Genomic DNA, 72089 nt, shown 5'->3' on the forward strand with positions numbered 1-72089 from the left:
CTTATTTTCCCACTATCCAACGTTCAAGGTGAAAATAAACATAAACGACTTTCTTCTTAATAAGAAAATTATTAATAATTGATATTCTCCAGAATATATATATTTCCTATTTCAATATCGTCCATTTGGAATATTCCGTTATTTCACTATTCAAACGTGTAAAACCACTCCTCACTTCGTCTGTCACTCATAAAAATCCTTATCAAACACAAATTACCGATTTAATTCAAGTGGATATCAATAAATAACCTAATTAAATCCTGAAGTGTATTGCCAGAAGTTTATGCTTCAGGAAATACCATCAGCAGCGATTACGGTGGGTGATGCATTGTCTCTGTTTTTGAGAACATGCCACCCTACAGACTAATGCACGGTTGCCTCAGTACCAAAAGTACATAAACATATAAGAATATATAAAAATTATAATAATGATAAATAAATAAATACATATACATACATATACCAAAGGCTTTTTCCCCTTACACGTGGGGTAGCCAAAAAGAAAAAGGCATAGAAACCACTCCCACCCATTCCATTCCCTACGTATTCCACTCCCCTCCAACCTCCTCTCTCCCTCTCATCTTGGCACCTCCTGGATGACGTGTCATCCCTGCATCGTGCCCACTGCCTTGGGTCAGAAATAGAGCCGAAAGACACAGCACATCCACAGCAAGGCCGCTTCATTAATTCGGCGACTCCCCCCTCTCCGTCCCTTCATGAAGAAATGGAGAAGACGGGGAGTAATCACTTCGTGCTGCGTCAAATTATTTCTCATATATATTTCCTCAGCCCTTATCCCCTACCCACTCCCCCTCATGCATCACAGCATCATCCATATACAGCCCTTCTCCATTCACCCCTATCTTCTGTCCTCTCCCGTTCTTCCTCAACATTCCTCTCTTTTGTAATGCCCCTTTCACCCCATCCATCCATCTCATCCTAGGACGCCCCCTCATGTTCACTTCTTCTACCTCTGCCTTCCACACCTCTTTTACTGATCTTTCTTCACTCACTCTTTTCATGTGTCCAAACCATCCCAATACTCTTTCATCCACCCTATCTCCCAACTCCCTTTCCACCCCTGTTCTCCTCCTCACCTCCTCATTTCTCACTCTATCTTGCCTAGTAACCCCTATTATACTTCTCAGACATTTCATCTTAAACACATTCAAACTCCTTCTCTCTTTTTCTCTTATGTTCCATGTTTCTGCCCTCATACAGTGCTGTCGGCACAATCACTCCTTCATATAACCTCCTCTTAGAATCCATTCCCAGATGTCTATTTCTCATTACACATTTTAATCCACCAAGGCATTTACTCACTTCTCTCAATCTACATTCCACTTTCACCCCCACTCCTCCCTTTCCTGCCACATTCGCTTCACTTCCTCCAGTCTCTCTCCCTTTATGCTCACTTCTAGCCTGCTGTCACTCTCTCCCCTTGTACATCTCATCACCTTACTTTTGCCCACATTTATCTTCAGCTTCCTTCTTTCACACACCTCAAACTCTGTCACTGACTTCCTTAATCCCTCCTCTGATCCTGCTACAAGCGCAGTGTCGTCAGCAAACAACAACTGGCTTATTTCCCACTTTTCTCCATTTTCTTTAACCCCTGACCCACCACCCTTGCATTCATCTCTCGCACCACCTCATCCATGTGTAGATTGAACAGCCAGGGCGACATAACACATCCCTGACGAAGTCCCACCTTTACCTCAAACCATCCACTCTCTCCATTTCCAATCCTAACACAAGCTCTACTACTCATGTAAAAACTCCTGACTGCTCTTAACAGCTTTCCACCTATCCCATATATCTGCAGTACCTCCCACAGTGCCTTCCTGTCCACCCTATCGTAAGCCTTTTCCAAATCCATAAAAGCCCCCAAAACATCCTTCTCCTTTCCTATAGCTTTCTCACATATCTGTCTTACCACAAAAATCTGATCTACACAACCCATACCTGTCCTAAAACCACACTGTTCCTCACCAATTACTCCCTCTGTTCCTCTCCTAATCCCCTCAATCAAGACCCTCCCGTGAGCCTTGCTAACTACACTCAACAAGCTGATCCCTCTGAAACTACTACACTCACACTTGTCCCCCTTTCCCTTGTAAAGTGGAACGATACAGGCATTCCTCCAGTCCTCCGGCATTCTACCCTCTCTTAAACAAACATTAAAAAACCTCACCAGCCAGTCCACCATAACTGTACCTCCTTCAGACATTCTGCATGGTATCCATCCAATCCAGGTGCCTTACCTGCTCTCATCATCTTAACAGCTGCGTTCACTTCATCTTTCACATACATGCATGCATACATACATACATACATATATATATATATATATATATATATATATATATATATATATATAATGTATTTCAGTTCGAAGCTTTAAGATTCGTTTAAATAAACACCTAAGCAAAAAGCAGTAATGCCTGCAATTTATTTTATATTATCTATTTGTTTGTTATTATTTATCCGTTTGTTTATTATCATTTGCTTGTTTTGCATTTGTTATTTCATGTAAATTTATTATTATTTACTGTTTACTTGTATCTTTATTATCTAACTATACCTATGCATTTATTTTATTTGTTATTATTTATATTGTTATAATTTTTTATTTATTTATCATTATGTTTTTTTCGCATCCGACCTAGTTATGGACTAAAAGGTCTCCTGTCGGCATGCTCCGCCTTTGTAATCCTTTGTAATATACAGTGAATACACAAACAAATAAACAAATGTATGAATAAATAAATAAATAAATGAATAAATAAATAGATAAACACATAAAATAAATAGATAAATAAATAGACAAACAGATAAATAAAAAAATAAAATAAAATGAGAATGCATAAATTGAGCTCTCATTGAAGGTTACCTGGTATGGGTGGTCCTGCAATGTGTACGTCGGAGAGGATAGTTTCTCCACTTCCCATTTTCAAAGCCTATCTACATTTTCAACTCTGTCTGGAGGTGCAGCTCCAAGAGGGTGGCACTCAGTCTCTTTACTCGGTTAAAACTCATAATTTATCGGCTGAGAAGAAACCTGCACAGCGAAGCTATATCGGTAATCCCCTACCACACTCCTGGCCAAATGGCCACTTCCGAAAGGGAGTGTGTGGTTGGACATTCCGCATAAATCATCGGAAATTTAAAATTCCCGGCTCTGTGCAGGTGGCGCAAGCGTCTACAACCCCACCTCCCCCTCCCTATCCCCTCCCTTCTTACTCGGCCGCACGGATTGAGCCGTCACTTAGCATCGCGGAACCAGACGAGTCGGTCACTCAACAACCCACCTTCTTTCATGCCGGTAAGTCTGGTTCCAGCTCGTGCTCTTGTGTTCTCGTAGGGAGTTCTCCTGCAGTTTTTCCCCCTTTGGTGTTGTGTCCAGACACCTTTGGGACACCCCGTCTATGATTATCATTATTCTATTTTCAGACCAAACGCTTGTGTGTGGAATCCGGCTGCACAGCCAGGATCTCGTCAGACGGCCACCACGACCTCTGCTCCCGCCATGCCCCTTGTTTCTCACAAGCTGGCTTTAACCCCCTAGCCTGCGTTGTGTGCAAAGCGCGGGTTGAGGAGATTCGTGCTGCTCCTCCCAAAACCCGTTCCAAGCTAGCCGCCCTCGGACACCTTCGGGAGGCATGGCGCAGAGCTCGGAAATTGAAATCCGCTGACGACCCCCCCCTGGTGTGGGCGGATCCGGCGTTAGGAGTGGAATTGGGCCTCGTTCGCCCTCGCCATCCGTCTCCCTATGTCTCCGAGACTTCCGTTGGTGGACAACCTGGGCCTCTCGGAGTACAAGGGGACGAGTCTGATGTTGCGGAGTATGGTGTCCCCGAGCGTCCTCAGGCCTCTCGGCAGCCCCATACATCCGAACATCAAGGGTCCTTAAAACCCTTACGGCTTGCTTTGTCAAGCACCCCCACGAACTCGTCTTCCTCCCTAGTTCACTCACGTGAACCCGGCAGGAAATCTCGCTCGAAAAAGAGGTCTGCCTCACCGAGGTCCAGGACGCTCAGCTTGTCCCCACCCTCCACAGCCTCTCCCCCCAACTCACCCTCCCTTCCTCGCTCTCCTTTTCCTCGCCGTAAATCCCACAAGGGCAGGGAGCCGGAGGACGACACGAGGGGAGAGGGAACTCTGGCCGCCCAAGTGGCTGCCCTCCTTCCGTCCCTGATAGGCCCCGTCCTTGAATCGGCCCTATCACATTATCCGGCCTTTCAGACCGCGCAAATCATAACGCACCCCTCTCCAGAGCAACCTCCTATTGAACCTACGGCTCTAGCCCCCCCTCCCACTCTCCCTCCTGGTCCTTCCCTCCGCCCCTCCGTGCCGGCGACAGGTATAGGACTAGAAGGCCCCTCTCAGGAGGAACCCCCCAATCAGACGTCCGTCGGGTTGGACGGGGTGGAGGACCACTACAGTTCTTTTCCTTATCCTCCTACCATGACGGACTCTTTTGAGTTCCGCCCCTTCTCATGGTGTGACCTTCCCCGGTCCTGGGAGTACTCGTTTGGAGAAGATCACAAGCTAGTGGCCTGGTCTCCCGACTACTCGCTACCGGAGGGCTGGAGGAGGAGAGATGACGTTATCCTAAAGTGGGCCAACGACGCGGAGGGGGCTAAGGTTCTATATAAGATTCGACCCCTCTCCGCCCCGGCCTCCACGCCCTCCAGGATTTCCACCTCTAACACTCTGGACGCATTAGGTGCTCTCCTGGAGAACACTCGTTTAAACCCTGATGGGCATATGTTTGTCGACAGGTCGGGGGACTCACCGGCGGTAGCACTCTCCCCAAACGCCTGGTTCCCGCAGGAGAAAGGGGAGAAGGCCTTAGACATCCCTGCTCTCTTCGAGCGGGCCCAAGACCAACCCAAGACGGTTCCTCCTCGACGGCATATCCCTGCATCATTCCCCGTCGTCCTGCCACCACCCTTCGCGCCGGAGGGTCTGCGCGATTGCTTATGGCACTCTGGCAGGGACCCCGCCCTCCCCCATCAACTTAGTGAACCGGAGACTAAGTTGCTGACGACGGAGGCCTCGACCAGACAAGACCTTGCCTCTACCATCTCGACCGTCACGGCAATCGCGATGATGAGGAACTGGCTGACGACGCTCGCCACGAGCTTTGAGGACTTCCCGCGGGAAGAATTGAGGTGAGTGGGATATTTCAATGTATACAGAGGGTCCAGACCTGTCCTGGCGAGAGACGCTCAGGTAGCGTCTTCACCCAGGACAGGAGCCTCTTGACTAGCACCCAAGGACGAGGTCGTTCGGAAACGACCTCGGCCTCGCATATGTTATACGTTCTACAATTGAGCGATGTGACTTTATTACACCCTCCGGGGATCGGGATCCTTCTCGCCCTACTAATTTGATTCGCGTGTTTTATGTATGCAGAGACACCCTGGCGGCACTCTCTACCGTGGCAGAGGGTACAGCCAACATGGCGTCATCAGCCCTACCCCCAGCAGCGAGGGCCTTCACCGCGGCTCGTTTGGCAGCTCGTCAGTCTGCAGCGCGGTCGGCCCCGGAGATAGCTCGCCGGGGCGTGGTGAGAGCAGCTCCCCTTTCCCGTGGTCTGTTCGACCAGGAAGCGACAGACCGCGTCTTCGCTACGGTCCCGACCGTCATCCAGATCCAACAACCATCCCAACCGAGACCTCGGCCCTTACCTGCTTACAGGTCCCACTCTCTATTCAGGCGCCCGCCCCCATACGCGCGCCAACAACAACAACAACAACAACAACATCAACAACAACAGCGGGCATACCGTCCACCACCCACAGGGAGGATAACCCAGCGCCCGCATCAGCAACAGCCCCAGACATTTCGGCGCCAACAATCGCAACACCACACCTCCTCCCAACCCCAGAGGACCACCAACCAACGAAAACATCAGCAGCAACAACAGCAAAAGTTCAAGAACTTCTGAAGGCCCCCAAGTGGGGTGTCTCCTGGGCTGGCACCACGCGTGGCCTGCGCACGGATGGGCCTCCAGGGTCATCCGCCAGGGACTCACCTGGCCTTGGGTCTCTCTCCCGGTGGGTCTCCTTACCTTTATCCTCTGAGGGAACTGTGGTGATACTCTTACATAGTATGGATAGTAACTTGCCCCAGCCCTTCAGGCTTGGGGGGGGGATATACACATTACTACCGATAAGCTGATTCCTTATTCTTTCCTCCCACAGCCACTACGCCACCCTCCCGCGTCATCCAAGGTGTCCTCTTCAGTGCTGCCCCACGTGAGAGACATGAAGGAAAAAGGAATAGTGGAACCAGCGACAGGTCGGGTCTTTCTGTCCCGTCTTTTTACCGTACCAAAGAAAGACCCAGGGAAAACGAGACTGGTTATGGACCTGAGCGCACTGAACAAATTTTTGAAACCCCTGCGATTCAAGATGGTGTCGGTGGCTCAGGTTCGGTCAGTGCTCCGGGAGGGAGACTGGTTAGCGTCCCTGGACCTTCAGGACGCATATTGGCATGTCCCCATCCACCCCCGATTTCGCCGGTTCCTGGCGTTCCAGGTCGGGAGGGAGACGTATCAATTTACCAGACTCCCTTTCGGACTCTCGCTTGCCCCGAGGGTCTTCACAAAGCTAGCGAGAGTGGTAGGCGCACGCTTGGCGGAGGCAGGCGTCTCCACACTCATGTACCTGGACGACTGGTTGATACATTCGCCCACCGAGGAGGGTGCATCAACCAATGTCTCGGTGGCTTTAAGAATCTTGACGGAGATGGGCTTCAAGGTAAACTGGGACAAATCTACCCTCACCCCTACACAAAAACTTCATTGGCTCGGGATCGAGTGGGACACGATCAACGCCTCCCTGTCACTGGCTCCAGACAACGCTCTTCGGACACTCCGCTGTGTCAGGAGGGCATTCTTCTCCCAAACGTTCTCCCGCCGTCAGTGGGAGAGCCTGTTAGGTTGCCTCAACTTCGCGGCCCCGGCCCTTCCACTGGGCCGCTTGAAACACCGACGGCTAACGCGAGAGGTCAACAGGAGCATCCCACTCTTCCCGCGCGACCTTCCCAGGCCGGTACCCTCAACACTCCACAGCTTGTTACGTCCCTGGCTTCGGCCAGGGGTCCTACGCCAGTCAGTCCCATGGTCCCCGCCCCCACCTCGGATAACAGTAGCGACGGACGCCTCGGACATAGGGTGGGGCTTCCAGTCGAGCTGGGGACATCAAGCGTGCGGGGGATGGTCGGAAGAGAGAAGGTCGCTACATATCAACCTTCGGGAGCTGATAGTGGTAAAAGAATGGCTCGAACGGCACCCCGAAATCTCCTACACGAGCGTCCGCTTCGATATGGACAATGTGACGGCAGTACAGTGCGTGCAGAGGCAAGGTACGGCCCGATCAGGTCCACTCCTAGCCCTGTCGGAGGACATCTTCGCCGAGGCATCACGCAGGGCCATTTCTCTCTCGGCGAAGTATGTTCCGGGCCGGGAGAACGAATGGGCGGACGCTCTATCCAGGTTCCGGGAGACATCGGTGGAGTGGCAACTACGTCCACAAGTGTTCGAGTCGCTCTCCCTCCGCTACGGCACCCCGGAGGTGGACCTATTTGCCTCCCCGAGCACGACCCAGCTCCCCCTCTTCCTCTCCTACAACCACAGAACACGCGCAGGAGGCCCGGACGCCTTCACGGAGGACTGGAACCGCTGGAAGTATGTTTACATATTTCCTCCTCCAGCGACAACGGTCCTCCTGAAGGTGGTGCAGACCCTCAGGTCCTTCAAGGGTCGGGTCCTCCTGATAGCTCCCTACTGGCCAGCTCAGCCGTGGTTCGGGGAGCTAATGAAGTGGTGCCCTTCTCCCCTTCTACTAGGGTCAGCCTGCCTGGCCAGCAGCCTTACCGCACCTCTCCAAGCGTCACTTCGACTTCACGCTTGGAGTTTCTACGGGGAGCTCTCGGCCAACTCTTCTCTACAGAGGCAGTAGACAAGATGCTGAGAGCTCACCGTCCATCCTCAGTGCGGCAATATGAATCCTGCTGGCGGAGATTCCAGGACTTCCTTCGGAGACACGCGATAGTGACCATCTCCGCTAGCACAGTTCTGGACTTCCTGTCTTGGCTAGCTGACACCACCAACAGGGCACCGGCGACAATCTCGGCTCACTACGCAGCCCTCGCTGATCCACTCTACTTCGGCATGAACATCACAGTGCCACAAAGGGCGCGAAACCTTCTAATGAAGGGGATCCGCGCCTCGAGAGAGCCGAGACGTCAGCCGGTCCTAGCCTGGTCCTTGCATCGTGTTCTGCAGTACCTGACGTTCGAAGGGACCATCATGGAGGAGGAACACTTCCTTCAACGTGCCGTCTTCCTGCTCGCCCTGGCTACGGGTTACAGGGCGTCACAGCTGGCGGCGATCACCCGCCACCAGTCCTTCTCCAAACTGGAGGAGGACTGCTCTGCCCTAACTCTCGCTCCATCACCTACATTCCTAGCCAAGAATGAGCAGGCGGACGACATGATTGGCCCTATCAGTATACCATCCTTCCTGGAGGAAGGAAACCCACACCCGCTGTGCCCGGTCCGTGCGTTTCAAGACTACGTGGAACGCACGGAAGGGGTGTCCGAGGATCATCTCTTCTACAATTCGAAATCTCGGAACCCCCTAACCCCGAGGTCCCTGGCGCGTTTACTTTGCCGCGTTATAGAGAAGGCCGACCCGGGCCATGCCCCCCACGCCCACAACATCAGAGGCCTCGCGGCATCGCTGGCGTTTCTCCGCACCCACTCTGTGGAACGGGTGCAGGACCTTGGGGGCTGGGCATCAGCAACTTCCTTCAGGACACGGTATCTCTACCACTCGATCACCCCTGTCCCATGTGTCGCCATGGGAACGGCTCCACCCCTCTCTTCGCAAGAGAAGGGGGGCAAAGGGCGACCGAGGGGTAGGGGAAGGCCCAGGAACCGCTGAGCAAGATACAATATTCTACATAGAATTTATGCACTATGTAAATTGTACAATATTATTTTTATAAAAAATAAACAAATAAATGAATATATATATATATTGATATTGATATCGATATAAGTACTTGATGCTTTTTGTCTCCCCTCTACTGAATGATAAGATGAATAGTCTCCCATACGAGACACACGTAATAACGGCTTGAGCCCTGTCCTCGACTACAATTTGGGCTTCACCTTCTCCTCCCACCTATCCTCGTCTCATGCATAGCTTCGCTGTGCAGGTTTCTTCTCAGCCGATAATACTTCTTTGTCGCGGCTAGTGCCGCTTAAATCGTTTTTATCGGCTTAAGAAACCTGCACAGATTTAGGGTCCCTCCCTCCTCCCACAGGCGAAGCCTTCATTTCTCATTGAAGTGACGGCTCAATCCGTGCGGCCGAGTAAGAAGGGAGGGGATAGGGAGGGGGAGGTGGGGTTGTAGACGCTTGCGCCACCTGCACAGAGCCGGGAATTTTAAATTTCCGATGATTTATGCGGAATGTCCAACCACACACTCCCTTTCGGAAGTGGCCATTTGGCCAGGAGTGTGGTAGGGGATTACCGATATAGCTTCGCTGTGCAGGTTTCTTAAGCCGATAAAAACGATTTAAGCGGCACTAGCCGCGACAAAGAAGTATTTTTGTTCACAACCAGAGACTGACCCCTTCCTTCTTCTCCCCCTCTGCTGTCCAATGACACAGAAACAGACCCACACTCATACATCACAACTGTTTAAATATGTAATAAAAATAAATAAATGAGTAAGTAAATAAATAAATAAATAAATGAATAAATAAATGATTAATTATATCAATAATATGATCAGTCATTAGAGCGAAATGTCTTCATGTGCTATCACAAAATATGGATTTTTTTTACTCTGGGTATTTTTTTTTTTTTAATTTCCCTTGATAATAAGGTGTTTAGCTAAATATATCAAATAAACTAAGATATGAAGCTGACTTGGGTACTAGTAGCGGTCAAATTCAATTACATATAAATATACGAAGTTGAAAATTATAGCACATTCTTTTCAAACTTTACAAAGATCAACGAAAATTGTGCGTAAAAAAAGACGTGCGTAACAAATAGACAAAGGAAAATGTTTCATGGATTTCTATCACGTATGCCTTCAAGAAAATATCCTACATTGCAACTACACTATATCCACATATTTCCCCCCCTTCCCCTTCGTACTTATTGTTTTTACAGTGTCGGTTTTTGTGCTCAAACGTCTGGCAACACCGTGGTGGATGGATCTTAGAGGATGGACAAAATTCAACGAGATAGTCAGCCACAACAGTGTAAGCAACGTTGTCCAAGAAACCGGACCCGTCTCAACGACCATCCAATAGTCTCCATTCTTACCAGTAAGTATTCTTTCACAGATCCATGACAAGAACTTCGCACGGATCATGGTGAAAAATGTATATTTATATAAACTGTTATATAACTTGATTCAAGGAAAAGGGTGAGATTATGGAAAGATGAAGGCTGTCAATCGGTGACGAGATATCGATGGGGAGTAGTATAGTCGGGAGTACAAAAAGTGTCCACAAATTAGTGAAAAAAGAAGAAATGGATATTGTGACGAAGATGAAGTGTAGAAATGTTGTGTGTCTGAAAGAAATTCGTGTGGACTTAATACAAGAATGAAAGAAACCGAGAATAAGATGAATGCGAAAATATCTGGTCCTATGTGCAGTGCGAGAGTAAGCGAAGATACCCAAGACAGCATGGGCAGGCGCGGATACAAGGGAGGGCCCAGGCCCCCCCCCCCAGCGCCCCGAATATGGTCTTTTTCAGCACTTTAAAGACTGAAAACGTATCTTAGAACAGCCCTGTGCAACCTGCGGCCCTCATAGGCTTTGATTGCGGCCCTCCCTCCCTTTCTCCTCAAAATAAATAAGCTATAATGCGGCCCTCAGAGAGAGGGTAGACTTTCATTGGCTAATTAATGGTCAGGAAAATGTCTGTTTAATCATTCTTATGATAATGATCCCAGTTAACCAATATTAAGTAATTATTTATGTTTGTACATTATGATAATAAGGTATGGTAGCCTTTCATTTGCTCATATATAGTAAGGAAAATACATTTGTTTCGGACAATTCTTATTTTTGTGATCCCAATTTAAATAAAATCAGTAACAGACTACTTATCTATCTTTATCAGTATAATCTTACATAATATGTCTTCGATCGTAGTAAATAACATGAAATAGTAAGGTTATGTGGCCCTCCATACCAACAGAGTAGTGACTAGTGGCCCTTTGGGGAAGAAGGTTGCACGCCCCTGTCTTAGAAGCACAGTTGGGCAGGAACGCATGAATGGTCTTGCATTGCTCTCGGTGCATAATACTATTCCCATTTCCGTGGAGCAAATCCCGAACAAATTCTCGGAAAAGAACCGCCGTTTACTGTTCACTTGATGTGTTGTTGCGCTGTGTTGTATATTGGTGTCAATGTTGTATTACTGTTGTATTATGGTACCAAAATACCATTATTATCAATGGTGTGTTGTATTATTTGACGGTAATTGAGTAGTAAGCACACATTCATGTTTTGCAGAGCGCGATCTAATGTCATGTCATTTTCATTAATAATGATATAAATTTTTCACTCATCTCGAGTTTGATTCTCCTTGGATAAACACTTTTTAGTGCGAATTTATGATTAGAATGATATTTGTGAATTATATATGATTTTACATACAATTACGAGCAAAACAGACTTAAGTTTCTGGACCAATCTCCAAGCCAACAGCATTATTCTTGGGGTTAAAATATCTCGGCGTGTTTCAAGTATCGGTTATCGGTTCGCCCCCCCCCCCCCAAATAACATTCCTGGATCCGCGCCTGAGCATGGGTAGTGGCAATCTATAAGGGCAAAGATTGCAAGTGGAGGTAGTGTGTGGCAGTAATACGAGTAAAATCAGTGTAAGAAGTGAGGAACAGTCCAGTAAATGTTATGTAGATCAAAATTTCAATCTTGAATAATACAGAAATCTCGAGGTAAATGGATACAAATGTGTTCGTTTTATGGACCAGAAGGTGATGAGTGAACTTGTGTGAAATTAAGCATATGAAAGAAAAAATGGTTAAGGTGAATATTGGTCAGTGGCAGGAGAGTGGTGCACGTAAAGGAATGAGAATGGAAGGAAATGGACAAAAAATTATGTTAATATACTAGTACAGGGCAGCATTGCCGCGTTTCTACACTGCCGTGTAGAATGGGAGAGTGTTGCCATACCGGGGCATACATTATCTTCAGGCGTGTGCCGACTTTCATAGCAAGACATACATGTCAAACTTTGACAAAATGTTGGTTCTAGTTTTTTTTATATATATTCTTGAATGTATATAAGGCCCTCATGCCCTAACATATTCAGTAAAATATGAAAATCCTTTTTTATATTATCGCTAAAAGAAAGCTGAAACTTTAGCGTAGATTTTTTTTTCTACACCGTAAAAACGTATCTTTTGGGGTACAATATTTTGATAACATAATTACCAATAAAAATAATATAGGTTGATGTACCATTTATTATTTGATAACTAGATATATGTTTTTTAAACAACAGCTTGAGTTTTTAAATGTTTTGAAGAGCCCGCTGATATGTAGACAATTTTTCCTCGCGCAGTTGCCACATACCGCTATTTTTCTACGTTTTGGTACAAATTTCTACGAGACGGCAGCCCTGGTACAGGGTTGGGCAACATTTGGCACGGGTTCAAAACCCAGCACACTTTGTTTTTCCGGCACGCGAAACACACGAGCTCACATTGAAAAAGAATAATTAATGAATATTCAACTTCTATTGTATGACCATTGGTAATTGCATGCTGCGTTCGGCGGCGGAGTGGGGCCCTCAGCCTCCTGGGAGGAGAGTGGAGGGCGCCCATAACCGTGTGTAGGCATACGATCTTATTCCGTTGGCACGCGTGAAAACGTTTTATCAAATATTTGGCTGATTTTGCCATTCACACTTAAAAATATTGCCCATCCCTGGACTAATATATTACAGACGACACTGTCCTATTAAAACAGGGCTTGATGAGGCTGGTGGGTGATGTTTGGCTCACTGGAGGAAGAAACAGAATTGATATATCAAAGAGCTGTCCACGAGATGGAGAAGTTTGCAAGAGTAGTGTGGCGGATGTTGACGACTCATGGAAGATAGGAGAGGCCTTTGTTCGGTAGTGGACTCTGAATGGCTAGTTTTGTTTGATTGATAACTTGCGTCATTGGCTGCGCAATGAGATCCACTCAGCAACAAAATAAACATGTAAATAAATGAATAGATAAACAAAAACATTTGAATAAATGAATAAAAATAAATAGATCATAATTCTGGTGAGCTAAAATTACCTTTAAGTTTGGACTTCCTGAGTCTCACGATTTTACGCATTTTCACTCAAACGCATCGTCTGCCCAACATTGGCCATACATTCAAAACATCACTTTTTCACTACTATTGACTACATCATTTTAGTTACCCACCTCTAGGTAGTTTTATTCGTGATGCTGCCAAATCAACCTCAATACATGCCTCTGTCTCTTATTTTGTATCTATTGTGTATTTTTTCATATATTCTGTATATAGTAAAGGAAACTGTATAGTACAACGAATATCACGATACGACATGTGGCAACGCTGTTTCTCCATGTTGCTACGTCGAGATGTCACTGGGGCGATAAGCTGACAGGGTTTGATATTGGTGGTCAAATTGGCATTGTCGGACTAAGGGGAAATCCTGCATCTGCCCTACCCAGAACGGACTCCTTGTAGCGTAAGGACTATAGTGCTTCTGTCTGAGTAGGACCATATCGCGTAGAAGAGGTGGGGTCATTGAGGTGATCGAGGACAAAGTTTGAGCGAAGTTTAAAGGAGGTAAAAAATTCAAAATTACCAATACTCTTCTTTAAGTGGAGATTAGTTTCCAATCATAAAATGATGCTGCGTGACTCTGGTCCGTAAGGTAGGCTTGACTTCATGAAACCATGTACATATTGACTTCATAGCCATGCACACATTCAATCTGGTCGTCAGGCGACTTTATTCAGTTGAGGGGATGACACTGGTTTTTGCCAATTTGCAGCCATAACCATGGAGCACGCTTGTGGATTCCCGTCTCTACCAATCAAAATATCTTTTAAATTAGTTTATGGGGGATCTTTTAGGCTGTTCCACGTTATATATATATATATATATATATATATATATATATATATATATATATATATATATATATATATATATGTATATATATATATATATATATATATATATATATATATATATATATATATATATATATATTTATATATTATACTTACAACGTAAGAACTCTCAAAAGACCACAGGCTGAAGAGTCTAATGGAAGAACTACATAACATCAAGTGGGACATCGTAGGACTGAGCGAAGTCCGAAAAACGGAAGAAAAGCTGATACAATTACAAGATGGTCACCACCTGTTCTATTATAGAGGTAAGGACAAAGAAAGATCTAGGAGGGTTTCGTGGAGCAGGGAGTTCGGTGGTTAGAATTGGAAGAATTTTGTGATCTGAATGTGTTTGTATGTATGAGTTGCGTAGGCGTAGCACAGATAGTAGTTGTTATCGATAAAGAAGTTTCTTCACTTGTTCCATCAAAGTATATTGAATTGACCTTCTACTCGTATTACAAATTTACAAGACGAAGAAGGTCCAATTATTTTGTGTTATTATATAGGTAAATTGCGTAGTAGGCATTATATGTATGTATATATATATATATATATATATATATATATATATATTATTGTGTGTGTGTGTGTGTGTGTGCATTTATCAACCACAATTGACTTTATTTCTAAGCCATCAACACCGAGAAACTCGAGAAGGCACACATGCAGAAATTGAAACGTGGTACAGTCAAGGACTCGATCCTCCGCTAGCACGTGACTTAACCGATTCCGCCATCAAAATATAAGTTGAGCGCAACTTTTCTTATATATTCGTATGCTCAAGTTACATACACTTACACGAAATTTTGCGTTCAACCCATCTCCACCATGATAGTACAATTGGTAAGTATACATATCGGGAAAGTATTTGTACAACACTGAATGGGTCCCAGTGAACAGATTTACATTTATCAACCACAATTCACTTTCATTCTAAGCCATCAACATCGAGAAACTCGAGGAGGCATACATGCAGAAATTGAAACGTGGCTATAGCCAAGAACTTGAACCTCTGCAAGCACGTGACAAGTGATAGTGACTTAACCGATTGTATATATATATAATTTATATATATATATATATATATATATATATATATATGTGTGTGTGTGTGTGTGTGTGTGTGTGTGTGTGTGTGTGTGTGTGTGTGTGTGGCTGTAGGTGCGGGTGTGTGGATGTGTGCTGTAACCAGTGTTTAGATACAAGGAATGGTGGTTTGGGGGTGAGATAAAGTCTCTGCCGGGTTTTATTCGCTTTATTTCAGGTACGAAGATTATATACAGCTAGGTCCTTGACCTAATACTCCTGGTGCCGGGGCTTGACCTCGGCACTGCCCTGGGGAGTCCCCTCAGCCAAGCTCGTGACCTGGGTAGATCTCTTCTCTGCCAGGTGCGTGACTTGGACAAATCTTTTGGCGGCGGCACAGGCGTCCGATAAAAGGGGTTAGTGGGTTGTCGTATGTGAGACGTGTTAGTCAATAATTCTAGGCATTGATGTTAGTTCTGTTATATAGGGGTTTAATGGTTGGTGGGCCTGGCTAGACATGGTGTATATATATTAACTTATGATAATGTAATTGGGGCAATGTTGTTTGTCTTATGTAGGTGTTTTGCAATTGGGAAATCTGTAAAGTCTGCAAGATACAGGTCTTGCTCAAGGCGAGCACCATAATGCATGTGTGTGGATCACGTGTTGGTGATGGTTAGTAACAGTTACGGATACTAGCTTACCAATCTGCTTTCAACGTTGCTACATGTGCGAGAGATCAGAAGATATGGTTCGACTCTTCGAAGCTGCTTTACAGAGTTTGTAGGAAGGGCAAATTACATTAAATTCCCAACTTCAGATAGTCTTACATAAGAAGACACTGCCTTAGCCATCTGAGAACAAAAATACTATGAGTGAAATAGAAATTCTGAAAATATTTAACAAGCAAATTTACATTAACATTACTCCTCCCCATGGGCCAAAATCAATATTTACCAATGTTATCCAGGTCCTCTTTTACTCATTACACTGGGTTACAAAAAAGAAAAAATGTAAGTTGTCTTTGTTTTTTCAACTAAATTAGGGCCATTTTGCACTGCTGAATCCAAAAATGACATCCATTTTTCTCAATCAGGTCAGGTTTTTATGCTAATTTGATTTTGAAAAATCCGATCTTCTGACTAAATTGATTACATTTTTGTGACATTATCAGTTGATTTTCGTTAATATTTCTCATCCAAAAAAGGTTTTAGGAGAAAAAATCTAACAATGTATTTATTAAATGTTACAAACTTCAATTTCTGTAAATTGAATAATAGACATTGATAAAGGTAAGTACATGTAGATTAAACGTTACATCATTATTGTGCAAAATTCAGGGCATAAACTTTCGTTTCTTCGAACCACTTGAATGCTCAGCAGCAGGGATGTCTCTCTTCAGAGTCCAACAGTAATCAGCCATCATGACTGCATCCCAGCGTCCCTGATACCTGGTCTCCATCTCTTTTATGTCCTGATGGAATCTCTCCCCCTGCTCATCACTCATTGATCCCAGATTCTCAGGAAACCAATCCATATGTTGGAATAAGTAATGTATTTTGATGCTCAATGTGCATCCAAGGTTTCTGAAAGCAGTCAGCATATTGGTGACAAGTTTTGCACAGTTCCTGGCTTTGTTGTTACCAAGAAAGTTCTTCACGACCAGAACAGAAGACTTCCATGCTTTCAGTTCCACTTCTTTCATTGAGTTTTCAAATTCAGGATCTCTGATGAACTAACAGGTTTGAGGACCATCAAAGATGCCAGCTTTCAACTTCTCTATGGTTAATCCTGGAAAAGCATGGCACAAGAAGTGAAACTGCCACCATCCTTGTCTAGAGCTTTGGTGAAATGTTAAAATCAAGCCGACCTTAATGTGCAGCGGTGGGAAGAGTATCTTGTCTGTCAACCAGAGGATTGTTGATGACGTTCCTTGCTCTGTAAGGCACCAATTCCTCCCGCACAGGCCAGTCCTTCTTTGTGTAATGCTGAGCAGTGTCCCTACTATCCCACATGCACAGAAAACATGGATACTTGGTGAAACTAGACTGTTGTCCCAATAAAAAATTCACCTTATTCAGGTCAATACAAATAAGTCACTCATGCTGATCATAACAAATTTTCTCCAGCATATACTTCACTAATTCATACTTCTCCTTCAGTGTAGTCGAGTAAGCAAAGGGTACAGGGGCAAACTGGTTGCCGTTGTGAAGCAGAACACATTTCAGCAATCGCTTGCTGCTGTCAATGAGCAGTCTTCAATCTTTAGTTTCATACTGTGGCACTCCAAGCTTGTGAAGAAGCTGAGCAATATTTGTACAGTGCACCAAGTCCTTCTCTTCAATGAAAAAATGGAGGAACTCTTGATGTCTGTTGTGGTAAAAGGTGATGCGAGCACTGTCACAGAGGAGGTTCTTTTCCTTCAATCTGGATACCAATAGCTCGGCAGAGGACTTTGATAAGCTGAGATCACGAACTACATCATTTAGCTCCTTTTGGGAAAAATGATGTGGAGCATCAACATTAAGAACCACTTCTTCTTCATCTTCTGGAACACTGGAGGAATTTTCGTCACTGATGTCAAGAAGTTCTCCAAAGACAGGTACTGGATTTTCATCACATTGAGCTACGGGAAAACGTGCTGATTCAAGATCAGGATACTTGAGGCTGCTTCGGTTCTTTCAGTTGATCCCAGTCACATTAATAGTGCAGAAGTAGCAGTCAAAAACAAATATGTAGCGTACTTCAGAAAGTTGACCTGATTGAGCAAAACCAGTGTGATTTTTGGGTTCAGCACATCAAAATTATCCTAAATCAGAAAAAAAAAATTAAACAAGAAATTTGGTGTTGACCAGTGTAATCATTCCACACCCTACTGATTAAACTTTTCATGGTCTCATTGTACTTTTGTCCATTTTCTATAAACGAGTTTTTTTTAATGAAGGTCATTTACCACACTTGACTCTAGTCATATATTGTCTCAATATTTTTTTTTAAGAATCTGCAGTCTTTTTCAACTTCTATATACTGTAGAACTTGCCATTCCTTCTATAATGCCATTCATATACATATAGATCATTAGGGTTACCAGTGTGATATATTTTGTCTAATTATAATGTACTACAGGAAAGGAGCCACACTTGAAGGACCTCATATCTGTCTTTATCAATCAATCTTATCTTTAAGTTTGTTTATGGTTTTAGACTAAACTATTCCTTCTATTACTCTGTTCTACTACTCAGTGCATTTGCATAGAAAAGTACGTTTCTTTTATATCCTTCTGGCTTGTATTTACCTAGTTGTATTTTACGGGAAGGGGAGCTGTGCTCAAGTTGTCCCGTCTCCATATCTCGTTTTGTTTAGTCTGTTTTTAAATTCGCGTATCGCTTTTGCACACACCACATTCTCATCTAATCTGTCCCAAACGTCTATTATCCTGTGGGGAAAGCTGTTCTTTTTCAGGTCTCTTCTATAGTTGTCTTTCTTGATTTTCTTTCCATGGCCTCTTGTATCTCTACTATCCCATTTATTAGATCCTATCAATAATTTCCATGCCTTTCATGATTATGGATAGTTATCAAGTCTCCTCTCTTCTTTGCTCCAATGTCTGTAGCTCAAGTTTTACCAACCTCTCCTCATAAGATAGTTCTGAGAGCGTTGGTGCAAAGCCTGTTATTAAGCCACCTATATTTGTGAAGGACACTTAATTTTCTGCTACTTCCACCCTGTTTTCTGATTCCCTTCTATTTTTCTCTACTATGAACCATTCCCTCACTTTCATATCCACTACTCTCCAATAGAATTTCTCTTTGTCTGACTCTGTTCTGTTCTCGTTTTTTTCTTAGCTTCGATTCTTTTTGTTTTCTCATCCTCTCTTTCCTCTTTATTCATCTCTTTTTACCCATACCTGTTTGTACTGATTTTTTTCAGCTAGTTTTCCTGTTTTTGATAAGACATTCTCTGCTGTCGTTTGTGACCTGAATTTAACCTTAATTGGTCTGGAATTGTCTACATTGTATTTCCCAATTCTATATATTTCTTCAATTTTTTCCCTATTTCCTGTTTACCTTCTTGAAATATTCTTAGTACCCTGTTAACTCTTTCTTTCTCCTCTCTTACTCTTGTAGTCCTATTTGGATTATGTTTTCCTTCCATTCCTAACATAATTATAAATTTCTTTTTTATCTGCTAAGTCTCTTACTATGTTCTCCTTCTTTCTCATCACTTTAACAACTGTGTCCTTAGTGTGTTCCTTCATCTGTTGTTTCACTATATCCCTAAATTCAATTTTGCCATTTTCCTGGACATTTTTCCAACCTCTTTTTCTATGGACTCTTTATTCTCTTCATTATTATTCTTTAATTCCTCATTCTCATCCTTTACTTTTTTTTAACTGTCTTTTTATTTCTTCTATTTCTTTATTTAGGCTTTGATTTCCCTTCTTTAGTTCTTCCAATGTATTAACTCTTTGTGAAATTAGTGTAAGTTGACTGAACCTAACCTCCCACTGTTCGTTCATTTTTGCTAGTTTTTCCTCTAGACTTGCTAATCGGGGAGGTTGTCATCTCCTCCCTCATTAAATCCATGGAAATAATTATCTTCACCTTCCATTGCGCTGCTCTTATCTATATTTCTATTTTTTTTTTCAATTATATTAATCTCTTCGACTTCACCTCTATCGTCTGCGCATCTTTTGTTGACATTCCTTCTGACTTTCGGGGTCCGTTCGTCCCCTTCCTCATTTCCTTCCATTTTCCTCAGTAATCCCCCCCTTTCTCCCTTTTCTTCACACTCCCACTACACCACTAGCTTTCCCCTTCCCTATTGATACAACACAGGTACTCCCTTGTCGTTGAGATCCTTGAAAATTGAAGTCTTTCGTGGAGTTCCAAACTTAGTTGTCACTTCGACTGTCGTGTGTGTGTGTGTATGTATATATATATATATATATATGTATATATATAATATATATATATATATATATATATACATATATAAATGTATATATATATATTTATACATACATATACTAAAGGCTCCCTCCCCCTTACACGGGGTGTAGCCGAAAAGAAAGAGGCATAGACACCACTCCCACCCATTCCGTTTCCTACTTATTGTTATTCCACTCCCCTCAACCCTCCTCCCTCCCTCTCCTCATGGCACCTCCTGGATGACGGGTCATCCCTGCATCAAATATATATATATATATATATATATATATATATATACACACACACACACACACACACATATATATATATATATATTATATGTATATATTATATATAATATATATGTATAATATTATATATATATATATGTATATATCTATCTATATATATATATATATATATATATTTATATATATATATATGTATGTATGTATGTATGTGTGAGCAAAATTTGACGCATCCCGAAGGGATTTCTCCCCGTCTTCTGTTATGCAGGGGGGGGACGGAGACGGGGGGTCGCCGATTTAATGAAGCGGACTTGCTGTGGATGTGCTGTGTCTTGCGACACTGCTTCTGACCCAGGCCATTGGACAAGGTGCAGGGATGACCCGTCATCCAGGAGGTGCTAAGATAAGAGGGAAGAGGGAGGGGGAGGGGTGTGGAGTGTATTCAGGGATGGAATGGGTGGGAATGATTTTATGCCTTTTCCTTTTTGGCTACCTCCCTTGTAAGGGGGAAAAAGCCTTGGTATGTGTATGGTACATGTTTGTATATATATATTATATATAATGACCCAGGGCAGTGGAGAAGGTGCAGGGATGACCCGTCATCCAGGAGGTGCTAAGATAAGAGGGAGGGTGGAGGGGTGTGGAGTGTATTCAGGGATGGAATGGGTGGGAATGATTTTATGCCTTTTCCTTTTTGGCTACCTCCCTTGTAAGGGGGAAAAAGCCTTGGTATATGTATGTATATATATATTATATATAATGTATATATATACTGTATATATATATATATATATTTATATAATGTATGTATTTATATATATATATAATGTATCTAAGTCTAAATAAAAATATTCTTCTAAAAAACGCTGTGGAAGTCGGGGACAGGTGGTATTACGGTGACACTTTGTCCTAAAAATATTCTTGAAAAAGCGCTTGGGTAAGTCGGGGTCAGGTGGTACTCTTCTTCTTCTTCTTCGCGTTCTTCTTCATCTTCTTCGCGTTCTTCTTCGTGTTCTTCTTCGCGTTCTTCTTCCTCGCGTTCTTCTTCGCGTTATTCTTCGTGCTGGGGATCCCGTGTTGGGGTTCCGCCTCGAGACCGAGGCCGAAGGGGAAAACGAGGGATTAGAGTGCGGAAAGCTGCGGCCGTAGGCCGCTGTTTGCGCAGCCAAGCCTCCGGCGAAGCCGGGGAGGGCGAAGCCCGCGGCTTGTGTATATATATATATATATATATATATATATATATATGTATATATATATATAAACCAAGAAAAAAGATGAACTGATGACCAAGCACTTTCGTCTATTCAGACATCCTCAGGGTGAGGATGTCTGAATAGACGAAAGCGCTTGGTCATCCGTTTATCTTTTTCCTTGATGATTTTTCCGCATATTTAGAATCACGAGTTTATGTGATTTCTCATGCATTTATGTATATATATATATATATATATGTATTTATATATGTATATATGTATATATATATATATATATGCATGTGTTGTTAAAGTCGACAGCATTAAGGAGGTTAATCTTCTTATGGGTATTCTCCAGCTTTCTAACCAATACTCTGCCATTTGGAGGGTGGGCATAAACCAAGTTGCCAAAATGATTCATTTGTTCTCAACGTTTCGTCTGCAAAGAGACATCTTCAGGAAAATCTGTAACATAAATATTATCGACATACAGAAATAAAGAAAAAGGTGTTAACCTAAACAAAATTCACTATATAGAAATAGATATCAATAAATCAGCAATAATACAAATCCTATCTGGATACATGGGCCGTAGGTGACCGCTACTTACAAAAATTAAACGTTCAAAGAAATGACGAAGGAAATCGTCGGTTGGTGACTTATATATACGAACCTAGCCGGCTTGGGTGGTGGAAGGGGTAGGGAAGGATTAAATGGGAGGGGTTGGGTTCTCATTAAGACGGGAAGGAGAGGGTTGGGGGTTAGGGGGTTGCGAGGTCGGTTGGGGGGAAGATGGATGGAGTGGGTGGGAGGAGGTGGAGGGGGGGTTTGGGGTGTATTGACATAGGGTGTGGTCACGGGTGGTGGTGGCTTCACTGCATTGTTAAACAAACCAATGACGGAAATCATGTTGCTTTGGATATTTATTATAGGGCTGTATCCAAAGCAACATGATTTCCGTCATTGGTAAAGACTTAAAAACTAGGATAAATCAGCACAAATATAGTGTAAGGAGTGGGCAAAGTTCCAGTGGCCTTTTTATCCATGTAAGAGACCACAACCATCCTACTGACTGGGATAATTCTAATGTAATAATTTCTTGTAGATCTTTATTAGAAAGAAACATTATCGAATCCAGTCACATTAAGCAAACCTTTGACCATAATATTAATTTAAGTTTAGGATTATATAAACTTGATGATTTTATTATTGATAAAATTGTAAAAAAAAATCTCCAAGTGTTACTAGGCCGGGGTGACGTAACGTCATGTGACCAAACGTCCTTAAAAGTAAACATACGTCTCAACCTGATTATGAAGCATCTTGTGTGTCCTTTCCATGTTCCTAGCTTGTCTACTACTTTATGTATATATGTATATATATATATATATATATATATATATATATATATATATATATATATATATATATATCCACCTATGTCTCTGTAACTGTGTATTCCTTGATAATGTCTTAAATAGACGAAAACGTTCGGATTAAGCTTCTTATTTCCCAGTGTTTTTTTTCTGCATATTATTTTCACGTGTGCCTTGTGAATTACTGCAATATATATATATATATATATATATATATATATATATATATATATATACAGTATATATATATACATCTCTCTTGATAGCGTATTGGGTTACGTCAATGTAACTTTGTTACGGGTTAGCTGGGTTCGAATCCTCGGCTCGTCTACGTTTCAATTTCCACGGATGCCTCCTTCGAGCGATTCTCAGTCTCGTTTGCGATGGTACGGAATTAAAAGTGATATGTGGTTGGAAAAAATATATTAATTGATCACTGGGAACCATTCAGTGTATATATATATATATATATATATATATATATATATATATATATATATATATATATTCATACATTTATATCAAACCTACAATGCACTGCTCCTGCAATGACAAGTGTACATCTTGCCTCTAACGACAGTGTTACTGGATCTGAAAAGCAGTAAAAATATTATGAATACCAGCACTTTCTATGGGTTATGGGTCTTATGCAAGAGACACCGTATTGACTAATTTATTACTGTTTTGTTCTACAAAATAAAACATAAAGCCTTTTGTTGGTGAAGGGATAACAAATGAACAATAAAGTTTGGCAGCAACCAGAATAAAAAAATATCCTTTGGTATGGAAAGGATTCATTGAGGTAAGTTTAATCCCATCTTTATTGAAGGAGTACCAAAATATAGACTAAAGTAGCTTGGCAGCATACATGATAAAAAAGGGATACTAGTTTTCTGGTGCCTCTGTTTAGTTTCGATTAGGTTAGGTGAGCTGAAGTGATTTTAAGTGATGGTGATAGGTTATTTTTTTTAGGGAAGTTAATGCTTCTGGATAGGTATTGCCTAATACTGGCAATTAAATACGGACTGCAGTACTAATCGGGCGAGTACTGCTCACATATCAACGTCGATGTGTTAACGACGACAATCGCCTATATTACAGAAAATCGGACCTGGATTCTTTCATAATTAATAATACTTGGGGATAATGTTACTTGATTTCCAGTGCAGGGTTTCGGTAAATTGATGGATTTATTTGTCGTTTTTGGTTCACACTAAGCAAATTACGGCTCAGGTTCCCACCCCACCATGGGTTAGATATTGTTATTTCTCTTAAAGTTTCCCCATTTCTGAAAAATAATGAAAAAGGACATTAGGAAATATAATACATTCCCCCAGACTTCCACCTACCCTGTGCATAGAGTTGGCTATTCCAACCGGTGACATATTGCCATTTTGAGGGGCAGGTAGATACGGTCAAACTTAGTAAATAGCAAAAGTAAATTTAATATGGCAAACTAATATTGGATAATTATTTACACACTGACATTTTGATGCTTTGTTAGTGAGCATGCACAATACATTTCTTGTGTGCACTCTATAAAGCCCCTTTGCTCTCCCTGAGGTCGGGGAGCTGATAACAGTGGCATCGCGTGGACAACAAACCGTGTTTATGAACGGCTCCGGACCACCTTCAGAATTAAGGTCCGAGCGGGTACTAACCCCGCACAGAGTTGCCAGATGTAAACTGTCGAAAGTCGCGAGATGCAGGACTAAAAGGCGCAAACTTCTGGCTAAAGTAGCCCAATATATAAGTATGTATACATACATATATATATATATATATATATATATATATATATATATATATATATATATATACATATATATATATATATATATATATATATATATATATATATATATATTTTGCAGGAGCTCGTACTTGATGTTGACGGCATTTCTACTTTCAAGAGTTCATTCACATGATCAATTGACTGAATAGAAGAATGACATGCTACATATACAGAGAGACGAATTTAAAATTTACTAAGTTTATCTTCCTTCTTTGATAGAACAGACTTGCTCATTTGCTTGTCACTTACTTTCGATACATTTTGTTTGTTTACGACTCACTGTGATTTTTTTTAATCCGTTCTGTGAGCTCTCATGTTCGTTCTACAAACTTTACAACGTGCCATATTTCAATCCTCTTTCACTTCCGCTAACCATATTTCAAACAGGGGATCCTTTAACCAGGCAGACTGAAACGTTTTCTAGTAGTTTGACCACCTCTTCATTTCTAGATCTGTGGAGCTCACAACAATATAATCCTCAATCGCCCGTCACATAGGCTGACTAATCGAATACATACATTTCGTACTGAACCTCTGCGGGACGATCTAGCACGTTGAATACGCTCCTGTTAATTTTCATATTCGAATACGTACATTTCGTACTGTGCGTCTGTGGACCGAGAAGCGAGCAGGACGATCTAGCACGTTGAATACGTTCCTGTTAATTTTCATCCTACGTAGCAGTCTCAAATCGGACTAGGGTTGCCTGGTTGGTTTTACCAAGAAAAAAATGCCAGCTGTCGCCAAAAATATGCCAAAATTACTTCCTGAATGCAGAAATAATCACTACTCTATTAGTCTTCATGAATGCAGAAATAATAACTACCAGTCTTCTCATTAGTAGCCCAACTTACTTCAAAAGTAGCCCAAAATATCGCAAGTCGCAAAACTCAAATTCAAGTCGCGTCGAGCTTTCAAAAGTAGCCCAATTTGCGACTTGTAGCCTAATCTAGCAACGTGACCCCGCAAACGAAGATAGGCTTTGTGTGGATCGGAGCGGGAAACTGACCGACCTCGTAGCTTGGTGGAAGGACGGGCGCTGAGATGGGCTTTGCCAGCAACACACTTCACCGACGTATTCCTGGTCAATCGTACACTGCACTTTGAGGAGTTTCCGGCGGGAGGGGTCTGTACCCATATCACTTGTCGGGTCTTACTACACGTAATCAGTCACTAGAGGAAGAAGGTTCTCGAAAGCCGCAAAGGGAGGAGAGGGCGCGATGAAGTTCCGAGACACAAAACGACCCGACCTCCCTAGATGAACTCAATGGAGAGACTGCCCTGTGTCCCGCGGCATATGAGGTCAAATTGTCCGCCAACCAACGTCCAATGTTGCCAATAGTTCTACGTCTCCGTCACTAGTTTTGAAGGGAACTGCGAACAATGTTTATGCGAAAGATGACACAGTTCCAATTGTTCCTTTAGGGTAGACAATATTCACGAGCGTGATAGATACGATCTTAATTATTCTAATTGCCTAGCTTAAACAAATATGTGGCAGCGCGCAGGGGGGTGGGGGTGTTCGCACGAAGCTGGAACAAGGTCGCTTTGTGCTTGGGCGCGGAAAACCGTTGGGCTAGGCCAAGATCTAAGAAGATCTAAGAATATAAGGTCTAACCACTTCCGACCGAATTTCGAGGGAGTTGGCGCAGCGGGCCCGTGAACGTCACCTGGCTGTTCAAAGTGGGGTTAGCGGGTCCTATAGCTGTCAGTTGAAGCTGGTCCGTCGTTCGAAAATGACGTCGCCTTCGCTCGCATCGCTCCACGCAATTAGTTATATTCTGACAAATATTATATAAAATATATATATAAATATATATAAAATATTATAGTTCCTGTCTATATATATGAATATATAATATATATGATATATAATATATATATATATATAATATATAAAATATTATAGTTCCTGTCTTCCTTGGCGTTTCACAGTTTTCTTCAGTGTATCACAAAGAGAAAATGGACTCAGCCAAATGACGTCAGAAGCTGCGCAGAAGAATGTAAACGGTCTGACCTGTATATTTAGACCTTGGGCTAGGCTATGGGAACACGAATCTAAAGGGAGGGGGGTTTCTCTAGATATTTAGAAGTCTCTCACTTCGTTAAGGCACTGTAATTGATTGTCAAAATGGCACAACAGTTGATGAGGATAAGGAGAAGGAGAAATATCAAGAAATAGTTACTAGGGGTCTTAAGAATTCCAGTAATTCCCAAGAGGAGAGGGAATTGGAGTCCGAAACGGGGAGAAATCAGACGAAAGAAAATGGGAAGGGGGATACAGCGAGCCGGGTGTCACAATCCGAAAATTGTGACAGTATGAACACGTATATTGAAAGTAAGGTACAGGCTTTTAAGAATTGTAAACGTTAAGTATAAGTATATCAGGAAGACAGAAACAGTGGAATGTATAGAAATACTTTTAAAAGAAAAAATAATGGTTTGTATTCCTCAAGCCATGTCCTCCATTTCGGATAGAAATCACCCAAGATGAATTAGAAAGTCTTCAAAATAAGACTATGTAAAAAAGAAATATTCTAAATTGGTTAAAAACGCAATTTCAGTCTCCATTTTGTTGTCCATGAGTAATGATATAAAATAATCTAATAAAGATGCAATGAGGGGAGGGAAATGGAAACTTGATCAATCTTGTTCAGCTACCGAGGGTAGCCACCGTGAAAAAAGGTGTCTAATTGTACCGGAATAAGTTTCTATTATTTATCAAAGATAAGATTACCTAAATAAATTACACAAAAACTTTTTTTTTAATTGAAATCATGTCTGGCAAAAAATTCGGCTGCTACGGCAATTTTTGCAGAACCTACCCGTGGCGCCATCTACCTCGTAGTTACGTCAATGTTTTTTTAATTCATCGTGGTCGTGTTACGTGACGCAAGCTACCTAATATCAAACTTAGACTTGTGTGTCCAGAAAGTGATTGATGAAGAGGGTCAACCACCAAAGAAGAGGAAAGTCCACAAAAATATATGTTCTATCATCTATGTGAATCTGTAGCAAAAATCGCAGTAAAGGAGGAGTCTGGGTGTTTACCTTTCCAAAGCCGGACAGGGAAATAGCCAGACATGTAAAGTGGGTATGCGTTGGGAAATCCACTCGAGCCAATTGCACCTACCATGCAGCCTCATCATCTATTTGTGTAGACAATTTCCTCGAGGAATCTATTGCGAATCTAAGAAGAATCCGCATGCTACGAGAGAGAAACCCGCACGATAATACCCACGGAAACTGGAAGTAAACCCCTCATTGGGCTTTTTTGAGTTATCCTTAGTATATTGTAACTGTTATATTCTTATCTGTGACTCAGTCTATATTCTGTATATTGTATTTTTATTTATTTTGTATTGGTATTGGCTCGGATTGCTTGTAAAATGGTTTGATACTGAAATAAATCGAATCAAATCACAGATAGCGTTCCTGCCACCTCGTCCCAATTTTCGTCTATCCGTTACGGAAAAAAACAAAAAAGAAATCGGTGTTGAAATGGAATACATTTATGCCTAAGGTATTCATAGTATAAAACTCACCATATTTTGTATGAAATACACATTAATTTATCATACAGGTGCATTGTGTCGCCTGCAAGGGTACGTAGGAGTTGCCATCATGAGATGATGACAATTCGCACACCTTATACTTGCCCTGAGTTCTTTTCAGGATATTAAGTGTTGTGGTTTTGCACTAGGAAAAAGGGCAATGATTGCTACGAAGGGTTTCATCAATAAGCTTGACTAAGGAGTTTTGACCAATATTTTCATACAAACACCAAACACATAACCCAACTTTGTTCGGTAACTAGAATAAAACCAGACTGTAATTTAATAGAGTAAATTACAGAAGGGGCATATTTTAGATTTTGTCATTTTTTATTTACACATGTTTTCGGGTTGATCGAAGTCTGGAGACGCCAACTCTTCTTGGGAGAGATATTCCGGTTCAGATTGACAGCCCGTGACTAAGCCGTCTATTCCCTGATATTGGCTGTTATCAAAGATATTTAGGGGGTCGGGACTATTCCCAAAAGACGATGAAAATCTCTCAGTATCGCTAAAGGAATAGTCTGTTTCGCTACTTGACATTTTTTTTATTATTATTAACAGGGCTTGTGTTGGTATCCCTCGTGACGTCATCACCAAATTATGGCACTGTATGCTGTGTTTAGAATGCAAACTAGTAGACGACAAAATATTTTCAACAAAACGTCTCTCAATAAGTGTTAAGGAAATGTTTGTTTTAAACATAGTTCTCGTGAAAATGGATAACATTATGACAAATATTTTCAACAAAACGTCTCTCAATAAGTGTTAAGAAAATGTTTGTTTAGATATAGTTCTCGTGAAAATGATACCCTTTAACTGATAAATCGTGTCGGTGGCGTCTTTGTCATAGCAATTTATGACAAGCAGCTAATGGAGTGCCATGTCATCCATTTTGTTTTTCTTCCTCACGCAAATAATTCATTTTGCTATTACACGTAAGTGGAAGGTTGAATATAGCCGTGCACTCTTAACACGAGAGTGCTAATGAGGAAATCTTTATTCATACTCACCATCACATCAAATGAATTAAGTGATTTTGACGTTGTTAGCATAAACGCTTATGCAAGTAGGAAAATTGTTTTACAGAGTCACGGCGACAGACTGCATTGATATGGAACGCCACGCGTACTAAAGAAAACTGCTGCAATATTGGATACCAGAATTGTTTTCTGAAACCAAACGAAGTTATTGATTACCGTCATTTACTGGTGTGTAAGCTTCCAATTGTTTGGATTGGGGGACAGCGGGACTGTGATATCCCCCCTACCCACCCACCCAGACACACATATTTTGGACTCTGGATGACAAACCACATTTAACCACGCACCTTTTCTATATATATATTTTTTTATCATCGTTGCCAAGATCGTAACGCATAACGTCCTAGTCAGGCTGGGTATTGTAAAATGTACCAGATAGTCGTCCAGTGCACGAGTTGAATTTATTACAGTGCAATGGATGCGAATTATGTGCAGTAAAATGATGAAGTGGTGCAGTTGACATATGCTTTATTCGCACTTAATTTGCCTCATTTAGGTGTGGGAGGGTAGGAGATATGTCCTCTAGTACATGTATACTATTACGAGACCCACCAACACACACACTTCCCAAACAAACCTTCAGTGTAAGAGCCTGGTAGAAAAGTGGGTAGAAAGGGGAGGTAAATGACGAATGTTATATTTTTATAGTTTATGTATTAACATAATACCCGAAGGCGAGGAGGCGAAGGAGTTGCACAACCTCGCTCCCCGCCTAAATATTTATAAACAGCCACTGAGGACCCGATTTTATTGCAGTGTAATTTTCATTTTTATGCTGATGTAACAGTTTGTAAACTGTCAGGTGTGCATTGATTTCAAGATTGCTTGAGTCAGCAATATTGCATGCGGGGTTTGTAACAACCTTTCTGATTGGAGAGGGGCTGGAGGAGGGGAAAATTCAATTGGTTCAAGATTGAAAGATCACGCCCTTAGGGGAGGATCTTAAACATAAAAGTAAAGATCATTGGACTTAAGAAATCATGACGTCATTGCACGACCTAGTAAACAAATTGAGGATCCTTGACGGGAGTCCCTTGGTGTAACTTGAAGATCCAAGTGTAATTACATTCGGGTAGAAGAGAAAGAAAAATTAAGCTCCATTTAAATCCCCTCTCTTAGAGTAATAGAAACTTCCTACAGATGAAAATAGTGACTAATCATACGTAACAAAGACTGGCGAAAAGAAAATACAGTGAAAGACGTACTCTAAGAAAGTAAATGCACGGAAGACGGTACATAGAGACGACAACACAGAGTGGTGACGGGACCAGAGAGGGGAACAGTGGTGATAGAGGTAACATCCATTTTTCAGGTAATAGCAGTTTCATCAATTCCTCTTTCTGGTGCCACTCCATTGCCACTGTAGCGCATCCTGAACTCAGTAGAACAGTTTGGTGTTGATATATAGTCAGGCACATGGGGGGGGGGGTCATATGCCCGGGGGCGGCACTTGCAGGGGTGGGCGGCAATTCTAGCCTGGACTTGCCGCCCACAAGGCTGACAAAATAATGATGAAAAAAGGCCCCCCAAAAAAAACCCTGAATATTTTACTGTAATCGACAAATTTTGCATTTGAATCAACAAAATATGAAATATTTGTCCTTATCCTTTCTGCAATAAGGACATTAAATACAAAATTTAAAACCTGTTTACTGCGCAAACCAAAAGCTAAAATAGTAAAAGTGGAGGAGGTAGGAAATAGGTGGGAGGGGGCGTCACAGCACTTTGCTCCGGAGCGGCAATCAGACATGTAAGGGCACTGAATAGATTATGGAATCTTAAGGATGTCCTATGAAATAATCTGTATCTGTAAATGCCCGAATGTTTACTCATTTGTTTAGAGCAGGTATTCCCAACTTTTCTGTTCCTCTGTACCCCTTGGGCATCTTTATAGAGGGGCGGGGGAAAGCGATGAAATTTATATTCTAATATTATTCTATTATGAAATTTGTGTAGACTGTATAAGATATTTTTGTGATAACCCCAATGAACTAAACTCAGGTAATTTATACGACATTTTATCCATCACTTATATGTCTTCTTAATAATTATTCATAATGATCATTACTAAGTAAAGTATACTAAACTATTCAAAACAATGTAACCAAAACTGAACAGTACTAACAAACTGTATTAATCTTACTCTTGATTTAACTGCTTAATATGAGGAAAAAACATTGTGCAGTCTGAATGCAGAGTACAATATCATGTATTGTACATGGGTGGTTATTCTCTTAAACTTAACGTAACCCTTGAAAAGTACAAATTTATCACTGGAGGTACATGTACTCCAGGTTGAGAATCCCTGGTTTAGAGCAACGGTTGGGCGGGGTGCGGAGATGGGACGGTGGCCTCACGGATCACAACCATATAGAGATTGATTAATTATTGACTCATCCAACCCTTCTTACACTTAAAAGAATATAATGTTGCTCTGACAGTCATGTATAATGTTGCTATGGCAGTAATATGTATAATGTTGCTATGGCAGTAACATGTATAATGTTGTTATACCAGTAACATGTATAATGTAGCCTTTCAGTGGATTTGTGTGTGTGCGTCCATCACACGAAGACCTCATGGTCTTTGTAATGTTCAGATGTCAAACGTGCAATGGATTTTGATTCACTTCTGTCCTGACACGTAGACAGCACGGATTTAGTGACATGTATTCACGGAGACAGTCGTTAGGTCTGAATGAGTCGAAGAACGCTGAGTCCTGAAGGAGACCTGACTCATGAGTCAAGACTCACGAGGACAGGAGTCAATGCTGACAACTGAAGGAGATGGAACTTCATGTTTTTTTTTTTTTAAGGCTATTGAACCATGAGGGGGGTCATTTAGCCTGGTGTGAAGTTGTTCAGTCTCTACGTCTTTTCGTTCTCTTCGTGGTGTTAATTTCATGGAAGTCGTTTAGTTCGACATTAGCGGAGCGCAGTTGCCCCCCCCCTATAGAAATCCATGGTGTGCTCGAAACTTTACCTGTCATCACGTATAGTTTTGTCATTTTTTAAATATTAACTTAGAATATTATTGCATGATTGATAAAGGTCAAAATGTAACGTGTAAATGTATGCGTATGAAGTGTTTATCTTGAGATAACATTATACTATTAATCAAATAACATATTTAACCCTCACCCACTACAAAATTTTATACGGACACCCCTGCTCATAACGGAGAAATTACTTGTCAACGGTGGTTCATGAAGAGATAGGAGTCAGTGTGGAGGATCATTCCTAAGGAGTTGAGGGCAGAGTTTGGATTGACATCTATCTGTTCTTGAAGGAAATGGGCCTCTTTTAAGTCAAAGATGAGCGTGCAAAGAACCTCTAGATGGCAATGAAGTTGCAGTTGGTATAAAGGGTAGCTCTTGGGTTACTGAGAAACTTCCTGCTGAAGGGAAGTCGTTGACGTCGAGTCAGGGGATGGTCTTGTGTGAAGTGATTATTATGGCGGCATTCAGCTTCTGCTACGCAATTATGCTGGTCATATCGCAGCGCCTCACACGGCACTTATTAAAAGTTCCTCTTGTCCTTTCGGTATCGGGTGATATATATATATATTTTTTACTAATAATGGCTGCCACCAGGTTATTTCATTCATCCTCGTAGCATACCCTCCGTAGTGAAAGTATGATAGCTTATTTGTCGAGTCCCTTTCCTACCGCTTGTATTTTTTTTTCAATATGGCTATTCTGTTTATCTATGTCCCATCCCACCCCCACTTTTCTCACTCGGTAGCGGAAGAGTTGCGTGGCTTTGTCGACATTCATTACTAGTTAGTGACAACTCATACTAGTAGCGGGGCATAGGTTGGATGTAGAGACTAAATTATATAAAACAGTAAACAAATAATAAAGCAAAGTAAAATTACTAATTGGAAATCACCAACTCCTACGCTGGAGTTGGCAGATGTACTTTTGCTGAGAGGTTATTACACGGGGGGTACAACGTACTCTGCTTGACATTTGAATTGGGAATACAGGCGAAGGTAGGTGTAAGTGGATGGGAAAATGTAATTCTTTCCCAATAGGTCCTTCCCACGATTTCGGATCTCTTCCAATATTTCTTTTTGTGGAAGTCGATACCACTTGTCTTAATGATTTCTGACAGTATATCAAACATGTAGGTTAGGTTAATGGTTCGAAGTAGAGAAAGTTGTTGCATGGCACCACTGATGAATGCAGACTGGTGTTGTATAGTAAGAATGGGTGCAGTGCTCATGAAGATATGTTAGGGCAATTTTAATTAAATGTTTGAATTCGAGTGTATCATTTTTATCTAGTAATGGGAAGGTTGTTAATGGTGTATGAACTACCTTCTCACCTTATACTAAATGGTTAACCTAATTAGGTTTGGGGCATGGTTTTGGGTTAACAAAGTAAAAAATTCTCAGAACAATTTCAGTAAGATGTATTATATCTCGGATGATTTTATTTAGCCAGACCTTAGCTCAGGTTATTATGTTATTTTGTTCAAATTAATTTTTTATTCTTTTCATTGACAGGTGTCTACAGAGATGGCAGACAGCCGCATTGTAGCTCTACAAAACAAAATCAAGAAATATCCAGATTTTCCAAAGAAAGGAGTTCTATTTTGGTATGACCATGAAAACTTTCCTTAAGGCTTGATTTTATTACTATTTCATAAATTTTCTTTTGTACTTCTTGTTGAAGGGAACTAGAATGTGCTATGATAAGATTTTAATTTTGTTCCTCAAATTCAAAGATTGTGATGACTGAATGCATTAATTTAATCTTTTCTTTTTCTGTTGGATTTATTGTGTAGGGAATGAAGGTTCTGTGCATTGAACATAATTCCTAGGTGGTAGAGCTTTTGTTTATTACATGGTGTATTGATCTCTATTCCAATGGTTTCATTCCACTTATAAGGGAGTTAGTCAAGTCAAAGTCATGCACCCACTCCCACCCATTCCACTCCCATCCACCACCCTTTCCTCTCTCTCATCTTAGCTCCCCATGGATAAAGTGTCATCCCTGTCTCCTGACCACCACCCAGGTCAGAAGCAGTGCAGCAAGACACAGTACCTCGACAACAAAGCTGCTTCACTTAACCCATTAAATTCTGATGACAAGATTCTTGTCATTTGGTCAAATAAAACAAAAAAATCATGAAACACCAAAATGTTTGATCAAACACTAGAAAAATATGACGTCAGTCCTCGCTTCGTGCGAGGACTGACGTCATATTTTTCTGGTGTTTGATCAAACATTTTGGTGTTTTATGATTTTTTTGTTTTATTTGACCAAATGACAAGAATCTTGTCATCGGAGTTTAATGGGTTAATTGGTGACACCCTCCTCTCCGTCCCCTCATGCGGAAAATAGAGAAGGCGGTGAAATCTCTTTGGGGTGCATCAAAAGCTGCATTGTGATATGGTAGCTAACAAAAAAGGTAGCAGACATTGTAGGTAGGAGACTCAAAGACATAACACAACACCAGGTAGTTGGGATGAATACAGCTTGCCAGTATTTTCTTGTATATATTATTATAGAGATTTTTAGGAGGGGAATATAACACAAATATACATACATATACCATTTTTTTTTCCTCTTACAAGGGAGGTAGCCAAAGGCAAAAGGCATAAATCCACTCCCACCCATTCCATCCCCACATACTCCACTCCACTCCCATTCACCACCCCTTCCTTTCTTGGCTCCTGGATGATGGGTCATCCCTGCATCTCACCTACAACTCTGGGTCAGAAGCAATGCATCAAGATACAGCACATCCAAAGCAAGGCTGTTTCATTTAATTGGTGACCCCCCCCATCCTCCATCCCCTTAACACAAATATGGTCCTTGAAAAAATTTACAGGATCAGAAAACGTACCTCTTGAATACAGATTTATGTAGAGTTAGCTATAGTTGGAAAATACTGTAAATAGAGTAGATGGGATCTAGTGAGCATTGATCTTTTCCTGTACACTACAGTTAGGTAAATACATGGATTACAATCGGATAATAAATTTATCTTTCAATATTTCAGGGACATCTTTTCATTACTTCACAATCCAGCTGACTTTGAAGTTCTAATTGATGTTCTTCTTGACGTTGTGAAAGCTAAGTGTCCAGATGTGGATGTAATTGTTGGACTCGAATCCAGGGGATTTCTGTTTGGGACTCCCTTGGCTCTTAAATTGAAGAAACCATTTATTCCCATCAGAAAGAAGGGTAAGCTTCCTGGAGAAGTGAAGCAGGTTTCCTTTGTCAAGGAGTATGGAGAGGTAGGTAGCCTCTTTAGAGAACCTAAATTGTAGTCCTTCACTTAGATAAGAAATTGAGGAAAAGTGGCTCTAGGAAATTTTTAGGAATGGAATAAATCATGATGGCTTGAGTTATTTGTAATTTTTTTTTTCTAGAAAATGAAGGAAATTTATTTTACTTGGCCACTCCTGGAGAGGAAAGGCCATTGGCATGTACATACATATAACCAAAGGATAAATTTTTTACCCCAGATCTCTTGTAGGAGACCTATGGTCCTAGGTACAGTATATAACAAAGGGCCACCCTCTTTTAAGGGTGGCTGGGTGAAAACACACACTTTTGAATGATATGAAAATCTTAAGCTATCATGAACATTGCTGCAAAGTGTAAACATTTATGTTGCCACATTGCAGCATTAGATTAAGGGAAAATAATGGTATGTCTGAAAATATGAAAATTGACAGAAATCTAATATATATATATATATATATATATATATATATATATATATATATATATATATATATATATATATATATATATATATATATATATATATTCAATAGTTCTCATCTCTTTCTCTCATTCATTTGTAGCCTTGATTTTCAATGAATGAAAATCTATGACTTCACTGTGAGAGACAATAATTCTTGTCACTTTAATAAGAAATGTAAGATTGCTGTCTGTATTATCTGTGTGTGATGAATGGTAATGAGATGATTTCCTGTCATTTCTTTAGAATCACATGTACTGTGGGTGTTCATTGTTCAATGTCAACTCCTGTTGACTATGATTTTCGAATCACTAAAACTTGAGGCAACACTCTATGTATTGTAATGCCAAATTATTTTATTCAGCTACATGGTATCAGTTTGTTGGCAGAGGATTGACCACTTCATTATGAGTCAAATTCTCATGTGCAGCATCAGCTACCATATATATGGTGCATCACACTACTTGCATTATAAAATATAAAGTTACTGCTGTATTACATGTTCTCTTATACTCTGAGTAATAACAGACACAAAATGTGATCAAACCAGTTCACAGAATCTGGGGGTAATTCATGTACAACTACAAAAAATACTCGTATATATAATCAAGATGCTGATGCCAGCATCCTTCATGTACCCACTAACGCCTCATGACATCAACTGAAGAGGTTAATCACAACCCAGAGACATCAGTATACTCCAGCATTTATACCTAATCACTTCGTATCACTTAACTTATTTTGACTTGTTTGTATTGCATACATTAAAATGTTTAATCTGGTGTTATGTTTTCATTTTAGGATATTTTTGAGATGCAGTCAAATAGTGTGAAACCTGGTGAGAAGGTACTCATTGTTGATGACCTCTTGGCAACAGGAGGTGAGTGGAACTTATTTTAGTTTTTTATTGTCTGATATTTTGAAAGATGAAAATTCATTTTAATGGTTTAGTATATTGTCAGCATAGTTTACATTGTGCTTAGCTTTGATGGGTTGACTAGTACAGTATATTTTTGTACAAGAAATTCAACTATAACTTTTTTGTAATTATATACATAGATTTAAAAATACACAACAAAATTGCAAGGATATCACAAAAAAAAACACATGACACTTATTTCTGTTGTGTTCCTCTTAAAAACAAAGTACCCAGATACATTTAAAGAAAAAATATCATAATTAAATCATAATAAGTACTTGAAATAATACTCATTGACATTACTCTCTCTCTCTCTCTCTCTCTCTCTCTCTCTCTCTCTCTCTCTCTCTCCCTCCCTCCCTCTCTCTCTCCCCCCCCCATCCCCCATTTGGGGCTACAGGGAGAAGGATGGCAAGTCTTATCCCCATCCCATTTTTGTTGCCTTTTACAACTGAAGTGGGAACACTTGGTGGCAGTATTTTTTTCCCTCACCACAGGGTTTGGCATAAAAAGAAAATGAAAATTCAGAGAAGTGGTACAGGACAGTATCAAGAGTGGGCAGACAGCATAACAAAGGGACAGTTACAGTATGATAAAATGGCCTCATTTCTCTATGAATAGAGATCCCTCTATCACAGACAAAATTATGTGTGGCTATGGTCCGTAGGGGTACCCCATATAGACCCTAAAGTATCAACTGCATACTACTGAGCAGCTTTTAACCCCATAATAACATGCAACCAATACCCCCAGATGGGAAGAGCCAAGATAAGGGTAGGGAGGGGGTTGAATAGGAGTGGAGTATCTGGAGATGTAATGGGTGGGAGTGGCTTTTATACCTTTGTTTTTTGGCTACTTCCCTTGTAAGGGGGAAAAAGCCTATGGTATATGTATGTATGACATTACTCCTTATGAAGAAAAAAAAATAATGTATAGAACTAAGATCAGAACAAGTTCTTCATAATAAGTTCTTACAAATGATAAACTTTGACAGCTCTTTATGTAAAGACAGTAAAACCTACAGTCACCTGAAGTATTAAACAAATGAGATATAGTAATAATTGTTACAATTAAATTAATAGTAATAATATACAACAGTAAATACATCCATAATAATGTCTGGGGTATTGGCTGCATGTTATTGTGAGGTTAAAATCTGCTCAGTAGCATGCAGCTGATACTTTAGCATCTATATGGGACACCCTTACAGACCAGAGCCACACATCATTTTGTCTGTGATAGAGGAAATCTCTATTCATGGAGGTATGAGGCTACTTTATTATAATGTGACTGTCTCTCCGTTATGTTGTCCCACACTCTTAATACTGTCCTGTACCACTTCTCTGAATATACATTTACTTTTTTTGCAACAAAAAAAGGACAGGGATAGGACTAGGCATCCTACTCTCTGTAGCCCTAAAGGGAACATTCCCAAAAAAGCAAAGGCATAAGAAGGTCCAGGAGGAGTTTTCTAACCAGAATCCTAATGTTTGGGTCTTTTGATGTACATGGATTTGGTACAGATGAGAGTATAAGGGAAGAGATATACAGTATGTTTGTGAGAAGAAAGATGGATGTGTTGGCATTGAGTTAAACTAAGTTAAAAGGGAGGGGCGTGTTTGAGTTTGGGAGTGTATATGGGAGGGTGTCAGGAGTGAAGAGAAGATGAGTGAGAGAAGGGGTAGATATACTAGTAAGTGAAGAGAAAGGTAAGCATGTGGTGGAGTGAAAGGTTTCCTTAACCTCTTCACTCCGGGGCACATCGCACGTCTGGCAGCATTAGCTGCCCGACGTGCGATGTTGCGTCATAATAATTGCATTATAAAAAATAAAGTCAGTGCTCAATCGTTCGTTCTCTTTCACCCGTGAATTTTGATAACCATAGAAAATATGATGAAGCCAGTTTAGAGAGAATGGAGGTTACGTAGGTACGACTACAATAGATATAATCAAGACGCCGACGTCGGCATCATTGTGTACCCACTTGCTCCTCATGACGCCTACGTAGGCATCACCGTACGGAAGTGGTTAAGGTTAATGTGGATGAAGGTGAAACTGGTAAGGAAGATGTGGGTCTTTGTAAGTGCATATGGGCCTGGTAGTGAGAAGAGTGTAGAGGAATGGGAGGCTTTTTGGATAGATTTAGATGAATGCATAGAAAGATTAGGGAAAAATGACATTGTAGTGGTATTGAGCAGGGCTGTGGAGTCGGAGTCGGAAGCAATTACGGTGTCATTGGAGTCGGAGTCGGTAAAAATATACCGACTCCAACTCCAGTTAAATTTACACTATATAAGGCCATCGTTTAGTCTGTAGAGTTATGCAGTGCACACTCCTTATAAGTAGATAATATGAAAAACATAATTTTATAAAATGTAATAAATCTCATCATCTTATCTTCGTGGTCATTCCGCTAAACCCCCAAAACGTCCTTGTGCAACGCTGGCTTTCAAATTTATACATAGACCGATAAACATCCAAAGTATTACTTGAATAAATTAAACACCTCAATTTTACACCTGTTGACACACAGTCACGGGAGCTGTAATATTCCTGTCAAGTTCCATATGCATCGTTTCCATCACTCCATCAGTTTGGTGGTTTCTCCCACTGCTGTGTTGCCAAACAGTAGGATAATTATGATTTCAACTGTAGACTAATGCAATAATACTATCTCTTCTTTCCTTTCCCCTACTTTTTTCCCCTCTGTACTTTTTAACAATGAATTATTGAAATAAGGATATTTAAAGTTGAAAAAAAAGTTTCACGGTGTTTTTGGAGCTGTTGTTTAGTGCTGTGCAATCACTATGTCACCCAAAAACCACTCCAAATCAATGGATTATTCACATCAATGGACACTGTTACCCCCCTTTTAGTCTGTTAATGAGAGGTAGTACTGTATATGCATTCCTACACACCTTTCTTTGTCAGACACTGTGACAACCATCAAACCCAGGTGCCCTACTAGCTATCCTCTATATATCTGTCTTTATACCAAGGGCTTCTTTCCCCTTATAAAGGACATAGCCAAGTCAAAGGCATGCACCAACTCCCATCTGCCACCCTTGTTTCCATCTCATCTTAGCTCCTCGTGTATGACTTTGCCATACTTGGGTATTGACTGTATGTTGTTGTGCAGTATTAATTGCACAGTACCATGCTTTAGGGACTGTTTTGGGATGCCTCTACAGATTAGAGCCACACATCATTATGTCTGTGTTATAGTAAAATTTCTACTCCTGGAGGAGTGATGCTACTTTTGTACTGTGACTAACTGTTATGCTGTTCCCCATTAAAACTGTTCTGTACCACTTTTTTAAGCATATATTTTCCTTTTGCCTCAGTCCCCTGTGGTAGGGGCAGGAAAGAATTCTGTCACAGAGTTTCCCATCCAGGTCTTGAAAGGTGGCTAAAGTGGGACGAAGTGATGGGACCATGTAAAGTCATCTTTATCTATATGTAATTTGACATATTATTCAGTTTAATGTTGCAAAATACCCCCTGTCAGGAGGCTAGGACAGTGCCCCTTACAGAGGACTTTGTAGTGTGGAATTTAATGAAACTATGCATTTGATCCAACCTCTGGCAGTAGAGTTTGAATTCCTGTCACCTCAACCTCTGCCGCAAGTAGTGATGCTTTAACCCACTTGGTTAGCAAGCATTCTTGATATATAGTAATGATAATCTTTTCAGGGACATTAAAAAGTGCTTGTGAGTTAGTGGAAACAGCTGGTGGACATGTGATTCTTTGCCTTCTGTGCATAGAACTGACAGCTTTGAAAGGACGAGAGAAGATCCAGTATCCATGTGAATCGCTCATGATGGCTTAGCCTTAGATGTGTTCCCAAGAGGAAGGCTGAGTAGACTGCATTCCATAGAGTAAGTATGTTATTTAATTAGTAGTAATTATCTGGTAGTAATTATGTAATGCCTTTGGCATTTGTAAATATTTTTTATTATGAAATTGATAATGTTATTATTTTGTTATGAATTGTAATAGAATCACTTGGTAAAGAACAGATATTTTGAAAGTGATGAGAGTATTTAACATGGAACAACTTTTTTACTAGTTAAATTTGTCATCTTAAGATGATCTTCATTCTTCATTTGCAATTTGTTTTAGTTATGTTGGTTTATACATCCTGTCTGAGGTATTGGCTGCATGTTATTGTGGCTATGTAGCATGCAGCTGATACTTTAGGGTCTATATGGGGCACCCCTACAGACCCGAGCCACACATCATTTTGTCTGTGATAGAGGATATCTCTGTTCATAGAGAAATGGTGATACTTTATTATACTGTGACTGTCCCTCCGTTATGCTGTCCCCCCACCCCCTGTTACTGTCCTGTACCATTTCTCTGAATATTCATTTCCTTTCTTCGCCAACCCCTTTGGTGGAGGAAAAGAATACTGCCACCAAATCTTCCCACCCGAGTCATATGAGGTGACAAAAAATGGAATGGGGATAGGACTAGACATCCTTCTCCAAAGGAGACATTCCTAAAAAAAAAATAAAAAATAAAAAATAAAAGCCTTAAGAGGGTCTAGGAGGAGTTTTCCAACCAGTACCCAAATGTATGGGTTTTTTAATATTCATGGATGTGGTATAGATGAGAGTAAAAAGGAAGGGATAGGCAGTATGTTTGTAAGAAGAAAGGTGGATGTGTTGGCATTGAGTGAAACTAAATTGAAAGGTGAATGTGAGTTTGGGAGTGTAGTTGGGAGGTTCTCAGGAGTGAAGAGAGGACAAGGGAGAGAAGGGGTGGCTATACTAGTAAGTGAATGGATAGGTAAGTGTGTAGTGGAATGGAAGGAGGTTTCTCCAAGGCTAATGTGGATGAAGGTGAAACTGGGAAAGGAGATGTGGGTTTTTGTAAGTGCATATGGGCCTGGTAGTGAGAAGAGTGTAGAAGAAAGGGAGGCTTTTTGGATAGCTTTAACCTCTTCACTCCGGGGCACATCGCACGTCTGGTAGCATTAGCTGACTGGTGCAATGTTGTGTCATAATAATCGCATGATAAAAAATAAAGTCAGTGCTCAATCGTTCGTTCTCTTTCACCCGTGTATTTTGATAACCATAGAAAATTGATGAAGCCAGTTTAGAGAGAATGGAAATTACGTAGGTACGACTACAATAAATATAATCAAGATGGCAACGTCGGCATTATCGAGTACCCACTTGCTCCTCATGCCGCCTACGTAGGCATCACCGTATGGAAGTGGTTAAATGAGTGCATAGAGGGATTAGGGAGGAACTTCAATGTAGTAGTATTGGGAGACCTTAATGCTAGGGTAGGAAATAAACTAATTGACGGAGTGGTTGGGAAATGTGGAGTTCCAGGAAAGAATCATAGTGGAGAGTTGATGGTGGAGATGTATCTAGAAAGAGAGTTGATGATAGCAAATACAGTGTTTCAGAAGAAAGTCAAGCATAAGTACACATGGGAGAAGGTGGTGGATGGAAGGGTGGTAGATAGAGTGTTAATGGACTACGTAGTGGTAGATAGGAGTATAATAGGAAGAGTTAAGGATGTACATGTTCTAAGGGGGGAGAGTGGAAGAATATCAGATTATTTATTGGTGGAAGGTAAGTTGAGAGTGGAGAGTAGATGGAGAAAGAGGAAAAGGGCAAAAGATAGGTGCATAGAGTGAACTCTTTAAATGAAAAGGAAAAGGAGAAGGCATGCAAGAAGAAGCTGAGAGAGGAATGGGAGGGAGTGAAGGATAGAGTAGAGCTAGGAGTGGAGGAGGAATGGGGATGGTTCAAGGAGGGAGTCACAAAGTGTGCAAAGATGGTGTGTGGAACAAGAACGACAGGAGGAAATAGAAGGAAGGGTAGTGAATGGTGGGATGAGGAAACAAAGAAAGTTGTAGAAGAGAATAAGCGAGCTTTCTCAGATTGGTTACAAAATAGGACGAGGGAGTCATATGAGAGGTACAAAGAAAAGAGATGAGAAGTAAAGCACAAGGTAAAGGAGGCAAAGAGGAGAGCAGATGTGAAATGGGGTAAGAGTATGAGAATTTTTTTTAAAAGTAATACAAAGATGTTTTGAAAAGAAATTAAGAGAGGAAGAAGAGGCGAATCAAGTAGAGAAGAAACGGTAAAAGGTGCAGATGGAGAGATGATAATGGAGGAGAAGGCAGTAAGAGGAAGATGGGCAGAGTATTTTAGGGAGTTGCTAAATGTGAAGGAGGATAGGGAGGGAAAGTTAGTTTTCTGTGGGAAGTGCTAAGAAAATGACCGTGATGAGTGAGGAAAATGGAGGAGAAATAAGGAAGGATGAAGTGAAGGCAGTTGTTGAGATGATGAGAGCAGGTAAGACACCTGGTCTGGATGGATGCCATGCAGAATGTCTGAAAAAAGGAGGTACAGTGATGGTGGACTGCCTGGTGAGGCTATTTAATGTTTGTTGGAGAGAGGATAGAGTGCCGGAGGACTGGAGGAGTGCCTGTATAGTTCCACTTTACAAGGGAAAATGGGACAAGTGTGAGTGTAGTAGTTTCAGAGGGATTAGCGTTAAGTGTAGTTGGGAAGGCTTATGGGACGATCTTGATAGAGAGGATTAGGAGAGGAACAGAGGGAGTAATTGGTGAGGAACAGTGTGGATTTAGGACAGGTAGAGGTTGTGTAGATCAGATATTTGTGGTAAAACATATGTGAGAAAGCTATAGGAAACGGTAAGGATGTTTTTTGGGCTTTAAAGGAAAAGACATATGACAGGGTAGACAGGAAGGCACTGTGGGAGGTACTGCAGATATACGGGATAGGAGAAAAGCTTTTAGGAGCTGTCAAGAGTTTTTATGAGAGTAGTAGAGCATGTGTCAGGATTAGAAATGGAGAGTGTGAATGGTTCAAGGTAAAGGTGGGACTTCATCAGGGATGTGTTATGTTGCCCTGGCTGTTCAACTTATACATGGATGGGTTGGTGCAAGAGGTAAATGCAAGGGTGGTGGGTCAGGGATTGGAGATGGTTAAAGAAAATGGAGAAATGTGAGAGATGAGCCAGCTGTTGTTTGTTGACAACACTGCTCTTGTATCAGGATCAGTGAGGGATTGTGGAAGTTGGTGACAGAGTTTGGGAGAATGTGTGAAAGAAGAAAGTTGGAGATAAATATGGGCAAAAGTAAGGTGATGAGATGTACAGGGAGTGAAAGTGGCAGCAGACTGGAAGTGAGCTTTAAGGGAGAGTGACTGGAGGAAGTGGATAGTTTTAGATACTTGGGTGGAAATGTGGCAGGAAAGGGTGGAGTGGAGGTGGAGGTAGAATATAGATTGAGAGAAGTGAGTAAATGCCTTGGTGGATTAAAAAGTGTAATGCGGAATAGACATCTGGGAATGGATGCTAAGAGGAGATTGTATAAAGGAGTGATTGTACCAACAGCACTGTATGGGGCAGAAACATGGAACATAAGAGAGAAGGAGTTTGAATGTTTTTGAGATGAGGTGTCTGAAAAGTATGATAGGGGTTACTAGGCTGGATAGAGTGAGAAATGAGGAGGTGAGGAGGAGAACAGGGGTGGTAAGGGAGTTGAGAGATAGGGTGGATGAAAGATTATTGGAATGGTTTGGACACATGGAAAGAATGAGTGAAGAAAGACTAGTAAGAGGTATGGAAGGCAGATGTGGAGAGAGTGAACATGAGGGGGCGACCTAGGATGAGATAGATGGATGGGGTGAAAGGGGCATTGGGGAAGAGGGGAATGTCTGTTGAGGAAGGACGAGAGAGGATAGAAGACGGGTGAATGGAGAATGGTTGTATATGGATGATGTTGTGATGCATGAGGTGGAATGGGTGGGGGGATGGGGGTGAGGTGGTATGTGTGAGAAAAATTTGACACAGCCTGAAGGGATTTCTCCCCATCTTCTCCTTTTCTGCATGAGGGGACAGAGAGGGGGGTCGCTGATTTAATGAAGTGGCCTTGCTGTGGATGTGTTGTGTCTTGCGGCATTGCCTCTGACCCAGGGCAGTGGACAAGATGCAGGGATGACCTGTCATCCAGGAGGTGCCAAGATAAAAGGGAGGGTGGAGGGGAGTGTAGTGTATTATGGATGGAATGGGTGGGAATGGTTTTTATGCCTTTTTCTTTTTGGCTACCTCCCTTGTAAGGGGGAAAAAGCCTTTGGTGTATGTATGTATGAATTTTATTTGTTATGTTATTATTTCAAATTCAAATTAGATAGTGAATGACTGTGTGGGTGGGTGTGGGAGGCTGGACTAAAAGACTTAATCGGTACAGACCTTATATGAACATCCTGGTTGCAGTTCCAACTGTGACCACTAATCTTTGATCATGCTCAATGAATCACTTATACTTAGCTCTCAGATTTAACATACTCTCTTCTTGAACTGATAGAACTGAACTTGACTCTCTGATAAAAGCTTAGAAACTGACTTAGTTTAACTCCTCAAGAACTTTGACATTTACACCCTTCTACTTTAAACTGAATAATTTAGAGTGCCAGAACAGATTGAAATTTACTCTGTTGCTGGCCAGGACAAAACCTCTGGATGATATAGACTCCTACAACTAAATATGATTGGTTACGATTCTCTCTGTATTCTATTACTGGCCAATGGGAACACATGCCTTTTTGGAAACATCCTTGCCTTCCTCTGACAGGCTTGATTCATTAGGTCAGCGGAGGTCACGAGTCCATTATGGAATACGACCTCAACAAGACAGAAATGGTGTTTATGGTTTGAGAAGGGGCCTTGCATGATGTGATGATGAAAACTAGTATCGACTAGTATCACTGTCTAGTATCAACTAGTATCAACCAGTGGTGATGTTGCCATCATCAAACCAATCACCACATAGTATGTTAGTGATGGAATGGGTGGAATTGGTTTTTATGCCTTTGTTTTTTGGCTACTTCCCTTGTAAGGCAGAAATAGCCTTTGGTATATGTATGTTGGTTTATTTTACTGTATATATGTTAAGATGGGAGGGACAGTGAGTATTTGGGTGGATGGGTATAAAGGTGGGCATATGTTTTAACACTGCCACCTCCTTTATCAGGGGGCGAAGGCCTTTTGGTATGTATCTACCTAACTGTAGTATACAGAAAAGTACCAATGTTCATGGGGTCTTGTCTCTGACTCTCAAACTTACCATATATAACTTCATATTTATGAATAGGTCTAAATTGGGCTATATCCTTATTTTCCAATTATCATACTTTAATTTGAAAAATGGGAAAAAATGGGAAATAAGCCAGTTGTTTGCTGATGACACTGCGCTTGTGGCAGGAGCAGAGAAGGGATTGAGGAAGTTAGTGACAGAGAAGGTGTGTGAAAGAAGGAAGTTGAAGATAAATATGGGAAAATGTAAGGTGATGGGATGTACAAGGGGAGAGAGTGACAGCAGACTGGGAGTGAGCATAAAGGGAAAGAGACTGGAGGAAGTGGATAGTTTTAGATACTTGGGTGCGAATGTGGCAGGAAAGGGAGGAGTGGGGGTGGAGGTAGAATGTAGATTGAGAGAAGTGAGTAATTGCCTTGGCTTAAAAAGTGTATTGAGAAACAGATATCTGGGAATGGATGCTAAGAGGAGGTTATATGAAGGAGTGATTGTGCCGACAGCACTGTACGGGGCAGAAACATGGAACATAAGAGAGGAAGAGAGAAAGAGTTTGAATGTGTTTGAGATGAAATGTCTGAGAAGTATGATAGGGGTTACTAGGCTAGATAGAGCGAGAAATGAGGAGGTGAGGAGGAGAACAGGGGTGGAAAGGGAGTTGGGAGATAGGGTTGATGAAAGAGTATTAGGATGGTTTGGACACATGAAAAGAATGAGTGAAGAAAGATTAGTAAAAGAGGTGTGGAAGGCAGAGGTGGAAGGAGTGAATATGAGGGGGCATCTTAGGATAAGATGGATGGATGGGGTAAAAGGGGCATTACAAAAGAGAAGAATGTCTGTTGAGGAAGGATGGGATAGGACAGAAGATAGGGGTGAATGGAGAAGGGTTGTGTATAGATGATGCTGTGATGCATGAGGGGAGTGAGTGGAGGATGGGGGGTGAGGAAGTATGTATGAGAAATAATTTGACGCAGCCTGAGGGGATTTCTCCCCGTCTTCTCCTTTTCTGCATGAGGGAACGGAGAGGGGGTCGCCGAATTAATGAAGCGGCCTTGCTGTGGATGTGCTGTGTCTTGTGACACTGCCTCTGACCCAGGGCAGTGGATAGGATGCAGGGATGACCCGTCATCCAGGAGGTGCCAAGATGAGAGGGAGGGAGGAGGGTGGAGGGGAGTGGAATATGTAGGAAATGGAATGGGTGGGAATTGTTTCTATGCCTTTTTCTCTTTGGCTACACCCCGTGTAAGGGGGAAAAAGCCTTTGGTATATGTATGTATGTAATTTGAAATCATGTATTGTTCTAGCTAGGGCTTAGCTGTCTGTACACCAAGGGCCTTTTCCCCTATATAACAGAGGTAGCCTTGGGCCAGTTCACCTAATCTATTCTAGGTATTTATGCATCTGTATGGCCACCCTGTGTATAAGGGATAAAAGTCTACTGATATATGTATGCATGCTGTTCATTTGTTCTTATATATATAAACATAAACATAACAATCCTACCCTTATAAAGGGGATGGCAAAGCATACACCTACGCCACACCCATCAAAAATACATAACTGTACTTGCTCTTACTAATGTGATTTTCTTGTTTTTACTACAGCATACTGAAAGTGACTTGATATCTGCAAAGCACAATGTAGGTGAAGCTTCTCTTCATTTGGATTGTTACTGAAGTTCTTTGTATTTTGTAGAGTGTTACAATCAATTTACCTTTTTGTGATCTTGGTCTGTGTTATAGGAGTGCAACAAAGTTGAATGAGTGTTGTTTTTATTTTTCTACAGTGTAAATAGTGTTTTGGTATGGTAATAACTAGGGGTGTGCCGATTCAATTTTTTTGCTGATGCCATTGCCAATGCTGATTCCTATTTACCATTAATTGCCAATGCCAATACCAATGCCGATTCCTATTCACTCTTAGTTGTTGATGCTGATGTAGATTCCACTTTATATAATTATGGTATATCAGATTTTAGTATAAAGTAATTAAACTATGATTTTACTTGCTTTATAATCTCTTTATTCTATAATCTCTTTATTTTATATTATTTGTTTATTATTATTTGCTTGATTTTCATTTATTATTTACTATTTTCCTCTTTGTTTAGTATTTAACTATACCTATGCATTTATTTTGTGAATTATTATGTTATAATTTTTAATTATTTATTTTATTTATTTATTTATTTATTTATTTTATTTTATTTTATTTTATTTTATTTTTTTGCATCCAACCTAGTTATGGACCAAAAGTTCTCCTGTCAGCATGCTCCTCCTTTGTAATCCTTTATGTAGATTTATACAAACCAGTCATTGAGCTGTTGGATGCTAATGATTGAATGAACTTAATAAAGCACTTATTGATTGATCACTTTATGATTATCAGTGTATGATTGTATTATTTTCTTTCAGTTGAAAAAGAGGTCAAAATTACCAATTTCATAGATTTTGATGCAACTACTAACTTCAACTAACTTGAATAATTTAATGCATGGTTTTAATAAAATACATGTGCAAATTGTAAAATTTATTGATAAATTTCTTAATCCTAACTTATTAGTAAAACCTAAACCTAACTCAGTCTCTGCTATCTGATATTTGACCCCAGGAATGTGGAAAATGGCATCAGCATTGGCAAAATATTGCCAATGCCAATGCTGAATCCCATTCTAAAAAAATTGCCGATTCTTGCCAATGCTGATTCATCGAAAAAGTGCCAATTCTTGTCAATGCCGATTAATCAGCACACCCCTAGCAATAATTCAGAAGTACTTATTGTTGATATGGTTATAAGTGATACTGTGGTATTAATCTAATTGAATTTCCAAAGCATTCCTTTACTTGAAATACAACAATCTTAGTATCACATTTATTATTTCTAAGAATATTCTTAAATACAAAATGTTCCTGAAATGTCTTTTACACCTTGTAAGGGAAGTGACCAAGTCAAAACATGCCTTGACACTTTGTGGGAGAAAAATACAGAAAGGGGATTCCCAATTTCCCTCACTGCCCCATTTACTTACCATTTATAACACACATATGATATAGTGGTGGTATTCCTATGCCCCACCACAGGAGAATGAGAAAAAAAAGATATAATGGCTTGTGAGTGGTTCAGGAGAGATATAAGAACAATAGAAATTAAATTTAGTAAAAATGAAGAATTTGGTGAACATTCCTCCACGAATGAAGATTTGTGTCACAGTAGGAGTGTCACTCTAGTCTCTAAAGTATCAACATCATATAACTATGCAGCCTTTACACCAGTGCAGGGAATAACATACCAGCAAGTGATTTTTTTTTTAGAGAATGCAGATTGTATTTCTGCAGAATTATTATGAATTGAAGATGATTTAATGTTGAAAGATGAGACTTTGTGCAAGTAAGCTTGACTCCATTGTTGAAGTTATTATGATATTGGTCTTAAATATGATAATGGCTGTAGAATAACAATATTTTTGCTAATAACACAATGTGTTAGGTAGAGCCACTTTGTCCAATGAGAAACAGAGACCTAGATGACATTCTGTATAGAATAGTAGAACACAGTAAAGCACAATGAAATACAGTGAATATTGAAGGACATGGTGAATATAGTAAGTATTAGATCATGTTAGTTTAGATATTAATACATATATTGTGCAATGGGAACATGTGGTAAATTAATATATAACATCTGTGAACCACAATTGATAAATGTAACTAGTTTGCTCTTTCATAGTCTTATGAAGAGAGTGGAGACATAGCTAACTAAAGAGAAGTTTATAGACATAACCGCTTACTGTACACATTTTGAACAATATGAGCAGAATAATTTCTTTCTTCAATTTTTATAGCACAGCCACAATTTTAGCAGTTGCTGCTCTTTGCTTTATGTCCTGGAGTACTTGTTAGGAATTAAGATTTTTCTCAGTGAACTGCTGGTGTAGGTTATTCTTATCAATCTTTTGTTTGCATGAAAGTACAGTATCCTCAATAAAACCCTTTGCTGGACAAAGGTTTCTCTTGTTTGAACAAGGTAACCAGCATTTGGTAGAAAAAAACAAATGTAGCCTAATGACCTTTAAAGGTTCAAGAAAATTTGTGCTGTTACCACATTTTTTGTTTTTATTTGATATTTACATCTGACATGTAGATGCTCATGTAAACAAAATTGTTGCTCATCTCTAGTTTTAGTTTGTAAACCATATGCTCACAATATATCTATAATTAAGAATAACTGTAAATGCTCTCTTTTTGCAGAGCTAGATTGATCTTAAAAGGAAATATATTATTTAAACAAAGGAGCTATTTGAACTTGCACATATGTATTTTACTTGGGAGCTCCTCTGTGTCATGTAAAAATTAAATGAAAATAAAGAGCTTAAAGTGAACTAGATATTTTATCATACCTTGTATCCTGTCTTGAATTGTATCTTTTTGGACATGGTTTCCTCTTTAGAAAAGATGAGATTGTGCTACAAGATTCTAAGGCATGATTAAAGCCATCACCTTTACCGAGTACTCAGATTTCTAGTGCAAGTACAAAGCATCAACAGCTTGTAAATTTGAATGCAGGTTTGCATTTAATAAAACTTGATCAAAACCCATTTAGCACTTTGGACTTGGTTACCTTGCATAGATTGAATCATTTTGGTGTTCACTTATCTTGCATAGAATGAAATATTTTAATGTTCAGTTTGCATAGGTCAAATTATTTTGGTGTTCACTTACCTTGCATAGAATAAATTATTTTAGTGTTCAATTACTTTGCATAGGTCAAATTATTGTGGTGTTCAGTTGCCTTACATAGAATCATATTGGTGTTCAGTCCTTTGAATTTAAGAGTGGTTTCCTCAAAATGAATGCAATTGTCTTATTGTAGCCAGGGGAAACATACAAGTCAATCTTTGCATTCAAAGGGTCAATGAAGTAGCGAGAATAAACAGAAATTTATCTTTGGATTTAGAGGGTTAAAACTAAGATCAATATAATTTCAATTCCACTGCCTTAGTGCCCCTCCCTTGGCCAAAAAACACCTGGTGTTAACCAGAACAAAATCTATGTAGTACATCACCAGATGGAAGAGATTAATTTACCCTTATGCTCTGTTTTTGGTGTTAGCATTTATTCTAGCTGCCATTAGGCAATTTTATTCACCAAAGAGATACCCATATATGACAAAAGGGTTACATAAATTTTGAATCTATATAGAAGCTTTCCTTGTATTATGTGACATTAATACTGATTCTAGCTGTTGCTATGCAAGCATATTTAGCCGAAAGAAACTACCTCCTCAGCCAAATTTAGAGTTTATATAAAAACAGAATATAACATTTGTCAATCAGTCAATTGTTGCCTTGAGTTTCATGGAGTAGAAAACCCCAAAGTGTCTGGCAATAGTCCATGGAACCTCCCACAGATCTCTCTGGGAAGAAACTTTGGACTCTTGTCTGTGTTGTATCACTGTGAGATTGTTTCTATGTCACTGGCTGAAGTGAAAGGGAGAGGAGAGGAGAGGAGAGCAGTTACTGGTAGTCAGCTCTCCGTGTGTGAAAAAGTGAAAGAAATACAGTTGAAGTTGACAGAGAGAGGTCTTTGGCTTAATCCAGAGACCAAGTGTCTGCTCCTTCTGATAGAAGTGACGGGGTTGATGGGTTGAAAATCCTCATCTTGCAGGACCACCATATGCAGATACCCATCATAGGTCCTTGTGACATTTGTTGTTTTGGTTTGGGTTCAGTCAACTATTTGCCTCTAGATCAGGGGTTGTCAACCCTTGGCACATGTGTAAAATCTGGCACACTAACAACTTTTTTCCCGGCATGTAAAATCCAGAGCTCACCTTATAAAGGATAACTAATAGATCCCCAACTTCTTCTGTATGAACATTGGTAACTGCATGATGTTCGGGGGGGGGGGGCAGATTGGTGCCCTATGAGGTGAAGTGAGGTGGCCTATACTCATATGTAGACCTATAGTTTTACTCAGTTGGTATGTGAGAAAATTTTGTGTAAAAAATTTGGGTGATTGTTGGCATCCACACTTACAAAGGTTGTCCAACCCTGCTCTAGATGAATGTGTGGATGTTGATGGGCTTTGGAAATGAGTGGCGGGCCGGGTGGGCCCATCAGATGCAGGTGCTCATTGCCAGCCCTGGCATGCAGGAAGAAATAAAAGAAAAAGGAAAGAAGACTAGGAATGATGGTTTTAATACTTTCTACATTTGCACAACTATAAAACAGCAGAAACAGCAGTACAATATACCACAATATAACTCAGTTTTCAATCTATTGAATTTATAGTCCCAGCTGACAATGTGAGATCTATGGATAGATTTATATTAATCATGGAATGACTAAGTCTTGGACTAGAATATTTGTGTTGAACACTGAGGTTATGTTTTTCAATAAATATTGAAGTTATTAATACTAAGCTTCAATCACACACTCTTAATATTAGTATAGGAACTTTGTCTCTACATCTATAAAAAAATACAGGTGCACATTAGATATACATAGGTGTACATGTACTTAATGCAGGATCTTCATGACTTTGTGTGCACATCTGTATGATATATATTTGCATATAGACATGAACATACAAATGTATGCATTTAATATATATGTATCTATATAGAAATTAAAATGTTTGTATATATATATATATATATATATATATATATATATATTTATATATACACACACACAAATACATATATATATATATATATATATATATATTTATATATATATACATTTATATATATATATATATATATATATATATATATATGTGTGTGTGTGTGTATTTAACTAATGTGTGTGTGTGTGTATCTCCACTCCCCACTCTTGCCAACTCTCTTTCCCCTCTCTCTTCCTCTCACTCTCCGTGCATCCCTCACTCACTCTCCCATTCCCCCTATCTCTACAATATATCTCTCTTTCTCTCTTTCTCTCTGTACTTTCTCCTACATAGATATATATTGAGAGAGAGAGATAAAGGAGGGGAGAAGGGAGGGAGAAAGAGAAAGACACAGACATATAAAGACAAAGAAAAATGGAGAAACGGGCAAAGGGAGAAAGAAAAAAAGGAAGAGAAGAAGAGTGGGGGAGTACAGACAAGCAGGCAGACACATACTGAGAGAGGAAAAAATCACACACACATTCACACATGCATGTCGGTTGAAGTGACAACGAAGTGTGGAACTCCAGGAAAACTTCAAGTTTCATTGATCTCAACAATGAGGGAGTACCTTTGTTGTATTAATAGGGAATGGGAAAGCTCATGATGTAGTGGGAAGGTGAAAGAGAGGGATTACTGAGGAAAATGAAAGGAAACGAGGAAGGGGACAAACGGGCCTTGAATGTTAGAAGGAGTATAAACAAAAGGGGTGTAGAACACACAGACGAGGAAGAACAAGGAAGCAGAAGTGTCAAAAGCAGAAATGTAGATAATAGCAGATCAATGGAAATAGAAGATAACTGCTTTTATGGATTTAATAAGGGAGGAGGTGACAACCTCCCCCGACTAGTAAATCTAGAGGAGAAAAAAAGAAAAGAAAATGAACGAAACATGGGAGGTTAGGTTTAACAAATTGACACTAGTTACCCAGAGATGATAAACTGGAAGAACTAAAGAAGAATCAAAACCCAACTAAAGAAATAGAATTAAAAAGACAGTTTAAAGTAATAAAGGATGAGAATGAGGAATTAAAGAGGAATAATAAAGAGAATAAAGAGTCCATAGCAAAAGAGGTAAGTGGTCGGATAAAAGTACAAGAGAACAATAAAATTGAATTTAGAGATATAATGAAACAGCAGATGAAAGAAACTAAGGACACAGTTATTAAAGTGATGAGGGAGAAGGAGAATATGGTAAGAGACTTAGCGGATAAAAAGAAATGTATAATTATATTATGTATGGAAGAAAAGTATAATCCAAATAGGACTACAAGAATAAAGGAGGAAAAGGAAAAAGTAAATAAGATATTAGAAGTATTTCAAGAAAATGAACCAGAAACAGGGAAATAAATAGAAAAAAATATATATACTAGGGAAATACAATACAGATAAGATCAGGCCAATTAAGGTTAAATTTAGGTCACAAATGACAGCAGAGAATATCTTAGCAAAAACAGGGAAACTAGCAGACAGTGATCAATATAAACAGGTATGGATAAAAAGAGAAATGAATAAAGAGGAAAGAGAAGATGAGAAAAAAAAAAACGAAGCTAAATGAAAAAAAAAATGAGAAAAGAACAGTCAGAAAAAGAGAAATTCTATTGGAGAGTAGTGAATATGAAAGTGAGGAAATTGGTCATAGCCAAGAAAAACAGAAGGGAAACAGTAGACATGATGGAAGTGGCAGAAAATTAAAAGTGTCTTATACAAATATAGATGGCTTAATAACAAGCTTGAACGAACTGAATGATTACCCAAAGGAAAAAGAACCGGACATAATGGGAATTGTAGAGACAAAATTGAAAGGTCCATTACCACCCAACAGTGTAGGACATGGTGCATATAATTATTGGATTAGAAACAGAGAGGTAAAACAAGGGGGTGGAGTTATGTTCCTAACTAAGAAGGATATAAATGTGAGGAATGTCACATATGGAAAGAATAGAGATGATTATGATGGAATTGGAGGACAGGGATGGGAAGAGCAGGAAGTTTGTAGTAAATTATGTGCCTCCTAAAAAGGCTTCGTGGGAAGAGAAAGAACACAAAAATATGTTAGAAAACGCTAAATAAGATACTGGAAGATGGAGGAAGAATAGTTATAATGGGTGACTTTAATTGTAAAGAAATCTGCTGGGAAGCGATGACAGTGGAGGGTGGAGACGACCTATGGGGAAATGTACTACATGATATGATTATAGAACGTAGAATGACACAATGGATACAAGAGAATACTAGGTATAGAAATGAGGAAGAACCATCGGGGCTGGACCTAATAATCACACCAGAACCCGAAATAGTGGACAAGATTGAATATAAGACACCAATAAGTAAAAGTGACCACATATTAGTTGAACTGGAACCAAATGAGGAAAAATACACGAAAAAACGAACAATATGAAGGGGAAGACTGATGTATGAAATTTTTTTTTTTTACAAAACAAGAGAATTCTTTAAAAAAAAGCAGACTGGGAAATAATACACAAGGAGGAAACAACAGTAGAAGAGAAATTGAATATTTTGACAAAAAAATTATAAAGGAGTGGAAAAGTATGTTCCAAGACAAAAACAAGAAAAAGGATATGTAAAGTGTTGGTACAACAAAAGATGTAGGGAGTTAAAAGACAAAAGGGATAAAGCTTGGATAAAATGGAAGAAAGACAAAAAACCTGAAAATGGAAAATATATACTAGTTATAGAAATTAATATGTACAAGTATGCAGAGAAGAAAAGAGAAAATACGAAAAAGATATAGAAAAATGTAAAGATCAGCCAAAACTATTTTACAGATTTGTAAACAACAAACTGAAAAACAATCAAGAAATTAGAGAAACTACGACAAGGAGGAGTTGAATACACAGAGGAAATAGAAATGGCAGAAATTATGGACAAGCATTTTAAATCGGTGTTTACAAGGGAAAACATACAACCTAGAGATATCGAGTGGGAGGAGAAAGTCCCCCCTATGAAAGAGATAGAAGTATCAAGGAATGAAATAATGAAGCTCGTGTAATCTCGATGTCAGAAAATCGCATGGACCAGATGAAATGGCAAACTGGATTTTGAGAGAATGCAGGAATGAACTAACAGACAAAATACATAGTCTAATAAACAGTTCATTGGAAGAAGGAAAAGTTCCAGAAGATTGGAAAAGAGCAAATATAGTACCAATATATAAAGGGAGAAACAAAGAAGACCCTACTAACTATAGACCAGTCTCTCTTACAAGTACGATAGCTAAATTTTGTGAAAGAATCATCAAAATTAGATGGGTAAAGCATTCGAAAAAAAAAATGGATTTTGACAAAGACGATCATGCGTCACAAACTGAATGTGTTTCTATTCAAGGCTAATAGATGTAATACAAGAAAGAGATGGATGGGCTGATTGTGCATTTCTAGACCTGAAAAAAAGCTTTTGATAAGGTGCCACATAAGAAGTTGCTTAAGGAATTAGAAACTGCAGGAGGAATACAGGGCAAATTGCTGAAGTGGATGGAAGACTTCTTGCATGAAAGAAAAATTAGAGTGGTGATAAGAGACACTCTAATTGGGATGAAGTGATGAGTGGAGTTCCACAAGGAACAGTTCTGGCCCCAATAATGTTTGCTATATATATTAATGATATGGATAAAGGAATTGAAATTTATATAAGCTTCTTTGCGGATGATGCAAAATTGTTGAAAAACGTGAACACTGAAGAAGATTGTGAGTCGCTACAGAGTGATCTCAATAAAGTGTGGGAATGGAGTAGGAAGTGGGAGATGGAATTCAATATTAAGAAGTGTAGTATAATGGAATTTGGAAAAAAAGAATAGTGGGATCATATAAATTGGGAGAAAAAGAAATTAAAAAAGTAGAAAATGAGAAGAACCTGGGAGTCATCATTATGAATAATATGTCCCCTGAGAAACATAAACAAAAATTTTGGAGAAACTTATATTTTGATAAGAACAAAGTGGCATTTACATACCTGGACGAAGAAATGGTAAAGAAAATACTGGACACTTTGATAAAACCAAGATTGGAGTATTCAGCGACGACGTGGTCACCAAGTACAAAAAAAAAAAAAAAAAAAAAAAAAAAAAGTATAACAAAACTTGAAAGAATACAAAGAGCAATTACGAAGTTGGCACCAACACTCTCAGAACTATCATATGAAGAGAGACTAGCAAAACTTGAACTACAGACATTAGAGCAAAGAAGAGAGGAGACTTGATAACTATTTATAGAATCATGAAAGGCATAGAAACTATTGATAGAGAGGATCTAATAAAATGGGATAGTAGAAATACAAGAGGACACAGAAAGAAAATCAAGAAAGACAGTTATAGAAGAGACCTGAAAAAGAACAGCTTTCCCCACAGAGTAATAGACGCTTGGAACAAGTTAGATAAGAAAGTGGTGAGTGCAAAATCAATACACGAATTTAACAACAGTCTAGATAAAACGAGATATGAAGACGGAGTACTACGAGCATAGCTCCCCTTCCCGTAAAATACAACTAGGTAAATACAACTAGGTAAATACACACACACACACACACACACACACACACACACACACACACACACACACACACACACACACACACACACACACACACACACACACACACACTTTCAACGAACGGACGGCTTGAAGAACGTTCTGAAGAAAAGTGCAGATTGTGGATCCCAACGCAAAGAGAAGTGCCTTTTTGTATTTACAGGGTGGGGGGAAATTGCTCGTGGGGTAGTGGGAAAGTAAGGAAAGAGGAGAAGGGGAGGGATTGCTGGGGAAATGGAAGGTAATGAGGAAGTAGAGGACTTGGTCCTAACAGACCGCCGAAAAGTAAACAAACGACCGCAAGACGAGCTGGAGGACGACGATATGTCTAATAAGAATGTAAAGATTAGAAGTATAGATAGGAACAATAACAGTAGAAAGTGATAAGAATATTTTCAAGGGATTTAAAGAGAGTGGGGGGGACACAAACCCCCCCCGACTGACAAGACTAGAGAAGAAGGTTGATAAGGTGATCGAGGACTTGGAGAGTAGGTTAGGTCATATGAACACCATTTTACAAAGGGTTGAAAGATTGGAAGAACTAGAAAAGGCGAATAAAAACTTAACTGATGAAATAGAAGACCTAAAAAGACAGTTAAGAGATGTAAAGGTGGAGAATGAGGAATTGAAGAAGAATAGTAAAGAAAACAGAGAAACGATAGCTAAAGAAAGTAAAAATTGGAAGAAAACCCAAGAAGGAAATAAGGTTTCATTCACTGACATAGTCAAACAGCAATTGAAAGAACATACTGAAGACTCAGTTATTAAAGTGATGAGACAAAAGGAGAATATAGTAAGAGATTTAGCAGACAAGAAGAAATGTATAATTATATTAGGAATGGAAGAGAAACACAACACAGATAGAACCACAAGAATCAAAGAGGAAAATGAAAAAGTAAGCCAATTACTAGAATCAGTTCAGGAAGATGAACCAGAAATTATGAAACAAATCGAAGAGAAATTTAGACTCGGAAAGTATAGCACAGACAAGACCAGACCAATTAAGATTAAATTCAAGTCACAAACAACGGCAGAGAATATCTTATCCAAAACAGGGAAACTAGCAACAAGTGAACAATACAAAAAGATATGGATAAAAAGAGAAATGAATAAAGAGGAAAGAGAGGAAGAAAAGCAGAAAAGACTGGAAGCTAAGGCAAAAAACGAGAACAGAACGGAGTCAGAGAAAGAGAGATTCTATTGGAGAGTAGTGAACATGAAACTAAGGAAGTTCGACATACAAAAGAAAAACATAAGGGAAACAGAGAACACAATGGAAGTGGCAGAAAACTAAGAGTGTCTTACACAAATATAGATGGATTAATAACAGGATTGAATGAGCTGAATGATTATTTGAAAGAAAAAGAACCGGACATAATGGGAATTGTAGAAACAAAATTAAAAGGCCCACTACCACCCAACAGTGTAGGACATGATGCATACAATTATTGGATTAGAAACAGAGAGAAAAAGCAAGGGGGTGGAGTTATGTTCCTGACTAAGAAGGATATAAACGTGAAAGGTGTCATATATGGAAAGAATACAGTAGAGATGATTATGATAGAAGTGGAAGACAGAGATAAGAAGAGCAGAAAATTTGTGATAAATTATGTGCCTCCAAAAACAGCCTCATGGGAGGAGAGTGAACATAAAAGTATGTTAGAGGACACAAAGATAACATTAAATAAAATAATGGAAGATGGAGGAAGAATAGTTATGATGGGCGACTTTAATTGCAAAGAAATCTGCTGGGAAGAAATGACAGTAAAGAGTGGAGATGACTCATGGGGAAGCGCTCTACTTGAGATGATTATTGACCACACAATGACACAATGGATACAGGAGAACACTAGGTATAGAAATGAAGAAGAACCATCGAGGCTAGACTTATTAATTACATCTGAACCTAGAATAGTGGACAAGATTGAATATAAAACACCAATAGGTAAAAGTGACCACATATTGATTGAACTGGAACTTAATGAAGAAAAATATTTAAAAATAAATGAAAAATATAGAAAAGGAAGAATGATGTATGAAATAACAAACTTTGATCAAATAAGAGAATTCTTTCAACAAGAAAACTGGGAAGAAATATACAAAGAATAAACATCAGTGGAAAAGAAATGGAATATTTTGAAAAAAAAATTACAAAAAAGGAGTGGAAAAGTATGTCCCAAGACAAAAACAAGAAAAAGAATATGTAAAGTGCTGGTACAACAAAGGGTTGTAGGGAGTTAAAAGACAAAAGAGACAAAGCCTGGACCAGATGGAAAAAAGACAGAAAACCTGAAAAATGGAAAATATATACCAGTTATAGAAATGAATATGTACAAACGTACAGAGAGATGAAAAGATAAAATATGAAAAAGACTTCATAGAAAAATTTAAAGATCAACCAAAACTATTATACAGATTTGTAAACAATAAACTGAAAAACAAACAAGGACTTGGAGAAATTAAGACAAGGGGGAGTTGAATACACTGAGGAAATGGAAATGGCGGAAATTATGAACAAACATTTTAAATCAGTGTTTACAAGGGAGAACATACAACCTGAAGAGATTGAATGGAAAGAAAAAGTCCCCCCTATAGAAAAAATAGAAGTAACAAAGAACGAAATAATGAAACACTTGAGTAATCTTGATGTCAGAAAATCACATGGACCAGATGAAATGGCAAACTGAATTTTGAAAGAATGCAGGAAAGAACTGGCAGACAAAATACATAGCATAATAAACAGTTCCTTTAAAGAAGGAATAGTTCCAAAAGATTGGAAAAAATCAAATATAGTACCTATCAAGGGGAAAATAAAGATGACCCTACCAACTATAGACCAGTCTCTCTAAAAAGTACAATAGTAAAAATCTGTGAAAGAATTATCAAAAGTAGATGGGTAAAATACTTGGAAAAAAACAACGTACTAAATCCAAGGCAATTTGGATTCAGACAAGGACGATCATGCGTCACCAATCTAATATGTTTCTATTCAAGGCTAATAGATATAATACAAGAAAGAGATGGATGGGCTGATTGTGCATTTCTAGACCTAAAAAAAGCTTTTGACAAAGTACCACATAAGAAGTTGCTTAAGAAACTAGAATCTGAAGGAGGAATACAAGGTAGATAACTAAATTGGATGGAAGACTTTTTGCAAGAAAGAAAAATGAGAGTAGTGATAAGAAACCAGCACTCAAAATGGAATGAAGTAATAAGCGGTGTCCCGCAGGGAACAGTCCTGGCCCCAATAATGTTTGCTATATATATTAATGATATGGATGAAGGAATTGAAAGCTATATGAGCTTCTTTGCAGACGATGCAAAACTACTGAAAAGAGTGAAAACTGAAGACGATTGTGAATCACTACAGAGAGATCTAAATAAAGTACAGGAATGGAGTAAGAAGTGGGAGATGGAGTTCAATACAAAAAAGTGTAGTATAATGGAATTTGGAAAAAGCAAAAACAGAATAACAGGATCATATAATTTGGGAGAAGAAGGAATAAAAAAAGTAGAAAAAGAGAAGGACCTGGGAGTCATTGTTATGAATAATATGTCACCTGAAAAACATATAAATAAGATTTTTGGAGAAACTTATAATTTAATAAGAACAATCAAAGTGGCATTTACATACCTGGATGAAGAAATGGTGAGGAAAATCCTAATCACCCTGATAAGACCAAGATTGGAATATGCAGCAACAATATGGTCACCAAGTACAAAAAAATGTATAAAAAAACTTGAAAGAATACAAAGAGCAATTACAAAACTGGCACCAACACTCTCAAAACTATCATATGAAGAGAGACTACAAAAACTTAAACTACAGACACTAGAGCAAAGAAGAGAGAGAGGAGATTTGATAGCTATTTACAGAATCATGAAAGGCATAGAAATTACTGATAGAGAGAATCTGATAAAATGGGATGACAGAAATACAAGAGGACACGGAAAGAAAATAAAAAAAGACAGCTATAGAAGAGATTTGAAAAAGAACAGCTTTCCACACAGAGTAATAGACAGTTGGAACAAGTTAGATGAGAAAGTGGTGTGTGCAAAAACAATACATGAATTTAAAAATAGTTTAGATAAAATGAGAAATGAAGACGGGACCCCACGAGCATAGCTCCCCTTCCCGTAAAATACAACTAGGTAAATACAACTAGGTAAATACACACACACACACACACACACACACACACACACACACACACACACACACACACACACATATATATATATATGTATATATATACATATATAAATATACATATACATATTTATATATATATATATATAGATATATATATACCTACACTAAATTTGCTCGTACAAACGAGCTAATGAAAAGAAGAAGGGCTATGTATATTAAAAGCAGGAGAGTTGATATAATGTTGGAGTAAAGAAGCTTATCAAGAGAAGGCAGAGGTCACAGAGAGAGAGAAAAAGAAAAACATTGATGAAACAGAAGAAGCTATTCGGAAAGGTCTCTTTGTCTATATACCAAGAGCTTCTTCCCCTCATAATGGGAAAAGCTAAGTCAAAGGCACGTACCTACTCGCACCCATTCCTCCCCTACACCACCCCCCTCTCTCTCTCAGCTTAGCTCCTAATGGATGACGGATCATCCATGTATTCCGCCTGCTGCCCTTGGTCAGAGTCAATGTAACAAGACACAGTACATCCACAGGAAGGCCGCTTCACTTACATAACAGTATCATCTACACACAGCAACTCTTCACTCATTTCTATCTCGCTTCCTTACTCAACAGACATTATCCTCTTGTTCAACGTCCCCTTCACCCCATCCTTCCATCTCATTCTTGTTCGTTCCCTCAAATTCATTCCCTCCATCTCTGCCTTCCACACCTCTTTCTTCACTCATTCTTTCCATGTGTCCAAACCATCCCAATACTCTTTCATCAGTCCTATATTTTATCTCCTTTTCCAATCCCGCTCTCCTCTTCGAAAAGATATAAGTATTAATGGGGTTGAGCGCAGACTAGTTTTAGGGAGACAGCAAATGATGTCTTTGGAAGAAAAAACGGCGAAACCATTAGATGCAGAAACAAAATGGTAAAAAGAGTAGAATAATTTTACTAAGAGCTTTATTCGTCAAGGACCGTAGTTGATTCAGTAAGTTCATCTGTATTTGTTAGTAGTGTACCAGAAGTTACAAAAGAAGTAGAATTTGCTCTAAAGAATATGAAATGAGGAAAAACATCTGGGGAAGATAGTATATCGATTGATCTTCTGAAAGACGCAGGGTAAGAAGTAAACTGTAAATTAGCTAAGTTGTACACCTAGTGTGTACACCCAGAAAGCGTTCTTAAAACATGTTGCAATGCTATAGTGATTTTGCTTCATAATAAATGAGACCAGGAAAACCTTAGTAACTACTGACCGATAAGTTTGTTATCAAATGTGTATAAAATATTCTCCAAGATCCTTACAAATAGACTAAGTCAATTTTTAGATGGAAACCAACCAAGAGAACACGTAGGCTTCAGAAGTGGATATTCGACTCTACACCATTTGCAGGCGATGAATTAAGTAATCGAGAAAACGACAGAATATACCGCTGTAGATTATCAGAAGGCCTTTGACTCGGTAGAACAAGTAGTAATAATAAACTCGCTACGCAGTCAGGGTGCAAACGAACAGATTGTAAGGGTGCCAGAAAAGATTTATGCGAAAGGCACCGCTGTATTCCGACTACATAAAGATACAGAAAAGATAAAAATCAAGAAAGGAGTACGGCAAGGCGATACAATTTCACCCAAATTATTTACAGCTTGCTTGGAAGAGATTTTCAAAAGGTTGAGTTGGGGAGAGAAAAGTTTGAAGATTAATGGTGAATATCTTAATAACCTAAGATTTGTGGATGACATTATTCTTATTACAGAAAGAGAAAATTTGCAAGCCATGCTGAGTGATCTGAACAAGGAAAGTCTCAAAGTAGCTTTAGAAATGAATAAGAGTAAACCCAAAGCCATGTTGAGCACGAAAGTTTAAAGTAAAGAGATTATAATCGATGGCGAATCTTAAAGAAGTTAAAGTATAATTATTTAGGCCAGACGGTGAGTGACAAAAGATCATAATGAAATCAAAAGTCGTATTACAATTGGTTGGAAAGTGTTTTGTAAGTAATCATGAGAGTTTCTCTACCTTTATGTTTGAAACGGAAAATTTACAATCATTGTATACTGCCAGCAATGATCTACGGATGTGAGATTGGAAACTGACGAAGGCGATAGAGACAAAGCTAATGAGTGCACAGAGGAGAATCGAGAGATCATTGGTGAAAATAACGCAGACAGACCGAAAGAGAGTAAGTTGGATGGGAGAACAGACTAGAGTGAAATATATTATGGAGACGGTAAACCAGAGGAAGTTGAATTTGCCAGGAAAGTTAGCGCGAACGACCGATGAGCGATGGAGCAAGTGTGTTTCTAAGTGGACGCTGCCAGATGGGAAGCGTGAAAGAGGCAGACCAGACAGAAGGTGAGGAGACGAGATAGAGAAATATGCAGGAGTAACGTGGCAGAGGTTGGCGCAGTCGTGTGAGTCATGAAATGATATGAAATAGGTCTTTCTTAAACAGTGGATTCAGGATGGCTGATTGATTATATACATATATTGTATATATATATATATATATATACTTTTTTATCAACCACAATACACGTGACCAGTGCCGTATTGACTAAGTCAATACGACACTAGTCACGTGCAGCCGGTGGTTCGAGTCCTCGGGCGTACCACGTTTCAATTTCTGCATGTGCCTCCACGGTTCTTCCGATGTTGATGGCTTAGAATTAAAGTGCACTGTGGTTGATAAAAATGTATCTCTAGTCACTGGGACCCATTCAGTGTTGTACATATATATATATATATATATATATATATATATATATATATATATATATATATATATATATATATATATATATATATATATATATATAAAGAGAGAGAGAGAGAGAGAGAGAGAGAGAGAGAGAGAGAGAGAGAGAGAGAGAGAGAGAGAGAGAGAGAGAGAGGGGGGGGGAGGGAGGAAGAAAGAATGGGAGAAGTCGATGTTACATTTTCTCATTTATTCTATTCACATATAACAGGGTGTCACATTGTTCACCCGCGTCAGTTTTCATGTATTCCTAATCGCTTATACATATATATATATATATATATATATATATATATATATATATATATATTTATATATACATATATATATATATATATATATATATATATATATATATATATACACTAGTGTATGTATATACATATATTGCAATTGTAACTAAATATAATTGTGTGTGCGTGCGTGTACTCATGGCTATGGCGACGATGATTTTTTAATGTAATTCCACATACAAGTTAACGAATACTCACATTTATGTACATAATAATGCCTTTCTGCTTGTTTACAGATATACTAACGATTACTTCAATTACCCAGTAATCACCAGGGAAAATCCGGTAACCTGCCATCGATAGTTATGTCTTTACACCGGTCGTCTGATAGTTACCAGTGAGGTTTAGCTATAACTGGTATTTTATGCAATATCTGGCAGGTAGTTTGTAGTTCTACTCTTTTACTCGTAGTTACCAATAGGCTCAAGTAATAACTGATAGGTTGGGATTACTGGCCTGTAGTAGCTCTGGTAGCAGTATTCTGAAACTGGTACTGTTTAGGCTACAGGTCAGTTTCATGTGTATAAACAGTTCACCCATTCACCGTTCTTGGCGTATTTAGTCTACCTAGCGACAGGTGATTTTATTCAGTTGAGGGAAGATAGAAGCCTTGGTAAAATTTATACAACAAATACTATACAAAGGACATTTTTGCTTTCAAGACATGAAGGCAATTTTTTGCTGTCAACTATACACAAAGTGGTTGACGAAGTGAAGTTAGGTTAGGTTAGGTTTAGGTTAGGTTTAGGTTAGGTTTAGGTTAGGTTTAGGTTTAGGTTAGGCTTAGGTTAGGTTCAGGTCAGGTTAGGTTAGGTTCGGTTAGGTTCAGGTTAGGTCTCGTTAGCTTAGTTTAGGTTAAGTTAGGTCAGGTTAGGTTGAAATAGGTCAGGTTAGGTTAAGTTAGGTTAGATTAGGCTAGGTTGGTTTAGGTTAGGATAAGTTAAGTTAGGTTAGGTTGGGTTAGTTTAACGTAACTAAACTTTACCAACAAGGAAATTATATAAAAAAATGGTGCCGGGAAAACAAAAATGTCTCCAAAACAGCGTCACATTTTTATTTATATTTTTTTCGCCAATCGAATTTTTTAAGCTCTGGGTCGAGGTCCCGGTCAAATGCGAGCTCAATCACACAATGTTCCTCCCTCAATTGTATAAAATGGACTGGTGTCAATTGGAAGAAAGTCTAAAGTTTGTTTCACACGGACCGACTTTTCGCCGTGTGCCGTCCACGAAACGATGTCGTCCTCTTAAGTAACCATGGGTGCCCATAGACGCTTTCACACGTTTCAACCACGACCACGTGTGAACGTGTCCATAGACACCCATAGTTATTGGACAGCACGACGTCGTGTCGTGGACGGCGAAAAGTCGATCCGTGTGAAAGGAACCGGTTGCTTTTCCTTCCACCCTTTCGTCTCTTGAGCGTTTATTCTATCTGCCGTCAGGCGATTTTAGTGTACATAAAAAAACTTTGTTTTCAATATTGTCTTGGGTCACGCGATCACATTTTTTTATATTTCATTTAGTATCGAACGCCCAGGTTACAGAAGATTTCTCTTTAAACCTTGTTTACTGTTTTTTACTGATTTTCATATATAGGTTCTAGAATTGCATATAGAATAGATGTCTAGATAACATTTACGTTAGACACACGTGTCATGGAACATAATTTACACATCTCATAAAAAGAACAAATCTTAAAGATTGAAAATTAAATAAAATAAATTAAACAAAAAATAATATGAAATAACCTTCATTTCAAGAGAACCCCAGCAGCGAATCCAATCTTGCAAGGATCGTAATTTGCAACTTTTTGCAAAGACATTCTTATGTGCAATACTCAGCGGACGCCATACTTGAGCCAACCAGTTTAAAACCCTCCCTACGTCACCGATGACGTCACTCTTGAGCCCTCCAGTTCAAATCACCGATGACGTCACACCCTCGTCCGCGTCACTGATAACGTCATGACTTCGTCCACGTCACCGATGACGTCATCATGGCTTCGTCTACATCACCGATGACGTCATGCCTTCATCCACGTCACGGATGACGCCATACATTCGTCTACGTCACTGATGACGTCATGACTTCGTCCGCGTCACTGATGACGTCGTTATGCCGTCGTCTATATAATCGATGACGTCATTATGCCTTCGTCCACGTCACTGATGACGTCATCACGGTTTCGAACACGTCGCTGATGACGTCATCGTGCTTTCGTCCACGCCGCCGATGACGTCATCATGATTGAGGTTTACGACCTCTTGAGCCCTTCGTCAGGAGCAACAAAAGTCCCTCTAGTCGTTCTCGGCCTCGTCGACGTCAGTGTCGATGACGAGCTCCCTCTCGTCCGAATCGCCCTCACTCTCACTCGACAGGAGGTCGTGGAACCTCCGCTTGCTCCACATCCTCCCTTTACATTTCGCTTGCTCCTCCGTCAGGTTCTGGAGGGCCGAGCCGAAGGGCACTGGGTAGGGGAAGAACGGGTTCGTACTCTCCTGTGTCGCCGTCGCCGCTGCCGCTGCCGCCGCCGCCGCCTCCAGGGAGATCCCGGGAAAGCCGTTGAGAATCCCGAAGTCCTGGGGTCGAAGACCTGTCCCGTCCGAGATCGTCCTCGACTTGAAGGACCTCCTCCGCTTCGACCTCCCGGTTTCGTCGGGTTCGGTTCTTCGTTTCGCCGACCTCCTCTTGTCCTTGGTCGCGTCCGACCTCTTCGAACTGAGATCGTTGGGTCGGAGTTTCTTGTCTAGGACCCCTGGGTCCACCCCCGTCTTCTGAAGACTCGCCACGTATTTCTGCGTCGCCAGGAGACTCCCCAGGGTATCGTAAAAGTCACTCCCGAAGGCGTCCACGCCGAATTTGACTGATGGGGTGAATAGGTTTGGCGTAGGGCTTAGGTACTGTTGTCCGTTGGCGCACAGAAGCGCTCCGAGGAATCGCTGAAGGAGTTTTACCTGTTTGGTGGCAGAGTCTGAGGAGGAGGTGTGTGGGGGCGGCATGGGCGGGGAGAGGTCTTCAGGCGAGTTTGTGGGTTTTTTGGAAACCCTCGAAGTCTTCCTCGTGTTCGACTGAAGATCGTCCTCCGGTCGCTTGGGGCTGTGCTTCGACTTCGGAGTCCTGATCCGAGTGGTGCATTTTGGAGGCTCCCCTTTGTCTTTGGACGACTTCGTCTTCCCATTCTTCTTGAGGTCCTCCTTCAAAGAACTCTTCTCTTTGGCCAAAGAGGTCTTCTTTGGACTCTTTGGGGTCTTCATTGTCGTTTTCGGCTTCGTCGTCGACTTCGACTTCGTTGGTGGCTTCGTCGAGTCGACGGGAACCAGCGACCCCTGCACCATCCGAAACCTGAAGGGGGTCGGGGACTCGGAGCTGTTGACCATGGACGGGTCCTCCTTGAGGTCATTTTCTCCTTGAGCGAGAGCGACTCCGTCCGCCGAGGCGGTCGAGGGTGACTGAAGCGTCGTGGAAGCATGTTTGCTGCTACTGCTGGGTGAAGAGGAGTTCCTTTCTCCCGAAGGGTCGTCACCGTTCTCGGGGGCGGTGTTCTCAGGATCTGAAAATGAAACAAAAGGTCACAAAAGAGTTAGAAAAAAAAAAAAAAAAAAAAAAAAAAATATATATATATATATATATATATATATATAATATATATATATATATATATAAATATATATATATATATATATATATATATATATATATATATATATATATATATATATATATATATATATATTATCATTCCAGATCCCTCCCCCTCCCCTCTACCTCTTCTTTCCCTCTTCCACCCTCTCCTCTCAAGACTCTTGCTGGTTCGATAAATCCTTCGCCAGAGTAAATACATCTTCGACTTGATAACCCACTGTTACATGTACTGGCTGCTGCCAAACGATTTTATTTAGCTGAGTGTTAAAACTGTCAACAAACCCTCTTATTATGTAGTTAGAATTGCCTTAATTGACATGTTAAACTCTACAGAATTCTGAGGGGCTCAAACCGTGGGAATATGTTGGTTAACCTGCTTGGATATATATGAAAATTGGTGCCCCTGCTTATTCTTAATTCTGAATAAATGGTTCTCAGCCTTTTTCATTCCATGAATTTTCAACATTCATGTGGCTCCCCTTCATTATTCTTCCAACTCCCACCCCACCAAAAAAGGCAAAATAATATTAATAATAACAATAACCATAATAAGAATAATTGCTGTGGATGTACTGTGTCTTGCGACACTGCTTCTGACCCAGGGCGGTGGGCAGGGTGCAGGGATGACCCGTCATCCAGGAGGTGCTCAGATGAGAGGAAGGGTGGGAGGGGTGTAGAGTGTATTTAGGGATGAAATGGGTGGGAGTGTTTTTATGCCTTTCCCTTTTTGGCTACCTCCCTTGGAAGGGGGAAAAAGCCTTGGTATATGTATGTATGTATAATAAGAATAATGACAATAATAATAACAATGATAATAATAATAATAATATAATAATAATAGTAATAATAATAATAATAATAATAATAATAATGATAATAATAATAATAATAATAATAATAATAATAATAATAATAATAATAATAATAATAATAATAATAATAATAATAATAATAGTAATAATAATGATAATAATGATAATAATGATAATAATGATAATAATAATAATAATAATGATAATAATAATAATAATAATAATAATAATAATAATGATAATAATAATAATAATAATGATAATAATAATAATAATAATAATAATAATAATAATAATAATAATAATAATAATAATAATAATAATAATAATAATAATAATAATAATAATAATAATAATAATAATAATAATAATAATAATAATAATAATAATAATAATAATAATAATAATAATAATAATAATAATAATAATAATAATAATAATAATAATAATTATAATAATAATAGTAATAATAAATAAGTGAAATAAACACAAAATAATAGCAAATGTTGATGAAGAGCAACCCTTTGCTTTATTACAAAATTGACAATCATAATCATCTTATTTTCTTCTGCTAGGACAGAATGATGGATTTTTTTTCTTCAGATGTATAATATGTAAAGAGCAGGCCCTGCATGGGCCCTCAAAACTCTCGTCATGGCTCTTTTGGGGGTTCCCCATAGCCTCGAGTTTGAGAACGACTGTCCTAAATATACACAGTATGGAACAAAAACTCTGATGTTCTTTAAACGTTATTCTGGTTGCCGACAGATGATTTTATTCAATGGTCGAGGCCGTCTTAAGTTAGTTTCTTATTCTTACTGCCGCCTTGCGATTTTTTTTTCTGGTCAAAGGATAAATGGATTACCTTTTGGACGCACGGTGCAACTTTTAGTATTTTACTCTAGCTATCAATTGTCGATTTGATGCAAACAGAACATTTCTAAACAAGCACATAAATAAATGAATAGATAAATAATGTCTAACCGAGCGTATTAGAGCGTCGTTACTTGTGGCGGAGGTCGAGGTGACGGCAGCTCGAACCCTGCCGCCAGCGCGTTGGACCAAGAGTACGGTTTATTCAGTTCCATGCTACAAAGTCCTCTGTAAAAGGGGCACCGTCCTTGCCTCCTGATAGACGTCAAACCGACGTTAGAGTCAGGCCAAGCCCTGTCAGTTGCTGCAAGCCGTTGGGTTTTTGGGCCGATGTTTGGGTCGCCTCCACACCTGGCCAGGGCTATCGGGAACTAATGCAAGAAGCACGCAACGGGTTCCGGGACTCGAACTCACGACCACCCGCTCATGAGCTCTACACGGTATCCACTAGGCTACCGCGCCGCCAGTTTCGTTGTCTAGAAATAATTATTTTTATATTTCCGAATTTTTAAAGATTCACTATAGAGAGAGAATTATATTGAGTCTGGCAGTTAAGCCCCTCCCCCTTTCTTAGCGTCGACGATTCTGATTGGTGCAACTAATTCGTTCAATCAAAAATATGTGGATCAGCATTTTTTCTCATATATATCATTGTGAAAATACTGAATTGGTAAATTATCTTTTTTCACCATTTTGCTCAATTCCGAATTTTGTTAAATCAAATAGAACTCATGATTACCATATGAAGTCTTTATTTTTCATATTTTTTAATTCTTACTCTATTATCTTTTATTGTTTATGAATTCTTAAGTTTTATTCTATCTATCTATTCATTCACTTGTTCGTATATTTCTTTATTTATGTATCTGTTTATTATTTACAAGGTTTTGTTAACGTCCGATGTGTTGAATTAATTTAATTTTAAGACTTTTTTGCTCTGGGCAGGGGGTGTAGTGAGTGAAGGGGGTGGAGAGGTTGGTGGGGAGTTTGTGGCTGGGGCGCTGAGAGGGCACTCCCTAACTGAATAAAAATGTTTAACGCTAGAGAAAGTTACAAACTGTCGGATAAAAGAGGTTCATTCTTTATATATATATATATGATGAATGGTTTAGACAGATGAGAGACTGGGTGGAGGAAGAATAAGCGAAGATGGGCTGGAACTTTTTATTGCTTATACGTTTCGACCGACTCGGTCTTCTTCAGTAAGCTGTCTACAAACAGTTGGACCACATATTTATACATCCGAGGATGGGAACAAGGACAGGTCACCCCGCCGGCTGTCTGGGGATTCCCTTTCCCGTATCATGCATACGTTTCCCAATTGTATTTATAATTAATCTACTTGTTGCCTCTGACAAACAAACAAAACCTTCCCTGTCATTGATGTTTTCATAATAATTAATGTAGGCAGCTTCAACAGTCTTCCTCATGTCTCTCCTTAATCCCGTGTGTAGAACCTCGACTCCATCCCAGTGGGGCAAATGTCCAGGGGGAATGATTAAAAAGCTGAAAGGAGTGGCTAGGAACATTTTCATGAGACCAAATGTCCAGTCGTCCGAGGATAATAAGGTACAGTATATTTCGGTTCCTAACTCTAGAAAAACTGAAGGCATAGACAGATTTCTTGGGAAGAGTGGGATAAAAATAGCAAGGACGTCCAATTCCAAAATTGGAAAAATGGTCAAGACCAAGAATATAAAAGGACTGTCCCAAAACGCCCTCAGTACCATCTATCGCATTCCTTGCGGTAGTTGCTCAACTTCATATTACGGTGAGTCAGGTCGAGGCGTCGAGAAACGCGTAGCTGAGCACAAAAGAGACTTGAGGTCACACAGGACTTCTAACTCACTCGTCCAACATGCTGACCGGTCTGGACATTTGCCCCACTGGGATGGAGTCGAGGTTCTACACACGGGATTAAGGAGAGACATGAGGAAGACTGTTGAAGCTGCCTACATTAATTATTATGAAAACATCAATGACAGGGAAGGTTTTGTTTGTTTGTCAGAGGCAACAAGTAGATTAATTATAAATACAATTGGGAAACGTATGCATGATACAGGAAAGGGAAACCCCAGACAGCCGGCGGGGTGACCTGTCCTTGTTCCCATCCTCGGATGTATAAATATGTGGTCCAACTGTTTGTAGACAGCTTACTGAAGAAGACCGAGTCGGTCGAAACGTATAAGCAATAAAAAGTTCCAGCCCATCTTCGCTTATTCTTCCTCCACCCAGT

At 39.7% G+C, this 72089-nt stretch overlaps 3 protein-coding genes across 4 annotated transcripts in view; 2 read left to right on the forward strand and 1 right to left on the reverse strand.

Moving 5' to 3' along the window:
- The first annotated feature begins 3109 nt into the window (after positions 1–3109).
- On the forward strand, positions 3110–6344 carry LOC143025439 (uncharacterized). Its single transcript, XM_076185107.1, has 4 exons — positions 3110–3325; positions 3454–5177; positions 5422–6065; positions 6213–6344. Exons 1-3 carry the CDS (start codon positions 3320–3322, stop codon positions 5954–5956), a joined length of 2265 nt encoding a protein of 754 aa, XP_076041222.1. The 5' UTR covers positions 3110–3319; the 3' UTR covers positions 5957–6065; positions 6213–6344.
- A 3903-nt stretch (positions 6345–10247) lies between these two features.
- Aprt (adenine phosphoribosyltransferase) lies at positions 10248–50488 on the forward strand. 2 transcript variants are annotated; one of them, XM_076185109.1, is made up of 6 exons: positions 10248–10362; positions 33896–33987; positions 35398–35635; positions 36910–36988; positions 40721–40906; positions 47715–50488. In XM_076185109.1, exons 2-5 carry the CDS (start codon positions 33908–33910, stop codon positions 40855–40857), a joined length of 534 nt encoding a protein of 177 aa, XP_076041224.1. In that variant the 5' UTR covers positions 10248–10362; positions 33896–33907; the 3' UTR covers positions 40858–40906; positions 47715–50488. The 2 variants fall into 2 exon arrangements, with proteins under 2 accessions (XP_076041224.1, XP_076041225.1); XM_076185110.1 differs by lacking the exon at positions 10248–10362 and adding an exon at positions 33158–33379.
- Positions 50489–64647: 14159 nt separating this feature from the next.
- The window catches only part of LOC143025441 (uncharacterized), an 11560-nt gene continuing 4118 nt past the window's right edge, over positions 64648–72089 (reverse strand). Inside the window, exon 2 of the mRNA XM_076185111.1 lies at positions 64648–68076. Within this exon, the coding sequence (XP_076041226.1) occupies positions 66824–68076 (1253 nt within the window). The 3' untranslated portion in view covers positions 64648–66823. The remainder of the gene's footprint in view (positions 68077–72089) is intronic.

Source organism: Oratosquilla oratoria, chromosome 5 (genome assembly GCF_046742065.1).
Source record: "Oratosquilla oratoria isolate Oo_2021 chromosome 5, ASM4674206v1, whole genome shotgun sequence".
NCBI lineage: Eukaryota > Metazoa > Arthropoda > Malacostraca > Stomatopoda > Squillidae > Oratosquilla > Oratosquilla oratoria.

What these genes read in the sequence shown, in the direction of transcription:
- Aprt (XM_076185109.1), top strand. Translation starts at nt 33,908, where the DNA reads ATGGCAGACAGCCGCATTGTAGCTCTACAAAACAAAATCAAGAAATAT. An exon ending in TTGTCAAGGAGTATGGAGAG is followed by an intron (nt 35,636 to 36,909) that starts GTAGGTAGCCTC and finishes TTTTCATTTTAG; the next exon opens with GATATTTTTGAGATGCAGTC. An exon ending in TGACCTCTTGGCAACAGGAG is followed by an intron (nt 36,989 to 40,720) that starts GTGAGTGGAACT and finishes TAATCTTTTCAG; the next exon opens with GGACATTAAAAAGTGCTTGT.
- LOC143025439 (XM_076185107.1), top strand. An exon ending in TTCCCGCGGGAAGAATTGAG is followed by an intron (nt 5,178 to 5,421) that starts GTGAGTGGGATA and finishes TTATGTATGCAG; the next exon opens with AGACACCCTGGCGGCACTCT.